This window comes from Silene latifolia, chromosome 5 (assembly GCF_048544455.1).
Source record: "Silene latifolia isolate original U9 population chromosome 5, ASM4854445v1, whole genome shotgun sequence".
NCBI classification, from domain to species: Eukaryota; Viridiplantae; Streptophyta; class Magnoliopsida; order Caryophyllales; family Caryophyllaceae; genus Silene; species Silene latifolia.
The window spans coordinates 5,441,549-5,513,637 of NC_133530.1; the positions used below are offsets into that span (position 1 = coordinate 5,441,549).

At 36.7% G+C, this 72,089-nt stretch overlaps 4 protein-coding genes, 1 long non-coding RNA gene and 1 pseudogene across 9 annotated transcripts in view; all 6 read right to left on the minus strand.

Moving 5' to 3' along the window:
- Nucleotides 1–1,414: 1,414 nt before the first annotated feature.
- On the minus strand, nt 1,415–2,969 carry LOC141654714 (putative inorganic phosphate transporter 1-4; annotated as a pseudogene).
- A 3,355-nt stretch (nt 2,970–6,324) lies between these two features.
- LOC141655826 (low affinity inorganic phosphate transporter 1-like) lies at nt 6,325–8,068 on the minus strand. The gene has a single exon (XM_074462861.1). It carries the CDS (start codon nt 8,052–8,054, stop codon nt 6,417–6,419), a length of 1,638 nt encoding a protein of 545 aa, XP_074318962.1. The 5' UTR covers nt 8,055–8,068; the 3' UTR covers nt 6,325–6,416.
- A 5,593-nt stretch (nt 8,069–13,661) lies between these two features.
- On the minus strand, nt 13,662–18,492 carry LOC141656507 (uncharacterized). Of its 5 annotated transcripts, none has more exons than XR_012548516.1 (6): nt 17,830–18,492; nt 16,762–16,967; nt 16,500–16,646; nt 16,153–16,324; nt 14,915–14,950; nt 13,665–14,127 (listed from the first exon to the last, which is right to left on the minus strand). It is a non-coding gene; the product is annotated as an uncharacterized LOC141656507 (long non-coding RNA). The 5 variants fall into 5 exon arrangements; XR_012548517.1 differs by having other exon boundaries at nt 14,911–14,950; XR_012548514.1 differs by having other exon boundaries at nt 13,662–14,127; nt 14,915–16,324.
- A 12,836-nt stretch (nt 18,493–31,328) lies between these two features.
- On the minus strand, nt 31,329–33,704 carry LOC141654715 (putative inorganic phosphate transporter 1-3). The gene is made up of 2 exons (XM_074461834.1): nt 32,974–33,704; nt 31,329–32,202 (listed from the first exon to the last, which is right to left on the minus strand). The coding sequence occupies exons 1-2, from the start codon at nt 33,702–33,704 to the stop codon at nt 31,329–31,331; spliced, it is 1,605 nt and encodes a 534-aa protein (XP_074317935.1).
- Nucleotides 33,705–49,191: 15,487 nt separating this feature from the next.
- LOC141655827 (putative inorganic phosphate transporter 1-3) lies at nt 49,192–51,461 on the minus strand. The gene is made up of 3 exons (XM_074462862.1): nt 51,398–51,461; nt 50,441–51,200; nt 49,192–50,047 (listed from the first exon to the last, which is right to left on the minus strand). The coding sequence occupies exons 2-3, from the start codon at nt 51,169–51,171 to the stop codon at nt 49,192–49,194; spliced, it is 1,587 nt and encodes a 528-aa protein (XP_074318963.1). The 5' UTR covers nt 51,172–51,200; nt 51,398–51,461.
- Nucleotides 51,462–70,966: 19,505 nt separating this feature from the next.
- Nucleotides 70,967–72,089, minus strand: part of LOC141655828 (putative inorganic phosphate transporter 1-3) — a 4,215-nt gene continuing 3,092 nt past the window's right edge. Inside the window, exon 2 of the mRNA XM_074462863.1 lies at nt 70,967–71,822. Coding sequence (XP_074318964.1) covers nt 70,967–71,822 — 856 coding nt within the window. The remainder of the gene's footprint in view (nt 71,823–72,089) is intronic.

The window sequence follows — 72,089 nt, forward strand, 5'->3', positions numbered from 1 at the left end:
CAAACGATACAACAACGTTCATAGAAGGTGGTAAACCATCCTCCCATACGACTTTACCATAACTGACGGAATACAATGTGCTAATTCATGAGTAATACAATTGTTATCACGACACACATGTGACCAAATAATTGACTGAAACTTGTAGCTAATCTCCATAATTCCTCTATGACAAGCGAGAACATAATTCTTCCTTGTTATTGGGTATCTATTTATTATTGGTTGATCTTATTAATGAGAATGTTGTACGGAATAATGTGTGTATTTAGATAGGCTTCATATGGCTTAGAAGGAATGTGATTTGGCTTCATACCTCAAAAAGGAAAGTAAGAAAATTATAATGAGAATAACCAAAATCCGATGATTGAGCTAATAATATGCGAATGTAACATAGAAATAATTAGAAAATTTTAACAAATAATTTTTGTTATTTTACCATGCTACGGGAGATAAGGCGTCAGTCCTTACGAGCTCCCCTCGTGCTATCGTTACATATATGATTTGCTTCCAGTTTTAAAATGCTTTCACCATCATACGTCATCAAATCTTGAACACTCTATTGTGGTGTGTGATCAACCCGCAAGGGTCTAGTTTAACTAGATGTCTTGGGTTAATTCTAGAAATGTAGCAGTGTTAAAATTTACAAGAGAGAGAGGGAGAGTTTTATTGCCCTAATGATCTTATCCGAGTCAAAATCGAATTACAGCCGATAATTTATACCCCATATATTACTTTTCGTTTTTTTACATCTTTTAGTAACGTTGATTTTCATATATTTACATATTTTAGTAACGTTGATTTTCATATATTAATAAACGATAATTAATAACAACGAACAGATGTAGAACAGAATTTCAAACGGCCATAAATTTACGCTTGGTTGTCCGATTTTGACGAATTTTTTTTAAATCGCATAACTTATCGAGACAAACACAATGGTTAATAAAAAAAATGGAAAGTGGCCCATTCGTGTGAAAAACACGAACTGCCCTGCGCCGTTTCATGTGATTTACACGAACCAGCCTAGGCTAGTTCGTGTAATCCACATGAACTGACCTAGGCCCAAAACATCAATAAATCTGAATCGGGTTGTTTTCAGGCAAATTTGTCAAGTTGAAGTTCTCACTATCCTTGGCCATCAGTAGTGCTTATTGCAAATTTGCAAGCGACTGCCTTTAATCCTGCACCTTCCTGTGCTTGTTGCAATGCGACTGCCTTTTATCCTGCACCTTCCCAAGCCAATACAGTCGATCAACTTTTTAACCTTCTTTTCTTTTTTTCGGTGTTAAAAGGAAGCGTAAGGCTATACAATACGTAGGCAACGGTGCGCGCGCCTATGACTCTATGAGCATCATCCATTGTACCTTGAAATCGGACTGAGTACAAAAAAACAATGTTTAAACCGTGTTTGTTCTCATGTCCGAACCGAACCACCTTGTTGAGCTTCCTCTTCATCATCATCATCATTATGCTCACCACATACGTCTTCCAAGGACTTCCCTTTGGTTTCGGGCAAAAGGAAGGTCGTAAAAAACCCGACTCCAGAAATTCCTCCTAATATTAATAACGACTTCCTAACTCCAATACCCGGTGGATACCCTGCATCTGTTTTAGCCGGATCAGGAGATTGTGCCAAGTACAAAAACCCGAATGCCCCAATAATCGCCCCTAACTTCCCTGCAGCAGACGATATCCCATGACACGTCGACCTCACACGGGCTGGAAATATCTCAGCCGGGAGCACAAACGTAGTAGCGTTCGGTCCAAAGTTTGCGAAAAAGAACGTGAAAGCATACATGACTATAAACCCAATATGGTTCCCTGGGGTGGTCCAATGATTGTAGGGAATGGTGAGCGCAAATAAGAAGACGGTCATAAATCCAAACCCTATCAATTGGGTGTAGAACCGACCCAAAATGTCGATGAAAGCGACCGTGAACCAGTACCCAGGGAGGGTCCCACATAGGGAGACCAAGGTTTGAGCCCTGGCTACCATGTAGACTCTTGGAGAGCACTCATGGATTTTTCGGCCGGAAGCCAACCAACTGCGCTGAAAATGTCCTTTTGAAAAAGGTTGCTGCTATAAAACGCGATGTCGAGAAGAAACCAACTGCTGGTGGTCCCAAGCAAGTGGACCCCGTGTCGCTTAACGAATTTTTTGGAGAATAAGCCGTATTGCTTAGCCTTCTTCTGGGACGGTGGTAGTGGTGGTGGTGGTGGTGATGATGAATCTTCTGCTAAGGCGGCTTTCTTGGAGTTTTGTGCTACCAGGGCCGTGTAACGAGCGGTCTCAGGCATCTTCATACGCCAGTAATACGTCAGCAAGGCTGGGGCATCCCCAAACATGAGAATAATTCGCCATACATAGTCCGCTTGTGGGACCAGGGACGCGGGTGCGTTATCCTGGTACGCAGGTGCAGGGAACGCGGCCTTGAAAGCTGTTGAAACGATCAACGTGAGAATACCTCCTGTCAAGTTCCCGAACCCTTGCATAGCAAACACGGCAGCAATGAAAGACCCACGCGTCTTCTTGTTGGAATACTCGGACCGATACCAAACCCAAGCCAAAACCGAAAGAAGCATAGGGAGCCCATCACGGCTTTGGCATCGTGCCCAATTGAGAATCCCGAAGCAAGGGAGCTTATGACCATCATCATTAGGGTCATACCATATACCTTTTTACGACCCATCTTGTCTCCGAGCCACCCAAAGAAGAGTTGTCCGGAAAGACTCCCGCAAAAGGCAACACCATTGACAGCTGCCGAGACCTTTGGTGGCAATGTACCGGGTTTGGGTGCGTTAGGGTGGGTGTAGTAAATACGACCAAGCAGCTTTGTGACTAAGGAGATACTAAAGAGATCATAAGCGTCCGTGAAGAATCCCATACCCGCTACAACTATCGCGGTGAAATGATACCATTGCGTCTTTGCGGTATCAAGTGCATTTAGTACACTATTGTCTTGAGCCATTGTTTGTTTTTGAAGATTTCTTATTGTTCAACTATTCAGAAATGTGTGTTACTGAAACAGAGGAACAAACAGGGGAATCTCATGTCAAATATATGCTAAAAAAACATAAATTGTCCCACTTAGGTCCTGTTCTTTTGGACTTCTATTTGACTCTTTAAGTTGATTCGATTCTATAAGTTGATTCCATTCGATTCGATTCAGCTCTTATAAGTTGATTCGATTCGGCTCCTATAAGTTGAGTTCACCTTCTATCGTTTAGTTAAGCTCCAAGTTGATTCGATTGATTCAAAGAATTTGAAGTACAAAAGAACAGGGCCTTAGTCAATACGAAATTGCATGTGATTTTTTTTATAATATAAGTGTAAGAAAACCGCTTAAAGAAGTATCCTTAAGGTTGAGATTCGATTCTTACCCACGACATAATGTCAGATGAACCTTTATTACTAATGCCCTTAAGTGGTGACTTGCTGTTTTGGATTTCAAGTTGCTGAATTAGACTAAATTGAATTTATAGAAGTTGGATTGAACTGAACTGAGTTTATACGAGTTAAACTGAACTGAATTTATAGAAGTTGAACTGAATTTATAAAAGTTGAACTGAACTTATATGAGCCAAATGTCCAAACTTATAGAAGTTGAACTGAACTTATAAAATTTTTACGTTTTATATAAGTTAATTTTTTATACAAATATTACCATACGGAGTACATTATAATAAAAAATAAATTACATATTACATTTTTTTCTAACCATTTATTTCCATATTATCATCCTCCTCGTCACTTTCATCTTTATCTTCATTTTCACTGACATCATCGAATCCATTGTCTCGCCAAATGTCTTTTACTATGTTATTTCGTACATTGTACACAACTTTCTTACGCTTTGTTTCAAACATGTCTCAATCTGCTGATATTAATGAGGTATAGGTGAAATAAGGGTAAAAATATTAATGAGATATGTGGATTTGTGAATAAGTAATGAGTAGGCGGTTTAGTATAAACAAATTATAAAAGGTCATTTTTATTTTTTATTTATTTTTATTTAAGAATAATGTGTATTGGATATTTTTAATATTGAAGTTCTTTTTTGCATTGATTTAAATGAAAAGCGTACTATTTTTTTTTTAATTTGTCAATATTAGAAAACATGTATGAATTTAAGTTAATATAAGTTGTATGAACTTGTCTAAACTGAATTTATAGGAACTGAAGTAAACTTATAAGAACCGAACTTAAAAGGGTGACTTTAAGTCCAAAAGAACTGTTCTTTGGTCCGGACCGGACCTTAGTGGATCAAAGACCAAATAAAGATAAAATGTCTTCTAGATTTCGTGTATGTCACTCAGTCACTCTCGGATGGTTGACCTGATATGCGTGGTTTGTTAGCTATCATGTATGCTCCCGAGTTTTTCTCAATGAGCACCATAACCCGCAGCTGCGAGCTCCCTCCTTATCCAAAAAAAGATAATTCCTTTATGATTGATATTAAATAGAGATTTAATATAATTTTTAACACAAAATCTCATTTGTGACGGCACGTATCCGTCACTTTGGAGTGACGGATACCATTTTTCCTCACAAATGACCCAAATAGAGGAGAGAGGGAAGCACATGGGGGTGCCCTCACCTTGTCCCTCCTATCCGTTTTGTGAGTGACATTATCCGTCACTTGCTCCGACCCGTCTTCAGCAAGACTAATTGAATTTTTAATTAAAGCACCCACAAAATTTATACAACTAATTTCATGTGACATTATCTTTAAAGAGACTTCTCACAACCCTTCCCATTTACTCTTTTATCTCACGTTTTTTCAAAGTAGGATTTTATCCGTCACAAATGAAAATTTGTGAATTTCAAATCAAATGGGTTATATATTATGCGCAAATTTTGACCCAAAAATCTTCTATGTAGCAAAGTCCATCAAAAACTCTATTAATAATTGGAAAACTACTCCACCAATGCCAGGTGCTAAACTCATACACATGTGTCAAGAAGTTAACAGGAGTAGTATTGCAAATCAAAATTTCGCAAACATCCTGCAAAACTTTTGCAATCTTTGACCTTTATTCCCTTTTCATTAAGGTAACGGATAAGCCTAACGCAAATGATTCAACAATTTGTCAAACAGGTTGGGCGGGTCAAAAGTCTCAGATTATACTACTTAAAGCCATAGTAATAGTAATAGTGGTTCTCAGTATTAGAGTTGGCCCAAGAACTTTATTTTAAAAGTTATTTTTAATAACTACTCCCTCCATTCAACTCCACTTTATATGTTTGTTTTATCACGTTTGCCAACGCGACTTTTACGCGGTAAATATCTTTAGCTACGTATTTGTAAAAATTATAAAAGTTAGATATTTTTAAAGACTCTTAAAGATTTAATCAAATAAGATCTCACATGAATATATTTTAACTTATGTATCGAGAGAAAACTGAAGTTGAATGTCCGCTTGTGAATAGTGTGCAAAAGAGAAACCTGCAAAGTGGAGTTGAATGGAGGGTGTAAGTTCTTAAATAAGAACCAAGGAAAATGTACAACCAATAAATATAACTTTGTAAAATGTGAGACACAATTTTATATTATTTATTTTATGGTTTTTTTCCATCTAAGAATTTCATATAAAGTTCTTCTAGTGTGAACAAAAATTCTTAAAAATTAGGATTGGTGCATTGTGACATGACATGTGAAGAACTTTATATAAAATTCTACTATTGCTATTGCTATTGCTCTTAGGTTGATTATGGGTCAGGTTAAATGAGTATAGGTTGGGTTAAGGTCAGAATATGGGTCAAAAATATTTTCTAAGTTTTTTCTACCATTTTTTAAATTGGAAAAAATACTTTTTAAAAAAAAAAATTATATTATTTTAATCATATTAAATGGTAACATTCTTTATTTTGACAATTATAAAAATTAAGCTATTTTAATAATTATTTTATATTTAATGGTTAAGAAAATTATATAATATTTATTTTTTATATATTTTTTTATTTAAAGTACTAAAACTAAATATTAATATTTTAATAAAATTCTTAATTTATCTGTGACTCAGTGGGCCGAGTTTCAACCCCAAATTAACGGTTTATTTCGGGATCGGGTCGAACGTATTGCGGGTCATCATTTGTCGGGTCTTGACTCTTGACCCTTGTAAATTTGGGTTGGGCGGTCCGGGTTTACGGTTCGGTCAGAATTTGCCTAGTTAAGTAATCTTCAATGTTTAGGAGCAGGGGGTTTGGACTTGGGTGGTACATTGGTTTGTTATTTTTGAAGTTACTACATTCACTCAATGTTGCAATATGTTTGTATGTGTACTCAATGTTCAGAGCTCAATTACAACAAAACGGACTGAATATCGACCAAACGTTTTTATTTTCTTTTTGTTAAACGAGGCACAAAGCCAGTACAATGCAAAGGGAAGGGAATTCGAAACTAAGAAACATATGTTCAAACCGGGACTGTTCTATTGTCCGAATAACCTTGCTGAACTCCCTCTTCATCTTCATCATTATGCTCACGTGACATCTCTTCCAAGGACTTCCCTTTAGCTTCCGGCACAAGAAACGTCGTAAAAAACCCGAGCCCACAAATTCCGCCCAATATCATCAACGAGTTCCTAACTCCAATACCCGGTGGATACCCTGCATCTGTCTTAGCTGGATCAGGGGACTGAGCCAAGTACAAGAATCCAAACGCACCTATGATCGCCCCTAACTTCCCTGCAGCAGACGATATCCCGTGACAAGTAGACCTTAACCGAGCTGGAAATATCTCAGCGGGGACCACAAACGTAGTTGCGTTTGGTCCAAAGTTTGCAAAGAAGAAAGTGAAGGCGTACATGATTATAAACCCAATGTGGTTCCCTGGAGTAGTCCAATGGTGGTAAGGGATGGCTAGTCCAAACATGAAGGCGGTCATCAACGCAAACCCCATTAATTGGATGGCAAACCGGCCTAAGATGTCGATAAAAAAGACTGTAAACCAGTACCCGGGGACAGTCCCACATAAGGAGACAAGGGTTTGCGCCCGCGCTACCATATACACCTCTTGGAGAGCACTCATGGACTTTGCAGCCGGAAGCCAGCCTACTGCGCTAAAAATGTCTTTTTGGAAAAGGTTGTTACTATAAAAGGCAATATCTAGGAGGAACCAAGAACTGGTGGTCCCCAACAAATGGAGCCCGTGCCGTTTGATGAACTTGTTTGTAAATAACCCGAATTGATTACCCTTCTTTTCGGATGCTGCTGCTGATGATGATGATAAATCTTTGGGTTTTTCGACATTGTTTTGGATTTCTGTCTTGAGAACTTTGGCCATGTCTGAGGCGGCTTTCGTGGAGTTATTTGCCACGAGGGCGGTGTACCTAGCGGTCTCTGGCATCTTCATACGCCAGTAGTATGTCAACAAGGCCGGGACAGCCCCGAACATGAGAATGATCCGCCACACATAGTCGGCTTGTGGGACTAGGGAAGCGGGTGCATTATCCTGGTACGCAGGTGCAGGGAACGCAGCTTTGAAAGCGGTTGACACAATTAATGCGAGAATCCCACCAGTTAAGTTCCCGAACCCTTGCATAGCAAACACCGCGGCAATGAAGGCCCCACGCGTCTTCTTGTTGGAATATTCGGACATTATTGTGGCCGAAAGAGGGTAATCTCCTCCAATTCCAAACCCAAGCCAAAACCTGAAGAAACATAGAGTGGCCATCACGGATTTTGGGTCGTTCCCGAATGAGAGCCCAGAAGCAATGGAGCATAGGACCATCATCATTAGGGTCAGACCATAGACCTTTTTACGACCCAACTTGTCTCCGAGCCACCCGAAGAATAGCTGACCAGAGAGTGTCCCGCAAAAAGCGACACCATTGACAGCGGCCGAGACATTGGGTGGCAATGTACCGGGTTTTGTAGCATTAGCGTGCGTGTAATAAATACGGCCTAGGAGCTTTGTAACCAGGGATATACTAAAGAGATCATAGGCGTCCGTGAAGAATCCCATACCCGCTACCACTATCGCGGTGAAATGGTACCATTGTGTCTTAGCTACATCAAGTGCATTCAGTACATTTCGATTATCTTCAGCCATTTTTGTTAAGATTTCTTACTGAAACGTAAAAAAAAACCAGGGATGCCCATATCAGTCCAATTCTAGTTTAATATTATTACATGATAAAAGCATAAAGAATAATTTAATTGATTAAAGTGCATTAAAGTGCAATGACATGAACTTTAATTAATAGTATAGCCCGAGTTTAAATTGATGGTTGGAGTCCCAAAATTGATTTTATACTCTCACAGGCATAATATTTATTCCTAATCAAATAAAAAATCCGATGAATAGGTGAGCAAGTGGTCTTATTTTGTCAAGAGTCCTATAATTCAACTCTAATACTTGCAATTTTTTGGTTGGTTAGCTAGATAAACAAAAAAAAAAAAAAAATAGACTAGTTATTGTCATGTCATCATCGAGTCTGTTATTTAACAAACAAAATTGACGAAATACAAATTACAGATCGCGTTAAGTAGCAATAACGTCGAGACTTACCATTTGTGTTTCTTTTAGAAAGTAGGATTACCTTGTAAAATATAGAAATATATTATATTATATATATTTTTTTTAAAAGGTATCATATTAAGGTTTTGTTGACACACCATTTCAGCTATCTTATTTGAGAAAATTTCAAATATTTTATTTTTGTGTAAATACTTATCAAAGCAGTCTCCTAAATTAAAAAAACTACTTATTAGAACAGTATTTAAGAAATAAGATACATAAAACTTTTCTTTATCTTTATTTTTTACACCTTCATCAATTATTACAATAATAATAATTTTGTCTGTTAATATCATTGATGTCAATTAGTTTTTGAACTAGTTCATCAAACAGTTATTAGTATACGAGTATTAGTTACCTTATCAGCTCCCAATTTTTATCCAGCTTTTCGTCTAGCTAACTAGCTTCAGATTTTAGCCAATTTTACTAAGCAAAGCTTAAGGGTAAAATTATTGTTAGTATTGAGACAAGATTTTAGTAAATCTTATGACAAGACTCACTTAATACTGCCAGTAATCTACCAAATTTTTTAACAAAGTTTAGCATACTTTTCACTCTATTTCCATTAATCTTAGGATAATTCATTACTCTAGATCAACATTACTCCTTGCTTATTTTCATGGGATTGGTCTCAATAAAGGAAGATTAGATAGTAGGAGAAAAAATAGTTTTATATGCCTAGATAGTCTACTACTACATTAATGCGGCTACACATCTTGTGAGTTTTGCTTAAAAGGATATATTCCGAGACGTCGATTGATAATTACAAGATAAAGAATATTATATTAAGCATTTTTAATTGTTCATGTTTGCATTGTATACTTCCTTTATCTATTATAGTCATTGTAAATGTCATTTGGCATCTAAGTAATGGGAAAACTTCACTTTTGTAAAAATTAATATCCGGAACAACACAAATACTTAAATAAGATTATTGCATGGCTAGAATAATTCATATATATTATGTATGTATGTAGTATCATTTAATAACCGCAATAAAAATAAATTTTGTTACACTAACGGCGGTACAAAATACGGTTGCTTGAAAAATATAAGATAGAAGAATAAAGACAAAAACCATATGAAAAGGTCGATAAACCCTGAACAAAAAAATTTAGACAATTTTGCAAATAGACCCACAAACTCACCCAGTAAGTAAACTATATAACCAGTTGTACATATTGTATAGAATAAAATCCGGGCTTTATAATGTATTATTTGAGCTTAGACTTATAAATTATGATGTTTATTTGAAAGAATCTGAACTTTATTATAAAAATATTGAACATACAAAATTATAATGGAACTCAAAAATAATATATATGAACTCAATTAGATTTTAATTTTTGACATCAAAAAATTAAAATATAAATCAAAATTATAAATTCGAAAAAAATACACATAAGCTCAGTTAGATTTGTAATGGTTGTACAATATTATTGTACAATCAGTTGTATAATAATATTTGTGCAAACTCACTTCCAAAATCGAAGGAATAACGCAAGTACGCATTTAATAATGACTAAAGGAAAAAAACCTTTACTACTGATAAAGACATACGCTTTAAAATAAGGAAATAATCAATGAAAATACTAAAAGAATACTCTTTCAATTTCATAAATAACTTTTAGAATATTGAAAAATGAAATGATTTAAAGAGAGAATTACACAATAACCATCCAAAATATAAATAGTAACAAATGTTATTTATGTAATATTAGCAAAAAAAAAAAAAATAAGGAGATTAATATGATGAGATTATACAATTGAAATAGGAAAAAATAACCAAAAATAAATAATATAAGCAATAGTGAAATTTTGAAGTATTTCAGAGATGAGAGACTGAGAGGGTATGAAATAAATGCAGAGATTATAATCTATCATAATAATTATTCAGCTACAAATTTTTTTGGTCAGTAAATACAAAAACATACAATTCTCCGATCTGAAAATAAAGGAATAAAAAAATCCGCATCTCAATAGGTAATACTATGGCCACTGGCGGAGCCAAAAATTAATCACAACAAGAGCGAACATGTAGGTTTAAGGGGAATTAGGAAAAAATTGGAAAATTTTAACTTAAAACTTTGAAATTATCAAATAATCAGTAGTCAAATCAATTTTAAGCCATTATTTCATTTCTTAAACCACTTCAAAAATAAAATAGATACAAAATTGATCGACCTAGTATTAAACTATTAATTACTTCCTTTTCATATTCTAACCATTAAGGAAAGCTTTTACATATTTCGAAAAATATGAAAAACATTACAGAAAAAAAGGAAGGTTAGTACTCACTCTAACTCAAAGTAATCTTGTCATCTAGTTTATAAATTTTAACGTTAAATAAGTGTTAAAATATCAAAGATTATAACATGATCATATACAAAATATTTACGTTAGGGTTTATTAATATTGATCAATGTCTACAATAATTTGAACAAGAAATAAAATACATGCATGGTCCATAGTTACTCCACAATATTACGTTAGTGTTTATTATAGACATTAATTAATCGATGTCTACAAATTGAACAAGAAACAAATACCCTTTTGTCTCAAGTTCTCAACTATTCGTTATACGAAGTCTATAATTAAATTATTTTTATAAGAATTAAAAAGGTAAACATATATATTGCGATGAATGAATAATTTACCATGACTGTAAAATTAGTAGGAACTGTAGTACACATTAATTCCGAGTTAAACGAGATAATACCTTCAAACTAGTTGATCTTTGAATCTTTGATGCTTCACTCTCTATACAATGTATAATGTCGAATTGTGTATGTTGGAGGGAAATAAGAATAGGAATCGAAAATTAGAAGATATGAGTACAACAGAAGAAGAGGGAGTCGGGTATTTAACGGAAAAATGGGAGAAGTTTTAAGGTGGGTCCCGCCTATCTCTATTTACACTATTTACACTCTCATTAGTGTCTTTGTCACTTGCGTCTCTTCTTCAATCATATAACCACAATCCTATTAGAGTGTTACTCGTGTAGCCGTGTGTATTCGTTTAAAAAAATGTTCTTAATTTTAACTCATTTCAATTTAATTTAGCTCTAGTTAAGTTAAATTAAGTTTAACTTTTATTTAGTTTAGTTCAATTCAGATCAGCTCATTTATTTGTAATTAACTTTATTTCAATTTAGTTTAATTTAATTCGCTCCATCAAGTTTAGTTCAGTGTAGACATTCTCAAAATAAACTACGATTTATTCTTTTGGCCTGATTATTTATTTATCTTTACTTTTACCAAAGAAATAAAAGCAAGAATTAAAAAGTTATTTGAGGTTATCGTTATTAGATGATAAGTGACTATAATAAATGTAATAGATTAAAATACCAATTAGAAACATTAGGTAAGTAAATGAACGAGACACCTAGATATGGAATAGGTAAACAAATAAGCATGACAGATATAGGGTAATTTAGGGCTTGATTGGGGTGAAGTTAATTATTCACTCCATCTTAATTATTTGTCTACCTTTAATGGAGGTACTACATTTTTTTTATGGAGAATCGGGTATTATTTTTGCGAGCTTTCCCAAATTTAAGTTTTTTAAACCTTTATTACCCTACTAACAATTAATGTCATCCCAAGCAAGCCCAAAGTAAATAGGATAATAAAATGGTAACAATTAATACAAAATGGTTCACCAATAAAAATTGTCATTGTCAACGATAAAATAATTACGCTTATTGTTTGAATATGTATTAAATAAATGAGTCACTTTGAGATAAAATTGCTGCAAAAAATACATAAAAACCACGAGAAAAGTGGTATCTCAGTAACTTAGTAAGAAAAAGTTTCACTCATGTATTTCTGCTAGTGTAAATAAGAATAAATTTCTCTAGTTATGTGTTGTAAAAATCGTTTTTATTTCCACAATTTGGTCAAATTGATTTTTTATATAACTTTAGATTAAGTTTGAGCAAGTCGAGCTGGTCCAGATATCACATGGTTTGAATCAAAACTAGCTTAAACTCTTTTTTTTTTTTTTTTTTTTTTTTTTTTTTTTTTTTTATGTTTTCTATACATAACGTTCCATCATGTCTTTTTTTGTTAAAGATAGGGTTCATGATTATATTCTAACCCTCTAAATATAGTGTTTTATAATTAGATTAAAATAATTTATTTTAATTGTGTTTTTTTTTAACATTTAAAAACAGGGTGAAAAAAAAAGTCAGGATTTGACCCAAGCTCAGTTTGTGGCTAAGTCTTTCTCAATAGGAGTTTCGAACAATTTCTTAGTCTCACTCAACTTTAAACGAGCTTGAGTTAAAGCTCATACTTCTTAATCGTCTAAGCTTAAAATTTGATAACTCTATTATAACGAGACTTACTAAAGTGACCCTACCCAAATAAACCGATATATACCCAACCCGACACCTGAACTAAGATCCGAGTTTCACTTGTACTTGAATTAACCGGGCCCCATATGAAATGAACTGAATGTTTATTGTTGCCTAACAAAAAAATGACCCGAACCATAATAATTTCACCCAACCCAATCTGATCCGAATTCTTATAAATTCAAAATGACCTATTCCTACCTGAGCCACACCCAACCCGCTTGATCTGTTTGTCAGGTGTAATTACCGGTCAATTTATAAGAGATTTTTATTTGTTAGATGAAAACCCCAAAATATACTACTTTGTATTTTTGTATGAACTAGTTGCTCCTCCGCGCGCGATGCGCGCGGAACCCCAAGGCCCATCTCCGTCTTTATTCAAACTATCAAGCTTACGTATAATTTGGAATTGATTGTTGTATAATATCTTTTTGGAGAGCAATTGTCCCACGTAAAATATGTAAGGTAATATAGAGTTAATACTTATATATAGATTACTAAGCCACTTAATTTTTTGGTGCACACTAAGCCACTTATCGGGAAAAGGGTATTCCGTTATTAACTAATTAAATTTCGTTTATTCAATTAAAAAATCAATAAGTCTCCCTTGTGATTTGATCCGTCACAAATGAGAATTTGTGATAGACACACAACATTTGTGTGCGTTTTTCTCACCTTGTGTGCTCTAGTTCTGCTTTCAAAAAATGCAACACCAACCATGATATGGGCTTCTAAGAAATTTATCCCCATACAATCTTTAAAACATAAACACCTTGACATTTAGATTTGTCATTGCACTCTAAAGAACACAAGATTCTCTTATTAAAACTTCATAACATAAATCATTTAAATAGTGCGATAACATCTAAGATTACATACTCACATTCTAAGAAAATTTAATTTCATACTCATCAGTTAGTGCTTGTCCCTTTGGCAGTTGCCACGAGCTGTATAATTGTAAAGCAAAGATCAGCAACAGTATATGCAAGCTTGGTATAATTCTACAGCCATAAGTCAGAACATTATTATTACCCTTTAACTCTCATCTACAACCCAACCACTACCTAATTGCAGAAATAATGGAGTCAAAAACATAAAAACGTTAAAAGTACAATGTGGTATTGAGTTGTACTAATAGCCTCACACTCCTAAAAGGATCTAAAAAGAAGAGACCTACTGTTGAATGATGATTCATTATGACATGTAACCACAAGAATAACCCTGGCTCCACGATAGTAAGCTGAAAGCCTGAAACAGAGATAGCAAATGGTCAATCACAAAGAGATGGTAACCAAACTCCAAGAAATCAATTTTATTTTCGAGATAATAATTATAAGAGTAATCGTTGATGTGTCAACTGTCAAGACTGATTCGACAATATAAAAATGCGTAATAAAAGAATATCTCCCACAATTTTTTTTAAAAAAAGGATAGCATAAAATGCAAAAGAATTACGGGTTGTGATGGTCCTAAACCTTTCCTGACATTTCTCTTTACCTTCACTCCTCCTCCTCCCCTCATGCCTCTACCCGTCTTGCTCTTACTCATCCTCCTTCCCCCTCCCCTCCTCATGCCCCACATAATCCTTCACTCCTCTAGTATTTCTACAACTAAGGAAGGAAGTAGCCTATAAGAAAGAATCTGTTATTACCGTCTTCCCTTATATACAACCAGAACAATCAATCTATATTGAATTACCATAAGCTAAAACAAACCGATCCATGGGAACTGATAAAGAGAATGAATTATTGTCTAACATCTACCCAAACAATTGTGCAGAATGTGTAAAAAACATGGAATTTCTTGGTTTTTGGAACCCCTACATCCAAAGTCTTGGTACAAAAATTATAAAGAAAATAACAATATTGATTTTGGCTCCAATATTGAGTTGACTAATAAAATGTGTTAAAAAAAATCAATTTATCTTAATTTAGAACCAAACGAAACACAAAAAACACCTAGAATCAATGACGCTCTGAAAATTTTTACTTTTTTTTTTTGCCTCAACAAACAATTAGAAAAGAAACTCACATACTGGTTTGTCAGGGGACTGTTCATAAGAGTAAAACTGCTGGAGAGCCATCATTTGATATGAACCAAGAGAAAGGAAGTTCATGCCCCACAAGACAAAAGAAACATCAAATTAGTCACAGGAGAGAAAGGAGATGAAAAAAACTACGCCGAAAGGGATCCACACTCCATAATCGCTCATCAACAAATCCAAAACAAGCCAAACATCAAATTGGCTGACAAAAAGTTCAGAACCCACACGAATACAAGCATAAATTTTGAGAATTATTTCACTTCATGACAATACGTGAGCAATAAGGGGGTCATGCTTGGGTTTTGTTGCTGTTAGTAAGTTATAAGCTTAAGGACGTGTTATTGTTTAGAAGTCAGTGCTTTAATTGCTTCCACATAAAAGTTGAAAAACATTAACTTCACGGTTTTCCTAACTAAGTCCAAACCTAGGTAAGCCCTCAAGGTTGGACATTTTTGGTGGTAGTGTTATCTTCACTTTCTCTATACTTAATTACTTTGTGAGACGGTTTCACACTATAAGACAGTCTCTATAAATATCACTCCTTTGTTGATATCAATAAATGAATTTTTTTTATTAAAAATGTCCATCTCACGGTGTGATATCGTCTTATTATAGAATTTGTGTACTTAATAAGGTTTACATAATGTTTTCATGTATCCAATGTCCTTCAAAATTGTACATTTTTTGCATCTTCATTTACATCATGTAACAGCTGGTTATTTGCACCACTGTGTTATAAGACGCCTAAAGTGTGTTTCGAAACTCGTATATGATACACTATATATTAAACCTTTTAATGGTCTCGTGAGCTTTCTGAGAAGTCACTTTCAAAAGGGGAATCACTAACTATAGAAAACCAAAAAAATCGCAACATTTTGAATTTTATTGTCGCTCGTATTCTGTTTCGAGACTCGAATGGAGTATAATGCAGAAAAGACTTCCAAGATAACTTCCAGTATCCTATTTTAGTTCAGTGAAAGCACCTAAAGATCCGAAAATAAGCATGGAACTTGTGGTGTTCCCTAGGGTTTGTTGTGAGTGAAAGCACATAAAACTACTCTTTAAATTTAAAAAGCTAAAACGATTTGGAACATAATTGAAGCACAGCTAAGACAAAAACAAGTGTCAGCAGGGCAACCATTAGTCAGAATTTAGGTAGCCAAACACGTGGAGATTAAAAATAACGGTAAAAATAGGAAGACACTGCAAGAATCAATGGGAAAACTAACCTGGGACTGATCCACCAAAAATTGAGGAAAGAGGAGAACGTGGAAGAAAACCCACCAACAATCAGAAACATACTTCGCAACTGCAGTACTTTCGTAGTAGCTAGGTTTATATTCGGAACGTATATGTGTCTGCAGACAGGCCAGCCCCACACTTGTATAAAGCTAAGCAAGTCTGTGTAAAGTGGCCTTTAAGTAAGCATACGTAAAGAGGCCTAATCATCATACAACAAATACAGGCGATAGAATATAAACCGCTCTAAATTAGAGACAACCCCTGTAAACAATGCACTGAGCTATAGCCTAAAGAGTAGCCACGAAGAACCCGAATTAGTTAACATAGAACTGACCTGAGATAGTGGCAGTCACATTCGAAGTCCTAGGAACAGTTGAAATGGTATAATCTATATCCCGCACTATGGGCCGACTCTCCACACCCTCAACTGCTGCCACCACTGCGGGAGAAGGCCGATATAATCAATGGATGGGGAGGATACCTGGCCACAAAATCTCAACCAATGGTTATTTACCGACAAAATTCTAACAAAGGCAATTTTTCAATAATGCATATGCAAAACCGACTTGAACTATAAAGTAAGTGTAAACATTTACCTATATTTGATCAGCGACTCCCAATATATTTAACCCATCACCTCCTTCGAGAGACAGAACATAATATGCTACAAATTTGACTGTCTCGGGGGTTAATCTATATGCCTTGACCTACGTGGGGTTGAGTAATTCCTTTCTCGCATAATGGCAACTGCATACTGCTGCTCCAGTACGCAAATTAGATATCAAGTCAATGCCATCATCACCTTGAGTACAAAAGATAGAGTGTAAGCAACAAATATGGGGCCAGCAAAAACTACCACAACACAATCACTGCTCAGAAGGAATATAGAACAACACATCTTCGACCATCCTCAATAAAGTAACTTTGGTTAAAAGGGTCTAGCTAAGGTCTGACTTCTGGGCGATGGGATGCAACATACCATACTTGTGCAACTGATAAATATGTATCGGTATCCAATATACATTTAAAACAGACCTAAATCTGCTCTTAACTTAAAGTCATATTTAACATGTAGGTGAAGTAAATATGCACTGCTTGCACATGATATATATTTGCTATAACAAGTTGATACTCCGTCATCCCATTTATATATCACATTTGACTTGTTGGTGAACCAATGACATATTTGACCTATGTTTTCTCACAAATACACACTATACAATATGAAGAGAGTAGTTTCATAAATCAAATGTGATAAATCCATAGTATTAATCCGAGTTTTGGCTGCGGTCGTTGTATCAGTTATCACATCCCAATCTTGCTAAACTCTGTCAAGATCCCCTTTAAATGCGGAAAATGCAGCGGGGTAAACTCTAAAATCTTTACAAATCGCTCGCATTCGATACTTAAAACTGATAAATTAAACATTATATATCAACATATGTTTCTAGAAATTAATGGTATTAGTTTACTATTCTAGTTGAAGGGAGACTATACATGCGATGAAGAGAGTACATAATAAACAGCCATAGGCTTAACATTACTACCGACTTGACATATGCAGAACTGAAACATAACTAAATCTTTCTTTTCTCTTAGAAAGTAAGAAAACCCCAAGATTTAGAAATAGGGACAACCCAGGACACATCAACAATGTTGCATACCTCGTCTTCTTCGCGAGAATATGGTTGCTCAATGTTCATTTTCTTCAGTTTTGGCCCAAAACCGCCATGTCAGTGGGCTTAAGTTGCACAGCCAGCTGCGGATATCAAATCCCCATGTGTATGCGTGATCAAATCAGTAAATTAAAAAAGAGGAAATCAGTAAATGAAATCAATACCACAAAAAAATTCCAGATCCACAGCCTATCTTAAGTTAGTGCCCAGATTGAATGATTAATTATAGAAGAGGCTATGGGGAATCATCAATAGTTGTAGCCCTAATCGTAACAAAGGCGAACGATCTTCATCACCCAAGAATATGACCATCGATTCAGATCGAATAAATTTAGAGAATGAGGATGAGATGAGAATATGACCATCTTCATCACCCAACAATAGGACCATCTCCCCCTATTTTGTTGTCTGAAGGATATGGTTATTGGAGTTGGTAAATTGGACGATTAATAAAGAGATACAGAGATGAGATTAAAAACGAAGACATGAAGAGAAACGGAGAAGTAACGAAGGAATGAGGAGAGATGAAGGATCAGCAGTAAAAGAGGAGGGAGTGATGGGATCAGCGATAGATAAATGAATGTATAGAGAGAGAACCAGACTCAGGATAGAAGAAAAGGAGAAAGCACTGTGCATCACATGTGGGGCACGATTTCTACTGCTCTACTGTTCATTAGAGCTATTTTCCAAACTTCATACATTTAGAAGGGTCTTAGATAATAAGAGAGAGAGGGACGATGAGAATTTATTAATATATTTTTTTCAAAGGAGTCGTAACGAATCACATTGTTGCAATTCGCTCGTTTACGCAAATTATAGGCATCTTTGACAAATGCCATGGATATTCCTCTACCTAGTTATAACACCTAGTTTTCCTTCCATCCCCAACCTCAAGTTCTATTCCATTTAATTTGGACGTGATACTTTTTTCATAATTATTTTTTTCTTTATAGCTTTTTTCAAAAGTTTGTTTTAAAGTTTCCCTAAAAAAAGGTTTGTTTTAAAGTTTATCGGACACACATGTTGTGAACTATTTTATAAATAGATGTTTGAACAGCTACTCTCACTTGTGACGGACACTATCCGTCACAAGTGAGTGACGGGTCACTTCCTCTCACACAAATGCAAGTGGGAGGCAAGTGGAGCGCTCCAATTTCGCCCCACTTGCCCTCCCACTTGCATTTGTGTGAGAGGGAAGCGACATGTCACTCACTTGTAATGAATAGTGTCCGTCACAAGTAAAAATTTGTGATGTTTGAAAGCATGGGGTATTCGTTTAAGTGGTTGATTTAAAAGTTTTAATTAGAAACCCTTCAATTTTATTATAAGCCGTGTTAAAATTAACATAAAGACTTGTGAGATATACTTTTCGGGTTTTTTAACCTATGCCTACTAGAGTACTAGGCATAGGATAAGAAACCAAAATACGAGCATGTTTGGCCTAGTTTCCTTAAAATGAATTTCTGTTTTTTAAGCTTAATTTTTCAAAAGTAGTTTTCAAGAAATAGAAACATCAAATTGATACTTCTATTTTTATGGGCAAAAACATGGTATTTGGGTTTTTGAAAATCTACTATTAGATTTTAAATTTATGATATGTTTTGTCAAAAAGTGTTTTTAAGTTCAAAAATACTTTGAAAATCAAGGCCAAACCCACACTATGAAAGAATTAAATGTTATTTTTATGGGAAATTGCAATATCTCATAACTTTTACTTCTCAATACAAGGAAACATTTAATTCTTTCCTATTTTGATTTCTTTTATGTGTGTTTTGCAACACACTTGTAATAAGGGGTGTTCAAAAACTGGTCCGGACCGGTAAATCGGACCATTCGGACACATACCAGTGCAGCTCTTGGCTCCCAAAAATATGGTGATCAGTTTTCAATCCGGTCTGATTCAGTTTTGGACCAATAATAACAAACACCCCTACTTGTAACATTAATTATGGTGCCAAATGACTTTTTCACCTGATAATTTTTTTCTAGCATATTTGTTGTAGACTGGGACCAATTTTATTAATAAACTATTTTATATTATACGTATTAGATTTATTATTTTGGAACCATTATTACTTCAACTTGTATACGGGTTCATAATTAATTTGTTGGGAGATCATCTCTAGAAAACATACTTTATAATTGGGTTTTTTTTGTCAAACACAACCTTTAAAAAACTTTTTTTTTTTCCAAACATCACCTTTAAAAAAAAAGTTTGTGAAACACAACCTTTAATAATTTTTTTTTTGTTAAACACGACATTTTGGCTAGAGGTTGAACACTTGCAATGGGGTGACTTTCAGTTGATGTTTGAGATATCAAACGAGGTCGGTTTGAGGTGTTCTTAGACTCTTTGGAAAGGTGGGAGTACAAGCTTTTCGGGGGTTACCAATACGGTGGTGATAGGTGGCCTTATGTTCGGTATATTGGTGTGTAAAGTAAGGCTGGTCAAGGAGTGAATTGGAGGTAAAAACAAATCAGAAAAACACCAATTCACTCCTTAACCAAACTTACTTTACACACCAATAGACCCAATATAAGGCCGCCTATCACCGCCGTATTGATAACGTCTAGAAAGCTTGTACTCCGACCTTTTCAAGGAGTCTAAAAACACCTCAAACCGACCTCGTTTGCTATCTCAAACATCGACTGAAAGTCACCCCATTGCAAGTGTTCAAACTCTTGTCAAAATGTCGTGTTTAACAAAATTTTTTTTATCAAAGGTTATTCTCATACATGGAGTCCATCTCGGATTGCATGGCTTCGAGCCATAGCTTTGAGTCGGAACAGGCCATAGCACCTTTATAGGTTGCGAGTTCATTACTTTCTAGAAGTAAAACGTCATTCTCCTCGACCATACCAATGTATCTGTCCGGAGGATGAGAGTCTCTACCCGACCTCCTAGGTTCCTCAGGAATATTAACCGTATCATCGTTGGAGGTACGACTTCCTCCATCTGTTCCTCGGTTGTTGGTTCTGGAATCTCCGACAGCTCGAAGGTTCTATTACTCGACTTGTTCTCGAGAAATTCTTTCTCTAAGAACGTCGCACTAGCCGCAACAAAAACTCGATGTTCGGTAGGCGAGTAGAAGTAATGACCAAATGTTCCTTTTGGATAACCTATAAAGTATGTCTTGACCGATCGCGGGCCGAGCTTATCCTCGTGTCTCCACTTGACATAAGCCTCGCAGCCCCAAACCCGAATAAAGGACAAGTTAGGGACCGTTCCCTTCCACATTTCATATGGAGTCATGTCGACAGCTTTAGACGGACTTCGGTTAAGTATAAGAGCGGCTGACAAAAGAGCATAACCCCATAATGAATCAGGCACTACGGTGTGACTCATCATGGATCGAACCATATCTAGTAAGGTTCGATTTCTCCGTTCGGACACACCATTCAATTGAGGTGTTCCAGGTGGAGTTAACTGTAAAACGATTCTACAGTCTTTCAGGTGTTGATCAAACTCATTTGAAAGATATTCGCCACCCCGATCTGAACGGAGTGCTTTAATCTTTCTACCCAGTTGGTTCTGTACCCTATTCTGGTATTCCTTGAATTTCTCAAAGGACTCACTTTTATACTTCATTAAGTAGACATATCAGTATCTACTCAAATCGTCCGTGAAAGTGATAAAATATCTATAGCCATCTCTAGCGGTAATTGACATAGGTCCACATACGTCCATATGTATGAGTCCTAATAGGTCACTAGCGCGCATTCCAACACCTTTGAAGGAAATTCGAGTCATCTTGCCAATGAGACATGATTCACACGTGCCATATGTAGAAAATCCGAATGCGGGAATAGTCCCATTATCGACGAGTTTCTTCACGCGTTTCTCATTTATGTGTCCCATTCGACAATGCCATAGATAGGTTTGATCTTTGTCACCAACCTTTAATTTCTTATTATTCATGTGTAATACTTCCGTGGTTTGATCTAAGATATAAATTCCATTCATGGAAACTGCTTTGCCATAAATCATTTCATTAAAAGAGAAAATACAACTATTATCATTTATTGAAAATGTAAAACCGTCTTTAGCAAGTACAGAAACAGAAATAATATTCTTAGATAAAGCGGGTACATAGTGTGATTATTTAAAGATAACTCAAAACCACTAGGGAGTTGGATTACATATGTTCCCTTCGAGGCAGCAGCAACTCGTGCTCCATTCCCGACTCGCAGGTCCACATCACCTTTTTCGAGAGGTATGATGTTCTTTAGGCCATGCAAATGATTACACAGATGAGAACCACAACCAGTATCTAGTACCCAAGTTCTGAAACTTGCATTGTTAATCTCAATCATATGAATATAAGATGACATACCAGCAGGAACGGCGCGGCCTGCCTTGATGTCCTCACGGTAGACGGGACAGTTCCTCCTCCAATGTCCAGTCTTGTGACAATGGTGGTACTCTATGTCACCGCCCTTGCTCTTTGTCTTGCCTTGTGAGCCACTAGTCTCACTAGGCGCACTCTTACCGTTTCCTGGCTTCTTAAACTTTGGCTTACCTACAGCTAGGTCGCCATGAGCGTTGCCCTTACCTTTACCTTTGTAAATCGTGAGAACATCCTGCTTCACGCTCCCACTCAATTTCATATCCTTCTCGATCTGTACGAGAAGGGAGTGTAGCTCATGAGGACTCTTTTTCAAGTCATTCATATAGTAGTTCACCCTGAAAAGGGCAAAACCATCGTGAAGAGAATGAAGCATTCGGTCAATGACAATGCTCTCACTGATTTTACAATTCAGTGACTCCAGCTTCTCGACATTCTCAATCATGTGAAGAATGTGTGGACTAACCGGTTGACCCTTCTGGAGTTTCGCATCAAAGAAGCGACAGGTATGCTCATAGGTAACGATTCTCGGTGCCTTTGAGAATTCATTAGTGAGCGTGGTGAAAATCTTGTTTGCACCTTGGGCAATGAAGCGTCTCTGCAAATTGGTTTCCATTGCAAAGATGAGTACGTTCTTTATCGCACCCGCTTCCATAACGAAATCACTATAAGCGAGTGACTCGTTGACTCCTGCATTTGGGTCTGGGTTGACCGGTATTGGCTGAGTTAAATACCTGAGCTTACCGTCAGCAGTGGCAGCATTCCATAGTGCCGCCTCCCAGTCCGCAAAATTGGACCCATCATTCTTCAGTCGAGTGAACTGATTCATTTGGTCCATAAACATTTTTAGCCAGGACGAACGATCTAGTGTGGCACTAGGCATTGGGATTGCGTTATTTCCAGCCATTTGTTGTAACAGTATTATCGATAATAAACGTGTTCTACACTGCGAAAGAAGAATAAAATAATAAGCATGTGCATCGTTTTGATTTTAAGTCTAATGAACTAATGTCATAACGCGAAGACTCAAAACATTTATACAATTGACCTCCCTCAAGAATTATATAAATGACCCCAAGACTCAATTCTCTGCAAATTGATAAGCTAACCTTTTAGCTAATTCTACCGTTAGAATTCCTGGTCGATAAATTTCTGTAAATTCTATCTTTAGTCCATCATAATCACGAGAAACTCTTCGGACTATGATGTTGAGGTAAACTAAGTCAACACAACTACTTACCCAACGTAGAAGGGGTCATATTAGGCCTACCGACGAAGAAGGGATTCATAGATGTTTGTCCTTATAAAGACTAATCTCAATTTCCGTTTTAGAGGAAGATCCCATCAACTTTATTTTAATTCATTTTAAGTGAACTATAATCTAGCATGCGAGAATGATTAAACTAAGGTGATGGCTTAAAGGCTGTGACATCTTCATGCCCATGAAAACTAACATACAACCTATATGAGTCAATTTTCATGCATTTTAGTAGTAGGTGGTTTGGTTTTAGGCGGAATATGATGCAATTACTAACATGTGAATGAAACGCAATAATAATGAAAAACGTAAAATAAAAATAAAAATCCTAGTGTGGCCTATCCTATCAAAATGAACAATAAATACAAGTTTGGAATCCATCCTTGGACCCGAGAAGCTTGTCTTGATGTTCCATCTTGATCCATGTAGCGGGAGTGAGCTTGAATCTTCATCTTTAGTCTTCTTTGAAATTACAATAAATAAAATTACATAATTGACCTATTTATTACATTCTAATTTCAAAACCCAAAACTAAAATAAAGGAGATTCGAGATCTCATAATTACATAAAAAATCATGTTTCCTTCATTACGAAAACATAATTTGACTAAGGCCACACTAAGTATTACAAAATACAACCGATTGCAAAATTAAATACGTAAATAAAATTCATTCATTCGATTCATTCAACAAAATTAAAAGCATCAACTAAAAATAAATTAAACATACATGACACAATTCCTTAATTATGTTGATTAATTTATCCAAACCACCTATTTAAATTAAATTAAGTGACAATTCCGCAATTTAATCACATTAATTTCATTCTTAATCCATATTAAACTTGTAATATGAATTCTATCCGTCAAAATTTTAAACTGATTTAAAATAACTCGGTATCTTTAAATTGTGAACGGATTCACAATAACTAATTGGCCAAAATAAAAAAAAAAAACAAAAACCAATTATAAATTGGTCTCGGCTGAAAAATAAACAAATTTTTTTTTTTATTATAATATCAGCTCCACACGGCCGAAAAAAAAAACAGCCCCTTTTTTTTTTTTATACTCGGCAATTAGGAAAAGAAAAAAAACTTTCCATAAATTTTTTTCGGCAATTATGGCAAAAAAAAACAAGAAAACAAAACTTTCCTTTTATTATCTTTTTTAATCTCGGTTCACCCAAAAAAAAACAAAAACAAATTTTTTTTTATATGGCAAACCCTAAAAACGACCTCCCTTTTTTTTCTTTCTTTTGCGGCAATTAGCCCTAAAACAGGATTTGATGACTAAATTGTTTACCTTTGCTATTAGAACATGATTAGCATATGAAATAATAAACATGATTAATTTATATGCCAAAAACTATATAGCAAAAATAATCTTTTTATCATAAACATGACGATTCCATTTAATTTTAACTTAATCTGCATTAAATCAAAAACTACCAATTCTTCATATGATAATTTTAACTGATTAAAAACAATAATATGAAAAATAAAATGGAAAAATATCATCAAACTAAAAGAAAAAAACCGGTAAGAAGAAAAAAAAAAACAAATCGGCACAAAAATTTTTTTTGCCGAACCTAAAAAAATTCGAAACCCTAAAATTTTTTTTCGAAAATTCTCATTGTTCACATACAAATTTATGAAAATCATCAAGATTAAAAACGTGGCCTAGTGCTCTGATACCACTTGTGGGAAATAATCTGTATACTTCCCTTAAACTAGAAGGATTATAACGAATTTAACAATGATGATTAAAGGTCATAAACGAAATACATAAACAAAGTATAGGGATTCAGAATTAACCTTCGGTCCTAGCAAATATGGCCTAAGAACAATATCAAAATTGATATTCGCCTATTAGTTGCATCCAAGACGATATGAGATATGCCCTTTGATTATGCTAGAAATCGATCTAATATTTTCTGTAAAATATAGTTGTTTTTGTGTTTTTCTGTTGAGAGAGAGGAGGCAAGGTCAAGAAAAAGCATTAGGGTAGAAATAATTCTCTCCCTTTCTTTTTATACAGACCGAAACTTGGAGTCAATTAGGAAAGATAAATCTCTCCTAATTTTCGGCCAAGCTTACCGAAATAAGGAGTAAAATTCTCCTTCTTTTTGGTCTTTCCAAAAATATATAATATGTGTTGAATTGTCATCTAGTGAGGATCGAACCCATGACCTCTTGGTATGTGTACCCTCACTATTACCACTATGACCCATTCATCTTGTTGATATTAAATACAACTGATTATATTTAATTACGAATTAACAGATTAATTCGTCCAAGCTAACATTATATACATTTAATTAAATATAACTTATTATATTTAATTTACTTAATTGATGATTAATTCGTCTCAACTAATATTATTTAATTTTCATTAAATAATTATCTCATCAACACATTGACTAACTTTTTAGTCATATTGGGCATCAATGTAATTATATTTCTATAACCACATTTCTCAAACACATCCTATAGGTGTGACCTTTAGGGACCATTTGATCACCGCCATCTGTATGATAATAACGTCAAACTTTCTAGCAAGCCAACCGTTATTAGGTAAACGTTAATCAACTGATTAAATATACGAAATATACCCTTGTGAACCTGTAAGAGATTTACAAATGTTATCACACTAATTTGTGGAGGACACAAGCTCCAACACCCTTTTCTTCGTCGCCGTCTACCGTCTTCACTACGATAGACCCTATTAGTAGCATCGATCCGTCACTCGGTTTCAATACTACCAATGCTTTCTGAAAGAACCGCATCCCTAGTACTAACTTGAAGTCATCCAGCGCAACGGTGGTGAAGTCGAGCTTCCCTGCCGACTCACCCACTCGGACCGCGACCTTCTTAGCCACTCCTTGGACGCGTCTCAATTTTCCATTGACCGGCTTCAGGCAACTGTTAGCATCCCGCAGAACTAGCCCCAACTGATCAGCTTCCTCTTTCGTAACAAAGGTATGGGAGGCACCCGAGTCGATCAAGGCTCATGCTTGCTTCCCATTCACCATCAAGTCTACGTACATGAGCCCGTTGGATTTCTTGGCGCAGGAATTTTCGTACTTCCCCATCGCGCTAATCCTTTAAAGTGAGCCCATCCGTGGTTAGTCTTCACCATCACTCGAGTCTTCGTTATACTCTTGGTGATAGTCGGCCAACGCCCCATCAAGACGTTCTTGAGCCCTCTTCGGCATATTCTTGAACATGGCATTGAACTCCGCTTTGTTGGGACAATCGACCATCTTGTGAGGACCCTTGCACACAAAACACGCGAACGGTTTCATCGTTATGGAAGCAGTTGAGTTTCCCGCCTTCGAAGACGAGCTTGAGGGCGAGTTCGTAGTGCTCGTCGATTGGGCTTGACTTCCTTGCGAGCGGAACCGACTGTTCCCAACTAAAATGGCGCTATTTTGTGGCCTTTGTCCATTATACCCACTCTCTGACGCACGAGTATTCCCCGTTGGTGCCACAACTCTTGGTGCCTCTCGCTCCCCGTGAAAATCGAGCAGGCGCTCCGCGACCGATATAGCCGAAGACGGAGTTTTGGGATTTTGCCTCATGACCTCCTGTTGTGCCCACCTCTTAAACCCGTCAATGAATTCGAACGTCCTGTCCGTCTCAGACATTTCGGTAATCTCGAGCATGCACGCTGAGAATTCTCTCACATATTCTCGGATTGATTTGGTGTGCTTGATTTCCTTCAAGTTCTTCCGAGCAACAAACTCCGTGTTCTCGGGGTAGAAGTGATCCTTCAAAATCCTCTGGAAGTCGGCCCACGATGTCACCGTAATTGTGCCCGCATCAATTTCCTTGTACCTAGCCCTCCACCACATCTTGGCATCGTCGACTAGATACATGCTTGCCGTGACAACTTCCGCGTCTTCATCGAGCCCACTTACTAGGAAGTATTGCTCCATATCGAAGATAAAGTTATCGACCGCTTTCGAATCCCTCGCCCCCATCGTAGGTACGAGGTGGAGGTGTCTTCACCTTATGGCCCCTCACAGATTTCCCGTCATTGCCCACCGCTTTCACGAGCGTGGCGCAAGTGTTCTCTAACATCTCGAGCTTTCGGTGGAGATGATTGATCTCTTCCTCCCGATCGTCGGGGATCGTGTCACTGATCGCTTGGATGCGGGTGTTCATCCCGTCCACCTTCGTCTCGAGTTCACAAACTGTCTTCTGCAACTCCTCGAGGCTCGCGGCCATCCGCATAACGATGCCCTCGATTTTGGGAAGCTTGACGTCGATTAATTCCTCTAAGGCATCCATTCGATCCTCAATTGTTTCGCCCATTTTCTCGATCTCGATAAAAAAAATGCGGCGTGCAGATACCTGTCTGGTACTTTTGCCGGATCGTGGCGCGCACCCTTGCCTGGCTCAAGGCAAGATGCAAGTGACAAGGATCTTCGTACTAGTGAAGGATCGCTCACTAGCACGATACTCGGGTCTCGGTAACACTCGACAGGATTGCAACGAGAGCGTCAAGCACTAGTGTTTGTCAAGCACTAGGCATTCGTAATCGGTCTCGGGTGTGTGAGTCGGGATCCTAGTGTCGATCCCACAAACACGACTTGTTAGAAAAGTTTCACAACAAAGCAACAACAAGCAACACGAAGGCATAAGGTAGGAAGCAGATTTTCATTCACTAGTACTCCCTAAAGAGGTAAATTTGATAGTTATATCCTGGTAGCAGGAAACATTGAAAGTGTAGAATAGCGATATACCTATTTATGGAAAGAAAAGCTATGCTAACTATGCTAAATTAGGAAAGTATTTACTAAAAATGTACAAGGGAAATGAAATTACATAAGCATGAATAAATCTAAGGGTTCGAAGTGTGCAGATCATCACACCAAGCATAGGGTGGAGCATGCAAGACCAATAGGGATGCGGGAATTATGAAAGGTGTATGTGGGGTCACACGAGGCTCGTATACGTGAAAGTCTCGATTCAAATATAACTACAGTAATCTCATACGAGGCTTTATACTAAAGTCTGTTATGGGTTTGATGTCGGGTCTGTTTCGGGTCAAGTGGGTCGGGTTGTTTCGGGTCGGGTCATTTTCGGGTCGATGATGAATAATCGAGAAATAGCCATTTCAAGTCTTTCCGGTTCAATTAGAGTTATATTTTGTCAGGTCATTTCCGGGTTTTGTGGTTTCGTATCGGGTCATTTTCGGGTCAAGAAAACTCGGGTCATGTTCGGGTCGGGTCGGGCCAATTCGGGTTTTTTGGTCACATTCGGATAATGTAGTTCGGGTCACTTCGAGTCTCGGGTCATTGTTTTTGGGTCGCAATCAGGTCGAGTTACTTTTGTCAGATCTAGTATTATGCATTTAAACTCTTATATCCGGATCCTTTTCTTCGGAGGGGTACTCAAACTCTCAACTTCGGAACCTCTACATGGCCGTGGGCTGATGTGTACTGTGGTAAGTGAACTCAGTTTACTGGCCCGGTACCATAAATTAAGTCGCTTTCGGCCCAAAGTTAGGACAAGAGTACGTCAGCTCACATATGAAGATGAATTTGTGTTCAATCATAGGAAACGGCTAAGCCCAACATGATTATACTCCCTCCTAGACTCCGTTTGGCAAGACATTTCAGGTACGTGTTTTGACTGAACTAGCTTTTTTAATAAAAGTTTCAGGTAGCTTATTTTTATGGATGTGTTTGGCAAGTAGCTTTTATGCCCAAATAAGCTACCTGAAATGAAATGCTACCTAGAGTAGCATTTTACATTTCAGGTACCTGATTCTTGGTAATATTACGTTTTTGCCCTTTCAATTTATAATATACTAAATAATTCTTATATCTTTTTACGTTATTTTACCAAAATAAGTTACCTTTTCACTTAATTTGCCAAACAATTTTTTATATAATCAGTCACCTTATCAGCTCCTAATTTTCAGTTACCTTATCAGCTACCTTTTCAGATTTCAGTTAGCTTTTCAGTTCCAGGTACCTTTTCAGATTTCAGCTACCTTTTCAGTTCGTTTTATCAAACAGAGCCCTAGTCGATCATTTTTTTCCTCTTTCATTTTCGAAGCTCGTCGGATTTTCTTTCCTCTTTCCTTTATTAGAATATTTTATATGGTCTAAATTTAATTACATGTGAGGTAGATGATTTTGTGTGGTCCAAAATCAATTCCTTATTTCTTGTGCAAAGTGGAAGGGGGAAGAAATAATAATTGACGATTTAATAAAGGATCATTTGTTAAACACTCCATTTTATAAGTTAATATTTGCAAAATAATGCTTTTTTTTTTTCTAACACTCCCTTATGTATCTAATTAGTGTGTTGCCCGTGCATTGCACAAATTTTAAAATAATTGACTAAATGTATAATGTGTGAGACTGAAGACGTTTTAACCTTTATTGTGCAAAGGAGATTATTGGACAATTTTAATGCTAAAACAAATTGATTAAATGGCATTATTATTGGTTCAACTTGTGATTTTATTAGCTAAACTAATTGACTTTGAATGACAATTTTTTTTCTTTCAATAGTAGTTTTGAAGGATTTAATTGGTAAAATAAAACAAAAATACCAATTTATTATATTTTAAATCGCTTATCATTGTGTTACATACAAAATTGTGCGGGTTTTTGTCATTTGTTATTGTCAATAGCTGTGTGAAAGTTCTAACAATTAAGTTTAATTTGTTTTATTAAATTTTTCCATTTGTCATTAAGTCATTAATAACTCCATTTTCTCTTAATCAGAAATCATTAATTTTTTTTTGTCGATTGCGTATAAGTTTTTAATTCTTCTATTATATTTTCCTTTTATTTTATTGTCATTAATGCCTCCATTTTTTTTTATCAAAAATTGTTCATTTTTTTTCTTGGGTTATCAAAGTTTTCATATGTATATAAATACAAATATTAAGCAAACATGAAATTATAATAGAAAAGTTAGAAAAAGTTAGTAATTTGAAAATATTAAGGGCATAAATATTAAAATTAATTTTTTAGTTCTAATAGAAAAATTGTAAATAATTAATTATTTTCTAAATCTAATAGTAATACTATAATTTTATTTTTCGAATTCTAATAAGAAAATTATAAATAATTAACTATTTTCTATTTCTATTAAGAATATTGTAAATTTAATTTTTTAAACTTAACAGGAAAATTGTAAATATTTAATTCTCATATTTGAAGAGAATTAAATTTCCGTAATGAAACAAATTCTAAAAAAGTTCTCATTCCATCCCGGTCAATTGTTGTCATTTGATTTTGGCACAAAGATCAAGGAAAGAGGAGGGGGCAATTACTAAATGACAGGTGGACCAAATTGTGTGTGAATGATCAAATTACTCATCAAGTTCATTCTTAAAATAGAAATGACAACATTAATTGAGACACCCCAAAATGAAATAGGATAACAAATGAACGGGACAAAGGGAGTACAAATATTATTATTAATAATCATAATGATTTAAGTAAATGGATTGACACGAACACAATACGAAATTTTATTACGTTGGATTAGAGTTGACTTCTCCCAATACGAATGACCCATTTATTTAACTCGTCATAATTGGTTTCAGTAGTATCGATAACTTGCCTAACATGTTTCAAAATAAAACATACTCTTTCCACACACTCATGTTCTTCCCATTTCAATAAAATATTACTGACATATATATTACAGAAATAGGAAGAACATTTTTTTTTTTTGGTACAATACCATACATCTCAATAGGTTGTTATACTTCTCAAAAACTTTGAAAGAGAGTACTTGGAAAGTATAAATATCCTAGGGAATTAGAGAGTGCAAAAAAAAAAAAAAAACAATAATAATAATATAACACAACATGGTAGGTATACACACTTATGGTTAAAATTGTTTTGAACTCTCTATTTACCAGAGTTTACTTCTTCCTGCTCCCCATCACTGGCTTCCTCCCCTGCTGCCTCTTCTAATGACATACCCTTAGTTTCCGGCACCAAGAAAGTGAAGAGCATTCCAATGAAATTGAGCACCCCAAGCACAATCAATGAGTTCTTCTTTCCAATTCCGGCCGGGTACCCGTGATCTCTCTTTGTAGGGTCTTTATCTTGGGACAAGTATAAGAACCCGAAAGCTCCAACTATAGCCCCGGCCTTACCTGCCGCGGCTGATATGCCGTGGCAGGTAGACCTTAGCCTGGCCGGGAATATCTCGGCTGGGACAACAAATGTGGTCGCATTAGGCCCAAAGTTAGCAAAGAAAAAGGTCATCCCATACATGACAATGAACCCAACACGATGTTCCCTTTGTCTCCAATACTCATAGGGGAAGGCAATTGCAAACATGAAGATTGTCATCATTAGGAAACCCATAACTTGGATAATCCACCTACCAATCACATCAATAAAAGCGACCGTGAACCAGTACCCTGGCACGGTCCCACAGAGCGCGATTAGGGTTTGGGCACGAGCCACCTTCCATACCTCCCTAATCGCGCTCATTTCTTTCGCTGCAGGGATCCATCCGATAGAGGTGAATATATCTTTTTGGAAGAGATTTTGGCTGTAGAAAGCAATGTCAAGTAAAAACCAAGTACTAGTTGTTCCGAGCAAGCGAAGGCCGTATTGTGCGGCAAATTGCTTAGTAAACAATCCAAATTGTCCTTTCTCATTGTCTGTTATTACTGCTAATTTCCCTGCCTCGGCCTCAATGTTTGTGTTTAACACCTTTGACATGTCTGCCGCTGCCTGTGCCGCGTTCTTTGCCACCAAGGCTGTGTACCTACATACACATAACAGAAGCATGCATCATGTACATATGTTAAATGAATATACGTACCCTTATGTTTTTCCGAATTCTAACATATATCCTTGACTTTGTAAAATACCCAAAGTATCATAATTCAAGATTTTTAAGGCCAAATTTTTTTCCATAAAAAGTTGTCCATTTGATAGTAAACAAAGATTCAAGAGGAATTAACTAAATAAAATCTCAAACTTAACATTTAAAATAGCGAAATTTGAATATTTAGGTTACTTTGACTATTTTTCATTAACTTTAGAGTTAGTTTTACATGATTTTGAAAAATCAAGGGTATATATATTAGAATTCTAAAGAACAGTACATCTTAGGAAAAACCCACGAGTAAATTTTTATTTTTCGGAACACATTAAAATGTTAAAATATCCATGACATAATGATCATATGGTCAACTCTTGCTTAAAAATGGTATCAATTAGTAATAATGTAGATAATGACAACTATGTATGAAAGTCAACATGTTGAGGGTCATCGAATGAGACAGATCTAAAGTCAAAGAGACGTAATCCTAGAGTTTTTTTATGGACAACTTAGTACGTACGGAGTACTTGTTAAATAATCACTAGCTTAAACTTTTAGTCGAGACGGTTTCTTAACATAATACGATTAAAAGATTTGCCTTAAAAACTATCAAAAGTTTTAACTTAAAATTGTACTGTCATTTTGTTTTTTGAAGAAATGTACCCGTTTACGCTAGCCCTTTTCTAGCTCCACCACTGAAAAGGATATTACCTTGCAGTCTCGGGCATTTGCATACGGTAATAGAAAGTGAGGGCTGCAGGAATAGCTCCGAACATGAGAAGGACCCGCCAGATGTAGTCAGCTTCGGGTGTGAGTGATCCAATTGGATCTTGAGCAAAGGTCGGAGGTTTGAATTTGTTTTCAAATGCAGCAGCAAGGATAAGAGACACGACTCCACTTGTGAGGATCCCAGTGCCTTGCATAGCAAACACGGCCGCTATAAACGCTCCACGTGTCTTCTTATTAGCATACTCAGACATGATAGTAGCGGACAATGGGTAGTCCCCACCAATTCCAAACCCAAGCCAAAACCTGAAGAAACAAAGGGTGGTCATCACGCCCTTAGCCTGGTTGCCAAAGGACAGGCCCGAAGCTAAGGACGCGAAAACCATAATCACAAGTGTAAGACCATAGACTTTTTTCCTACCCATCTTGTCACCGAGCCAACCGAAGAAGAGTTGACCAGCTAGGGTCCCACATAAGGCCACCCCATTGACCGCAGCTGAGACGTTTATGGGTAAGGCCCCAGGGGCTGAGGGGTTAGGGCCCGGTTCAGTGTAGTAGAGACGACCGATGAGTTTGGTCACCAAGGAAATGGCAAAAAGATCATACGCATCAGTGAAAAATCCCATACCGGCTATGACAATAGCCGTGAAATGGTACCATTGTGTTTTTGCCAAATCAAGTGCCTTGAGCACTTCTAATTGTTGCGCCTTCACCATCGAATTGACTTGTTGATTATTGCTTGTTTTCCTGAAACATTAGAATTTACGTTATTATGTTTGCGTAAGTGTGTGTCTGACCTAGTTTTTAAAAGTGTTTTTGGACTTAAAAACAGTTTTTGGCCAAACACATTATTATTTAAAAGCTAAAAAAAATTCTCAAAAGACAAAAAATAAGCCTTTTGCCCTTAAAAATAGAAGCAACAATTTGGTGCTTCTGCTTTTGAAAAACGCTTTTAGAAAATTAAGTTTGAAAAATAAAAACTCATTTTTTACAAGTTAGGCCAAACATATTCCCGGAAAATATAATTTCATAAAACACGCTCTATCGGTTTTAGATACTGAAAAATTTACTAGGATAAAGATTATTATTTACTTAGTGCAAAAATAATTTTACTCCCACGATTTTTATTTTATACTTGGCAGACTTGGATGAACACGACATTTATTTTATTTTGTATACGAGTAATTAGACTTTGAAATCGCGACTTTTAGAAACTAATAAGGGAGAGCTCAAACACAGAAGGAAAACTACTGGTTAAGAAATCAATCGTCGCTATTTTACGTGACCTTCCACAATGTAAATAAAATATAAATGTGTTTACAAAAATGTTACACTTATAAAACTAGGGTATCGAATTAGTTAAAAGAGAGGTTTCGTATTCCAAAGAATTAGAGCGAGTAAGAAATTTAACTTCGAGAAGACGAACCTGAATCACTGAATGCAATGTGAAAAATGAGTAAGGAGCATAAGAGAAGCTTGCTTAAACTTTGAAATGTATCAAGTTATTTGAGAAATTAAGGGACATTGGTACAATCTTATATACATATAAAGATGCCCGCATATTCGTTTTGGCTCAATTTTGTATTTTGTATTTTCTATTATAGTTGCTTCTTATACTTGTTTACAAGAAGGGTTTTAAATTAAAATAATGATTAGAAAAACACTACACTAGTTAACGACTTAACGTTGCGTTGTCTTAATCATTATGCCCCCGTAATTACTCTATTAGTGCTTAATTGTTAATGTGTCATCAAGTGATCAAGTTTATGAATCAAGTATATATAATATAATGCCCTAAATATGAAAAGCTGGCGGATTTAGGGGGCTAGCAGGGGGCGTTTGCCCCTGCTGGCCATTGGAAAATTCGAAGCTGTTAGTTAGAATTTCCAAGGTTTTGAGGTCAAGTTTACTTTATGCCATTACTAATTCCGTTAATATTCTCCCCAGCTAAAATTTTTCGCTCCCTACCAACTGTAAATCCTAGATCCGTCATTGCTTAAGGAATTTTAACCACTACATTGGGTGCATATTATATACCGCGTACTATAAATAATTTTATATTAACAATCAAGGAAAATTTCGTCAATTAGGCCGTATTTGGGTCATTATTAAGCAAATGTTTAATTTGAAATAATTAGATATGTACTCTAGGCCCTGTTCTTTTGGACTGAAATTGTCTGAACTGAACTGAATTTAATGGAACTGAACTGAACTGAACTTAATTGAGCTGAACTGAACTCAACTGAACTGAGCTGAACTGAACTGAGCTAAACTGAATAAAATAAAAGATTATAATAATAATAATAAAATTAATACTACTAATAATAAATATTATAACAATATTACTCATTATTATTATTATTATTATTATTATTATTATTATTAATATATTAATATAATCTAATAATAATCTAATAATATATATATTAAAAAAATAGTAATATAATAATAAATATAGTAATACTAATAATAATATATTAGTAATATAAATGATAACATTATTAATAATATATAATATTAAATAATACAATACATTAATTATAGTAACTAAAAAATAAATACGATAAGTATAATATAATATAAATATTGTAAATAATTTTAACAATTAATATAAATAATAATAATAATAATAATAATATATGTAATATAATAATAATAATAATAATAATAATAATAATAATAACAATAATAATAATAATAATAATAATAATAATAATAATAAAAATTGTAATTAAAGTAAAAAAATAATAATATAATAATAATAATAAATAATAATAAATATTAATACTTTATACTACTAATATTGCCATTGATTATAATAATATAATAATAAATAAATATATTAAATATAAATAAAATAATAAAAAAAATAATAAAAACAATTGTAATATAAAAAATATATGTTAATATAATAATAAAAATATTAAATAGATTAATATAATAATAATGATAACATTAAGAATATAAAATAAGAATAGTATTATTAATGTTGAAATAAACTGAACTGATCTGATCGGAATGGAACTGAACTGAACTGAACTGAACTGAACTTATATAAACTGAAATTAAGTCCAAAAGAACAGGGTCTTATTCTAACATTGTATGTTTTAACTATTACTGGTCGTCTGGTCACGGTTTCTCCAGTCGGTTTTGATTTGGGTTGGGGTATGACAAATAAGATTGTTGTCGATTATCTGTTTAACCTTGGCTTCAGCAAGGTGGGTGCCGGTTCATGGAATCTCCAACTTACGTCGGTCATATATATATTTCGGACGGTTCGAATCGAAATCCCGAGAACGGGTCTGCTTTTATAAGTTGTATATCATGCTATGACTTTTGTTATCGTCGTTTCTGTGCTTCCGCTTCCCTACTAAACAACAAAAAAACAAAGACTAATCACTAACCCTATCAGAATACCATGCATCTACCATTCTTGATAGTGATATATGTCAAGCAATATTTTACGTACTCGTATATTTTATTATCTACTATATAGATGTTATTTAAAATATGGCTGTTCTTTTATCTGAGTTTTCTTCTTATATGTGGGCAGTGACGTTAGGTACCTTATTGTCGTGGGGTCTCAAAACTAAGGGCGGAATTGAGAACTAAAATTTTGGAGTAGTGAATTTTTCTTATGTTAATGCCTTATATAGGCATATGTATGAATTTTGGGTTTCCAACGTAGTACCCCTCTGCTTAATTCTATGTGATACCTCTTATTTTTTTTAAAAAACATGAGTTTTCAAACAGTTCATTTGTAAAGAAAATATGATTACGATTGAGTAAACGATATTTATGTTAATGATATGACAAATTATTACCAAAAAATCAACAAAAAGTGCATAAAATGATAAAATAAATTTTTAAAAAAGCTGAATTAATGCATTTTGGGTATTTTAAAGTTTTTCATTAAGTTTAGGGGTACCATTTAGGTTTTGGAAACACGAGGGCCGGGGTACCATGTAGAGTTCTAAAAAATACGAGGGTACCATGTAGAAAAACCCAAGAATTTATCAATGGATAGTTAAAGTAGATAATTTTAACCATTTTTTAGGAATTTAGAGTAGCGAGTGCAACCCCTTACTACTAGCTAGGTTATACCTCCGTCAATGAAAATTAATTTTTTTTCTTTTTTTTTCGGACTTAAATCCAAGTTTATTATTGGTTGGAATTATTGATAATTTCATATTTTTTACTTATTGCTTAGGTTATATAATGAATTTTTTTTCCAAAATGGTGCTCAAACACAAAGAAATTAACGAAATGGGTGTGATTTCAAAGTATTTACCCAAAATGGGTCTACGTACGTCATCACCGAAGTTAGGCTCGGATTCAAGTCGCTCACCCGCTCAGTAACCATACCCAAGGTGTGAGTTAAAAGGAAGCCAAACCTGGACTTGGGATATGAAGTCAAGTCGCCCAGGCTGAGAACGCTTTGAGCTGAGATTGTCGCCTCCCTGAGCGACTTGGGCTCAAGTTGTCATCCTCCAAAGCGTCTTGGAGCTGGGCAGTCTACGCAGGATTTGATTTTCCATTCCTCCATTTGCCAATAAAGAACCATCATCAACAACAACAATAACGTACCAAATCAACAACACCAAGTGAACATGTCGAAAGTTGGATTCAATGGAGACTGAGCAAGAAAGACCCAAATACTTGTTTGATATTGCCTAGAGACTAATCATTTGAGTTTTAATTAAAATAATTGATTGATTTGAGGGTTTTTTTTTAGGAAAAATCGAGTATGCTAATGTTAGGGTTTTGATTTTTTTTTTTTTTAATTTGGGAATGAACGAGATGAATGCTGAGGGAGAAGGGGATATTTGGTGTGAATATTGCCAGCAAACCAAGTCGCTCTCTGGGAGAGAGATTTGACTCAAAGTCATCCTCCGCGCAAGCGACTTGACCTCTTCACCCAACTTCGTAAAAATCAATTCTACATGGATCCATTTTGGGTAAATACTTTGAAATTTAATGATACGTGCATTTTATATAGTCTTTTTAGCCTATTTTTGCACGTATTTCCATGTACTTTTGTACTGTTTATATTGCATTTTGCCCCGAATTGACTACTTTGGTTCGTTTTGTCTATTTTGTCGGAATGAACCTGAAAGTAGTGGAATCGTACTATTTTCGTCCTGTTTTGCATTAATTTTGAGGAGATGGGATTTTCAGAGCGGGATACTGCATTGGGATGCGTGAAGGAATGGTCCACGAAGCAGTCGGCAACGAGTTTGGAGCTGTTTTGGAGGAAGAACACTCGATCAAAGGATTTTCTTGGTCGATCGAGTGGTTTCACAAGCTGAGGAGGTCGATCGAGTAATCTACTGTACTCGATCGAATTGCTGGAAATCAAGGTTACTCGATCGAGTAACATTTTTACTCGATCGAGTGGTTTACTTGCTGAAGTCCTCGATCGAGCTGTTTCAAACTGCTCGATCGAGAGGTTTGATGTGTACGGGCCTTAATTAATCCGTGATGGCTTATTTTCGTTAATGGACTTCGCTATTTTCTATTTAAACGCTTAGTAATTAGGTCATTGGAACATCTTATCATCTTTTGACTGCTTAATACTCTTAAACGCCACTTTACTCTTCTCTTAATCTCTCTCAAAACTTTCACTGTAACTTTACTCTTTGGGATTATTTTTGCTCGGATCTTGTGTTCTTTACGCCGGAACTCTTGCGATTGTAATTCCTTTCTCTTCTTTAATCTTAATCTTGTTCTTTATTACTTTATTTACTTGTTTCTATTCTCTTAATTTCTGCCCTAGTTTTATTTATGCGATTTTATTATTGTTTCATTATGTCTTATATTAGTTATTTCATTATATTCGATCTTGACAATATTAATAGCATGAGTAGCTAATTTAATTCATGCTGGGACTAGGGGATCTATGGTAGAATTGTGACGATGTAGCGAATAGGCTAGATGACTTATTTGTGAGATTCTGTACCCATGGCAATTTAACTGTATCACCGACTTAGTTGAGTGCACGCTTCTAAGTTACCCTTTAATCTGGTTAAATTTAATCCTGGATCGGAAGATTGGACTAAATAGAACTGTTATGAACAGTAGACTACCCTGACGAGGACGAAAGTTAAGTTAGTGGAAATCTAGGATAGAAAGTGGACCGGAAGGACCTTTCAACATCCGTCTCACAATGAGTTATCTAGGCTATTTGCAGTTGAGTCATTAGGCTACCGTAGTGAACCGAAATTCCGACATGCTTTTTCTTTATTGATCACCTTATTTACATTTTCTTGCTTTTATTGCTCTTATTTATTTCTCTTGCCTTTGAGCCTTTTAGTTTAGAAAACCAAATTTACAACCCCCCATTTGTGACCAAATAGACGGACCTTTTACAGATATCTTGCCTCCCTGTGGATTCGACCCGACTTCCCTAGCTATATAGTTAGTTTAGTTGGTTATTTTTGATAGGTATACGACTGCCCTGTCATTTAACCCATTTCATTAATTTCTTTGTGTTTGAACCTCAATTGGGGAAAAAAAATTCTTATATAATGATGTGGACGTGGTACACCGATGAATCTAAGAATTTCTCCAGTAACCTACATTCGTCGCATTATGCGCATCTACTTAACTTAGTACCTACAAATATAACAACCTGAATGGCTGAATTTACTTTCCAAAATGCATTTGTAATATTTATCCTCTTACATAGCAAAATTAATCATCCAAAACCAACCAATCAATCAATACTATATATATAATTCAGAAATCAAGGGTCTTCAATATAATTAAATAAATATATACAAATTAATTATACTATATAGTTTTAAATTGATAGCACTGTGTGATAGACCTGACAAATAGACTTCAATGTAAATATTATATAGATTTGGTTGAAGTATAAATTTAGAGAATACAGAAATATGGTGATTTTCCTTAAAATAAACTTGTTCCACTTATGGTATTAATTAGTATCAAGATTTTAATTATTTAACATACACAAATATAATATAAGTATGTTATGTTTTGGAAACTATTACTAACAGAAGCTAGTGATAAGTAGGGTCGATCTCCACAGGGATGCAAGGTATCTATCTGTAGTCCGTCTATCTAGGTAAAAAATGGGGTTTTATATTTGATTTTCTAAACTACTGAAGGTCAAAGGTAAGAGAAATAAACTAAGATCAGTTAAAGCGAGAAAATGTAATATAAATGATTAGATAAGAGAGAGTATGTCAGGACTTCGGTTCACTATGGCAGTCTATCGACTCAATTGCAAATAGCCTAGACAATCTACTGTGAGAAGGGCATGAGGAAGGTCCTTCCGGTCCGCTATCCACCCTAGAATTCCACTAACTTAACTTCCGTCCTCATTAGGGTAGTCTACTGTTCACAGCAGGTCTGTTTATTCCAATCTTCCAAACCAGGAACAAAATTAACCAGATTAATATTATTTAGAAGCGTGCACTCAACTAAATTGGTGTTACAGTTATATTGCTATGGGGACAGATTCTCACATGTAAATTATCTAGTCTATTCGCTACATTGTCACAATTCTACCATGGATCCCTTAGTCCTAACATAAGGGAAATTAGCTACTCATGTTCTTGGAATTAAGAATAATAACAATAGTCATGATGATGCTAATAAGAGACATAATAAAGGAATTATAATCAAACATAAACTAAATAAGAACAAGATTAATAAATAGAGAACGAGCAATTATGAATAAATGGAGTCTTAAGATTAAAGAGAAAAGAGTGATTACAATCAAATGAATCCGGCGTAAAGAACAATCCACAAAAGTGCAAGAGCAAAGTTAAGAGATTAAACAGTAAAGTATGTAGTTCAGAGATTAAGAGAAGTAAAGAGAGATAAAGAGTTGTGTTTATTAACCTAATTACGACTCCCTTATATAGGGGAGTGACAATTAACTAAAATAAATCAATCACGGATCACTAAGCCCGTGTAAACTAGCAAACCCCTCGATTCGAGTACTTTCAGACTACTCGATCGAGGTCTTCTCCAGCAATTGTACTCGATCGAGTAACTCCAATAAAGCACATTTCGATCGAGCAGAAAGAACTACTCGATCGACCTCCTGTTCCAGCCAAACCACTCGATCGAGTGAAAATCCATTGCAACAGCCTCAAATCGTCTTTGGCAGCTTTATATGACTTCCCACACACATACCGAGGCACAATCTTGCTCCAATATTTCCGTCTCCTTACAATGCATGCTAAATGGGACGAATAAAGGTCGATTCCGCTACTTTCGGGTCTATTTCTGCAATTAAGACAAAACAAACCAAAGTAGCCGATTCGGGGCATTTTGCAATACAAAGCGATACAAAAAGGTATAGAAATGCGTGCAATAAGAGGCTAAAAAGTCTATATAAATTGTACGTATCAGAAAGCGCAATAGAAGTAACAACGAGAGTAGTGAAATTATCAATATTAATGCGGCAGTAGTGAAAATAACAATAATAATGGCGGGAGTAGTGAAAGTAACAATAGTAATAATGAATGTAATAAAAGTAAACAATACTAACAACAAAGGAAGTATATATGAACAATTAGCTAACCAATCGATTTAAGTAAAATATTAATAGCGGGAGTAGTGAATTTGTCTTCTAAATTATTTGATCTTACTTTTAAGATATGTCATAGAAAATTATATTAATAATAAATTTATGAGTTATGCAACTTTAAAGTAGTTTTATTTAATAGAAAATAAATTTTAATGCTATATAGAGGTAGCCCTGCCGGGGCCGGACACCAATCAATCAATACTATATATATAATCTGGAAACCAAGGCAGTTCAATGTAATTAAATAACTCTATACATATTAATTATACTATATAGTTTTAATCGATAACGATGTGTGATAGACCTAACCAAGGAACGTCAATATAAATAATACTCCGTATATAGTTTTGGTTGAAGTATAAATTTAGAGAACACCCATATATGATGATTTTCCTTAAAATAAACATGTCCCACTTATGATATTAATTAGTATAAAGATGTTAATTATTTAAGATACACAAATATAATATACCTATGTTATATTTTGGAAACTATTAAAAGGTAGATAAATCAAGCCAGATTTCCAAAAAATATAATATTCTATAATTATTTAGATCGATTTGATTTAACGCATATATGTAATATATTTATATAAATATATAAGCCTCTTAAAATTGCATGCCTAAATAATAAAGGTAATTCTGTTAGTAGTGAAAAGAATTGTAGTAACATTGGATATAGCAATGATAATAATCACTCATTTGAGTAGTCAAAGTAACAATATTAGCAGCGTGCGGGAGTAGTAAAAGTCATAGAAGTAGCAATGAGAGTAGTGAAATTATCAGTATTAATGCAACAATAGTGAAAGTAACAATAATTACGGCGGGAGTTTTAAAAGTAACAACAGTAATAACGAATGTAATAAAAGTAACAATATTAATAACAAAAGAAAATATATATAAACATTTAGTTAACCAATCGATTTAACTAAAATATTAGTAGCTGGAGTAGTGAATTTGTCTCATAATTTATTTAATCATAATTTTAAGAAATGTCATAGAAAAATATATTAACGATAAATTTACGAGTTATGCAACTTTAAAGTAGATTTATTTAATTGAAAACAAATTTTAATGTTAAATAAAGGTAGCTCGGATGGGTCCGGGCACCAATACTAGTACTAATTATACCCTATTCACCAAAACAAACTTAATTACTTTCAAACACGAGCAAAAAATGAATTTTCGTATTAATTCGCACCCAATTTGCATGTAATAATACGAAAAAATGTTGAACAATTTGTCATGCATCCAATTAAGTGTTTCGTAATCATCCCAAAAGACTAAGCTACACGTTAACTACAAGTATATGAACATTTTTATTAAAAATAATGTGGGATTGTCAACTTAGCTTATTCCGTCAAATTGTTTAACAAATCAAAACGCAACCTTATCCAAGTGGATGCATGCATCAATGCATCATGTGTGTCACGGTGCGGAATTTTGAGTCGGAATGTGGCGCGCACCCTTGTCTAACACACGACAAGAATGCAAGCGAGAGAGTCAAGCACTAGTGAGGGATCACTAGTGCATTCGTAATCGGTCTCGGTTGGCGTGTGTCGGGAATCCTAGTCACGATTATCAAGTCCGGCACACGAAAGCAATAAAAGTAAGCAATACGATTATTGAAAGCAAGAAACAAGCAATATCAAGCTTTTGGATGAGAAGCGATTTTTGATTGACTAGCACTTCTCAGAGAGGCAAATTTGATAGTTTGGTCTTGGTAGCAGGATACATTGATCGTGCAGAATATCGATATGTTTTCTAAACGCCTAAAAACATATCTTAAACTAAAAATGAAACTCCAAGATTCGACACGCAAGAAGTAGTCTTAGAATACTAAATGAAACAAAAACAGAAATGAAAATACATGAGTACAAATAAGAAATCTAAGGATTCGAAATGGAAGGACCGCGCGCGCATTTTTTAAGGATTGTGCACTACAACTGCGGCTCCTTACACTCTCCCTCACCTAATTTGTTGCTGTCCTCGGCAACGCTTGAAACTCTGCATGGCTGGTTCAGTCGGCTGATGTTGCTGGAAGTTGATTGGAACGGATGTTCGCACGCTTGCTCTTATTGGGAGTGAGATCTTCAGGATCTGGATGGTAAGGCTTTAGACAGCTCACATGAAAGATAGGGTGGCACTTCATCCAGATAGGCGGTCAAGCTTGTATGCTACTTCCCCAATCCGCTTGATCACTTGGATGGGCCTTCGTACTTTCGCACTAGTTGCTTGTCTCGTCCTCGGAGGAATTTCATCTGCTCTTTGTTCAGCTTCACCATGACCATGTCGCCTACTTTGAACTCCCCTGATCTCCGATTCTGATCTGCCCACTTCTTCATGCGGCGAGACGCTTTCTCCAAGTAAGCTCGAGCAATCTCGGCATTCACGTTCCATTATTTATTATACTCATGAGCTTTCTTTGTCCGGCCTCCATAGGTATCTGCGACTGTGAGAGGCAATAAAGGTTGTTGACCTGTAACAAGTTCAAACAGGCTCTTGTTGGTCGAGGAGCTCGTCTGAACATTAAAACAGAACTGGGCAACATCAAGGAGTCCCACCCACTCCATTTGAGTTGTCCCCACAAAGTGTCTCAAGTACTCTTCCAACATGCTATTGAATTGTTCAGTCTGGCCATCCGTTTGGAGATGGTAACTTGAGGAAATCCGCAGCTTGGAACCCAGGAGATTGAACAACTCTCCCCAAAATAGTCCCGTGAAGCGAGAATCGCGGTCACTGACTATACTTTGAGGCAATCCCCAGTATTTCACAACATGCCTGAAGAACATTGTGGCAGTTTCTTCAACGCTACACGCCTTAAGAAAGGGAATAAAACTAGCGTATTTCGAGAATCGATCCACAATGACAAGGATCACACTTAATGCCCCTACCTTCGGTAACCCAGAGATAAAGTCCATTGAAATACTCTCCCATGGCCGTGTTGGCACCGACAACGGGTTTAGCAGCCCTCCCGGCTTCTGTTTCTCTCCCCTATCTTGTTGGCAAATGAGGCATGTCTTCGTATACTCCATTACATCATCCTTCATTTGCGGACAATTGTAGTTCCTCTTCAATAGGCATAAAGTTCTTTGCCATCCCGGGTGACCCGCCCACAAGGTATCATGGCACTCTTGTAGGAGGATCTTCCTCAATCCTGCCGCTTTCGGAATGAAAATGCGATGTCCCTTCGTGAATAGAAGTCCATATTCCATCCAAAACTTACGAGTTTTCTCCTCTAAAACCAACTGTTTCAGAGTCCTCGCCATTGGGTCTTGGTCGAGGTGTTCCTTCGCTTTAGATCGAATATCCGTGACCACTGTAGTAGTAGACAAGTGAGCAATCATATGTAGTGCAGACAAGTCACACCTACGACTTAAGGCATCAACGACCCTATTCGCTGCTCTCGGTCGATAAATGAACTCCACATAGAACTCCGCTAACAACTCTTGCCATCTAGCTTGTCGGCTGTTGAGCTTAGGTTGAGTCAGGAAGTGGGATGACGCGGTGTTATCATTCTTGACGACGAACTTCGATCCCAAGAGATAGTGTCTCCATCCCCGCAGACAATGAACAATAGCAAGAAGTTCTTTCTCTTGAACAGCATACCGAGTCTCGGGCCCATTCAAATTTATACTCTCAAAGGCCACTGGGTGACCCTCTTGGAGGAGTACTCCCCCAAGGGCATAATCAGATGCATCTGTCTCAACTTCAAAGGGTTTTGTGATATCCGGCAGTGCCAATACGGGCTCTTGCATCACCGCTTCCTTGAGCCTCTCAAAGGCCCTTCTCTTGTCGACAGACCACTCCCATTTGATATCCTTCTTTAGCAAATCGGTAAGGGGGTGGCTATTTTTGAATACTCTCGAATGAATCTCCGATAGTAGTTTGCTAGCCCCAAGAAAGAGCGAAGCTCAGACACGTTTCTTGGGGTGCCCCAGTCCTTGATGGTTGTAATCTTCTTCGGATCCATTCTAAGTCTTCCTTTTCCCACGACGTGGCCGAGAAAATTGACTTCGGGTTGGGAAAACTCGCACTTCTCCTTTTTGACAAATAAGTGATTGTCTCGCAATTTTGCGAACACAACCTTCAAGTGTTCTGCGTGTTCAGCCACAGAGCGACTATACACAACGATATCATCAAGGTACACCACCACGAATTTGTCCAAGTACTCGTGAAATACATGATTCATCAGCGTGCAAAACGTGGCAGGTGCGTTCGTCAACCCGAAAGGCATGACCAACCATTCGAAAGACCCATACCTCGTGTCTTTGGCTCATCTCCTTCGGCAATTCGAACTTGATGATAACCCGATCGCAGATCTAACTTGGTGAAGTACACAGCGCCCTGTAACTGATCGAACAAATCCGCTACCAGAGGAATGAGGTAGCGATTTCTCACTGTCAACTTGTTTAAGGCCCGATAGTCAATACACAATCTCAGACTACCGTCATGTTTCTTCTGAAAGAGCACAGGGGCTCCATAAGGAGCTTTAGAAGGTCGAATCGACCCCGAGCGAATCAAATCATCTAGCTGCTTTCGAAGTTCAGCTAATTCTCAATATACTCATTATAGTCATAGGCTGTAGCTTTAAAATAAGAATGAATGAATTTTTTTGTAAATCATTTGACTTCTTTAAACAAATAATGTATTAATTTTTTTTCTTAATTCATTTTCACAGTATTTTCCTTAATATTTCTAAGACACTTTCAATAAGAGTCTATGTTTTCAATAAGACACTTTCAATATTTCAATAAGAGTCTATGTGAAAATTTAAGCAAAAAAAAAAAAAAAACACACACACACACAAGAGGATTCGAACACGAGACACTTAGTAAGGAAAGCATCAACAAAACCACTAAACCAGTAACTTATCATGTGAATATATATATATATATATAGGAATATGATCATGTGAGGATACACTATCTTTTTGAGGATTGAGGATTTCGTTACAATATCACAGGTTGTTCAATACAATATCACAGGTTATTCGATAAAATATCACAAAAAAAAAAAAAACCTGTGCAAAAAAAAAATTATAATTTTTTTTTTCAAAAAAAAAAATTTTTTTTGGCAAAGGTCAAATTTTTCGTGATATTGTATTGAAGAACATGTGATATTGTATTCACTAATCCTCAATCCTCAAATATTTAGGAGTTCTCACCGGATCCCGACTCTCTCTCTCTCTCTCTCTCTCTCTCTCTCTATATATATATATATATATATATATATATATATATATAAGCCCTTTTCACTTTTCGTCATGGATATTAGCAAATATAAATTAAACAAATAAAATATTAATTAATTTAATTAACAGTGTGTAAAAAAATATAACGTATTCATACCCAAATAAGCAAAAAAAAAAAAAAAAAAAAAAAAAAAACAAAATACAACGAAAATTAATCATAAAACAATTTAATTTAATTTAAAATTTAAATAGAAAAAATTAAATTTTAAACAAAATTTAAATATAAGACAAAACAGAAGGTATTATATGAAAAAAAATTAATTGAAAAAAAATTAATCATAAAACAATTCAATTTAATTTAAAATTTTAATAAAAAAAAATTAAATTTTAAACAAAATTTAAATATAAGACAAAACAAAAGATATTATAAGAAAAAATATTAATTGAAAAAATATTAATTAAAAAAAATTAAACGCAAATTAAGTACTTCCGTAAATACATAACCATACGAATAAGGAATGTATACGAATATTAAATCATATTGTATAAAGAAATTAATACAAGAGTATGTACGTATATTAAATCGTAGAAGTTGAAGAGGCGTATACAGGAATATGTACGTATACTAAATGTATACATAAATATACGAAATATAAAAGGTATACACATAAATACTAAAAATAATAAAAGGTATTAGTCAGAAATTAGAGTTAAATAAAAAATTATAAGAAAAATAATTTTAATTAATATGGCTGAAGTGATTACCGAGAAACAATTATTAGGGGTGTAATTAATGAAGGAATCAAGCTAATTAAGGAATTAATTGAGATTCTTCAAAATTGACAAGTGAAACTTTTTTATGGGTGGTGTATGAAGGCCTCATACACGTGGTGTAACTCTAACACCTTCCGAATTGCTCCATTTCCTTTCTAAGCATGGTTTTGCTAACAAAATTCACCCTACTATATTGGTGAGACCTACCACCCACTCACAACCTTAATCCTTGTGCAAAAAGCAAATGAGGCATTTTCAAAGAACAATTAGTCTCACTATAGACGGATATATGCGTCTAAAGTGAAAGACGGGTCAAATATGCTTAAAGTGGTGACATATATGGGCCTCACCATACAACTTGTTTCTTGTCTTATACTTAAAGTATGTTGATATTTGGTCCGTCTATAACTATAGACAGATATCTCCCGTCTATAATGAGAATTTGTGTCCAAAGAATCGAAGAAAGTATTTATTATTTCTTGTAACATAATACTAGCACATCACATGTAGTCGCGGGTCTCTGTTCGAGTGTTCAATTCCCGCGTCATATTCTATTTAGTTAAATTTTTACATAATGCAGAATTTCTTTTAGGGTGTGTTTGGATAGCAAAAGTGGAGGGAAAGAGAGGGGAGGGGGAAGGAGGGAAGAGAAAAGGAGAGAAGGGAAGGGGAGGGGGAGTGCAATGAAGATCATCTGTCCCATTTCGTGTCCCATCTTGTGTCCTATAACTTCTAATGATGACACATAAACACTTTGTTATTTATTATTGCCATTTTTATCCTTTGAAGTGTGATGTGTCAAGATCTTAAGGTAATGGGACATAAAAATGGGACAGGTGATCTGAACTCAGGGGGAGTGGAGTGTGTTTGTTTGGATACAATTTCCCTCCAAATCTTGCCTATTGTGGAGAGATTTTGATTAGGCTTGGAGGAGGGAAATTGGATCCCTCCAAATCTCTCCCTCTCCATTTTCTTCCACCCTCATTTGTTATCCAAACAAGAGATTTTAAATTCCCTACCCTCTCTCCCTTTTTTTCCCCCTCTAATCCCTCTATTCAAACACTCCCTTATTGAATTAAATTATCAGCAAAATAAATATAAGAGGAATCGAACGTCGACTCATCGAATTACCCTCTATGCCATGCCACTTACGGAGTATTTGTTATTGTCAAGTTGAAAATAAATTTGTAATCATATTTGGGTTTCTTTTCAAAATGAGAAATAAGGCACTCATATAAAAATTCTATATTATGGTTAAGATACCTTTTTCTTTCATTTTTTTTATTTTTTTCCATATGGTTAGGGGTATCTCTTTAAAATTTCACACAGGTCCCTCAAAACTTCAGGAACGCCTTGCATTAGCAAGTTTGATTAATTTATTTTTCTCATAATTACTTTTAATTATATCAACAGATTTAAATAAACAATGTCACACAAATTAGAAAACAATCCAAAATGGTTCAAATATTTTTAGCAATACTGTATATAAATATATATGAAGAACAAACAATTGACCTTCCTTAGGTTCTGTACCTCAAATAAAAAACGACATTTATCGAATGAAAGCAAATCAAATACTAACGTATAACACACGAAAAAAAAATAAGAAACAATGAATACAAGACTTGCAAAAAAGGCATTGGCACACTTGGTTAGACTTATACGAGAGTTTACTCTTCCTCCTGACCACCGTCGTCCTCGCCGGCCGCCTCTTCCAGCGACAGTCCCTTAGACTCCGGCACCAAGAATGTGAACAACATACCAATGAAATTGAGCACCCCAAGAACAATCAAAGAGTTCTTTTTACCGATCCCGGCCGGGTACCCGTGATCCCTCTTTGCAGGGTCTTTATCTTGGGACAAGTACAAAAACCCAAAAGCTCCAACTATAGCCCCGGCCTTACCTGCCGCGGCTGATATGCCATGACAGGTGGACCTTAGCCTGGCCGGGAATATCTCGGCTGGGACAACAAATGTGGTCGCATTGGGTCCAAAGTTGGCAAAGAAAAAGGTCAACCCGTACATAACAATAAATCCGATACGATGTTCCCTTTGTTTCCAGTACTCGTACGGGAAAGCAATAGCAAACATGAAAATTGTCATCATTAGGAATCCCATAAGTTGGATAATCCACCTACCAATCACATCAATAAAAGCGACCGTGAACCAGTACCCTGGCACGGTACCACAAAGCGCGATTAGGGTTTGGGCTCGAGCCACCTTCCAGACTTCCCTAATCGCGCTCATTTCTTTGGCAGCTGGGATCCATCCAATTGCGGTGAATATGTCTTTTTGGAAGAGATTTTGGCTGTAGAAAGCAATATCAAGTAAAAACCAAGTACTTGTTGTTCCAAGCAAGCGAAGGCCGTATTGTGCGGCAAATTGCTTAGTAAATAATCCAAACTGTCCTTTCTCATTATCCGTTATTGTTGCTAGCTTCCCTGCCTCGGCCTCGATGTTTGTGTTTAACACCTTTGACATATCCGCCGCTGCTTGTGCTGCGTTCTTGGCTACCAAGGCAGTGTACCTACACAATTCGTTCAAAATTATTGTCAAATTCTCCCAACTATTTTTTGGACAATTAGGTTTTGGCAAATTCTTATTTGAGACGGGCTGTTTCCCGTCTGAAATAAGACGGAGCAAATGTACCCATTTTGCGATAAACTATTTTCTGATAATATGTTACCATCATTTTCAGTGTACAATTTGACAAATTTAGTTATAACATTTTGTCATTAAATGATTACATTTTATTAAAAAATAGTGACATTTGACTTATTGGGTTATGGCAAATCTTAGCATTACAATGCCACGTGGACATGTAAGACTATTCATTCAATCAAAATCAAAATTGACTTTAATTTGGGACTTCCTTGTAAATAAAAAGTCAACGAAGAATGTGATTGCATGTTTGTTTTACCTTGCGGTCTCAGGCATCTGCATACGGTAATAGTAGGTGAGGCCCGCAGGGATGGCTCCGAACATGAGAATGACCCGCCAGATGTAGTCAGATTCGGGCGTGAGGGATCCAATTGGATCCTCAGCGAAGGTCGGTGGCTTGAATTTGTTCTCAAAAGCGGACGCAAGGATAAGGGAGACGACCCCACTTGCTAGGATCCCGGTGCCTTGCATAGCGAACACGGCCGCTATAAAAGCTCCACGTGTCTTCTTATTAGCATACTCGGACATGATGGTGGCGGATAGAGGATAGTCCCCACCAATTCCAAATCCGAGCCAAAACCTGAAAAAACAAAGGGTGGTCATCACGCCCTTAGCAGCGTGGCCAAAGGACAGGCCCGATGCTAAGGACGAGAAAACCATTATTACTAGGGTAAGACCGTACACCTTTTTCCTACCCATTTTGTCCCCAAGCCAACCGAAAAAGAGTTGACCGGCCAACGTCCCGCATAGGGCCACCCCATTGACCGCAGCCGAGATATTGATAGGTAGAGACCCAGGAGCCGATGGATTAGGGCCCGGTTCAGTGTAGTAGAGGCGACCAATGAGTCTGGTAACCAAGGAAATGGCGAAAAGATCATAAGCATCCGTAAAGAATCCCATACCGGCTATGATAATAGCCGTGAAATGGTACCATTGTGTTTTTGCGACATCAAGTGCCTTTAGCACTTCTAGTTGTTGTGTCTTTGCCATTAAATTGACTTCTGATAATTGTTATTTTCCTGCAACATGAAAATTTACGTTATTATTTTTATTATTATTGGGTTTGCTTGAATTGCACAAGAAAAATAATACGGAGTAATTCGTTAATATGCTCTAATGTCTCGCCAAATCTTTTTTAGACGGATACGTCTGTTTTAAACGAGAATATAGTTGTTAAATTAAAGAGAGTTAGAAAGTAAATTACGAGAAGACTAACCTGTATGACTGCATGCACTGTGAAAAATGAGGTAGAAAGCATAAGAAGCTTGCTTAAACTTGTGAAATGTTATCAAGTTATTTGAGAAATTCAGGGACATTGTCACAAACTTATATACATACAAAGATACCAGCATATTCTCTTTGCTTCATTTTTTTTTTGTATGTTCTGTCAATTGCTTCTTATACCTATCTAATTAACAGGATTTTAATTTAAATAATACGAATAATTTAAAAACTCCATACTAGTTACGTTGCGTTGTCTTAATCATTTATGCCCCCTTAATTATTCTATTAGTGCTAATTGAAAAAACGAACACGCAGCTGGTGTATTACATATCTTTTAGCAATTGAACTTACATATATTTTTTTTCCTGCTTTTAAAATTTATAAGTTACATTTTAATTTTTTGACATCAAAACTCAAACTAACAGAATTTATATATAAAATTTTCGAGTTATATTATAATTTTTTTTATAGTAAAACTCATAATCTTTAAAACAAAACTCGAAAATTTTATTATAAGCTCAGAAAATATACAACCACTTATGCTACAACTAGTTATATAATCTATGAATTGGGGCTAATTAATGTGTCATCTCCTTTAATAACGGATAGTCAAGTAGTCAGAACTTATAGCTAGAGTAATTTCAACCCTACCCTTTTTATAGAAGGCAAATTATATATATGTCACTAATTGAGATTATCGAGTTATTCATCAAGTTAAGTCATTGTCGATCACGGTTCATCTCGGTTCGATTTCATTACGAGACACTTTGGGACAGGCCCGTCTAACTATAGGTGCTCTATGTTCACTTGCACTGGGCCTCAAAATTTTGGGGCCCAAGTTTGGCATTTACCATAGTCCATACTAATTGTCAATTGAGAAAAGAAAAAAAAGATAAAAGCAAAGTAAAGCAATGAATTGAAGTCAGGGAGCACGGTACACTCCAAATTCTAATCCTCAATACTCTCCAACCCCAGACATAATTAATTTCCTTCCTAAAAAAAAAAAATTTGCTCTTTAATATTTCCATAAACTGTTATGACTTATCCCAAATCAATTTCTCACAAATCATTCCAAATTTACAATTTGAGAGATTAGAATCAAAACTTTGTCACTTTGTCAGTTTCAATCGTTTACAAAAATCCCAAATTTACATTGAGTTTCAAAGAAATCAAAATAGGTAATATTTTTCTAAAAAATTTTGATGAATTTTTATGAATTTAATCACTCGTATAATTTAATGAATTTAATGAGCTATTAATTTGTAGTTTATATTAATATTTTATATAAACGATCTTTGATTTTGTAAATTTGAGGCCTCATGTTTATTTTTGCACCGGACCTCCACTTTTCTTGAGACGGCCCTGCTTTGGGATAAGGTTATTGTTTATCGGTTTAACCTTAGATCGGGTGGGGTTAATCGGAATTTTCAGGTCTTTTATGTCAGATTCCGGTCACTTTAGATCGAATTCTTTGAATCGCATCTACTTTTATCAGCTCTATGTCAAGTTATGACTTTTATCATTGTTCCTTTACTCCTCTTTCCTCACTAAACAAAAGCAAAAAACGACCCTTTCAGTCTATCGCCATCATTTAATTAGGACATAAGCCCCTAAGAAATACCATATTCTCCATTCTTGATAGTACCAAGTCAAGTAATTTAAATTATATATCGCCTTTTATGTGAGTTTTCTTGTCAGATGTGAGCAGTGGCGTCAGCTGTCAGGTAACTTAGAATTACCCAACATTCTCATTTATGACGGACAAATCCGTACACAAACTTGCGATGGTTTAACTATTAAACGTGTGGGTAGATAAGACAAAAGCAGAGTGTCTAGGAAGTACTAATATGTTTTGTCTTATCTACCCATATGAGTAGTACTTGACCCGTTGTTATAACGGAGGTAAGAAAGACAAATAAATAAGTGAAAAAGGACAACAGATTTACGTGGTTCACTAACAAACCCGTCAGAGTATTCAGATTTCAGACGACTTAGATATTTGTTAGATTTATGAATGATTAAAACAGACGATCTATGAAAGTTTATATATATAGTACTCTCATATAACAAATATTTTCCTTAAGAGAATAGAGAAACCTTAAGAGATATAGAAACCCGATAGTAATTTCCTAAACAAACAAGGAAACTAAATAATAATTTTCAAAACAGATAAGGAAACTAAATCAGAAGCGGAATTCAGAAAAGATTCAAGGCATATTCTAACAAATCTCCACCTTGACTTGAATCCTCTCACAATCAACAGATGTACCAGATGCACTATAACGGTGCCAGATGTACCAGACGCACTAAACTAATGCCAGATGATTCTCTCCCTTCTGCTTCAGATATTGCCCACCACGGGGGAATCAGATACTCCTAACATTTAGCAAGTCCAAACAGTGCTAGAACTTGCTATGTGGAACAGAAACAGAACCTGATAACGTAGAACCTTGGAAATAATACAGGGAATCACGCTTAACACCTTTCAGAATCACATTCGAACCCTTGTAGACTTTCAGAACTTCACCTTCACCATGAAAAATGAAACCCTTACTGTCCAACACACTTAAAGATGTCAGATTCTTTGTCATCAGCGGAACATGTCTAACATCGTTCAATGTGCATAATTTACCATCTTGTGTCCGTAGTTTGATTGAGCAAATTCCAACCGTTTTACAAACCGAACCGTTAGCCATAGAAATATCGCCACCATCTATTTGCTTGTAGGTTCTAAACCACTCCCGGCGCGGACGTATGTGATTGGTTGCCCCCGAATCCAGAATCCACACATCACTACGATATATGTATTTATCAGCAACTAGAGCATAATCATCTTCAGAATTGGTATCTGTTATTGCAGCTGCTATATAGGGTGCTTTGTCCTGTTTATTTTTCTTAGGACAATCAAATTTTCAATGCCCCTTTTCTTTACAGTAGTTACAAATATCAGTAGGTTTAGGACCCTTAAAATCAGAAGTACCAAAGGTACCAGCAGAATTAGAAGAACCAGAATAAGACGACTTCTTATACTTTTTTTCCTAGAATGTCCCTGTCCATAACCCTTGCTAGCTACTAAACCTACGACCTGATTATCTATAACCGTACTAGCCGCCTTAAAGCGCAATTCTCTAGTATGAAGAGACGATCTAACATCTTCTAGAGACACAATATCTTTACCAATAATGAAAGATTGCACAAAATTCTCATACGACAAAGGCAAAGATACTAACAGAATTAATGCGGCATCCTCATCCTCAACTTTAACATCAATATTACGCAATTCTAATAAAACAGTGTTTAACCGATCTAAGTGATCTCGGAGAGAAATACCTTCCTGCATTTTTAGACTGAACAAACGTTGCTTCAGAAGCAACTTAATGGTTAAAGACTTTGTCATATAAAGACTCTCAAGCTTTAACCACAGACCTTGAGCAGATTGCTCCTCCGTGACTTCAATGATAACATTATCAGCAAGACACAATATAATCGTCGAGTGTGTCTTCTCCTCCAGAACATCCATCTCAGCGGTGACAGGTTCTGCCTCTTTCTTCACAAGCGGCGCCCACAACCCTTGTTGTTTCAACAAAGCCCTCATCTTGATTTGCCATAGACTAAAACTGTTTCTTCCTATGAATTTATCAATCTTCACGCACATTCCAGGCATCTGCTCCTTCAATTGTTCCATACACCGAAGAATATTATTAGCATAAAGACCACAAGGAGAATCCTTCCTGAGAAGAGCATTGACAGCATTGAGACAATCGTCTTGTCCAAAGACGTCATATGACAAAGGTGAAAAAGGTGGACCACGAAGAGTCAGAAGAAGTGCAGTTCTCACAGATTTAAAGTTGGAGATCAAGAGAGAAGAAAGAAGAATCAACCTTGAAATGGGTTCACACATTGGTAGTAAGGCTACAATCCCGAAGGATATGGAGAGAAGATTCTTGTAGAGAGGGCTCATGCAAAGAGCGGAAGTAGAAGAAGGAAGGATATTTCTTTTGAAAAGGGCGAGGTTATGCAGAAGCTTGTCCCACCAAGCTAACCAGATGAAAATCTGGACTCTAGGTTTCGTGGGCAAATCCCACAACCGAAGCAGGTCAATCTAGAAGGAGGGAGGATGATAAGAGTGTTAAAAAAAAGGAAGTATAAGCGGAGCCTAAGAAAAATTTGTTTTTAGGGGCAAGATAAGTAGTAAGGATGTCAGTTCTACTAGAAGAGGAAAGGAATATGGCAAGAATCACCTCGAGGATTGGGCTCAGAAGGATGGAATCATGAGTTGTTCGGGTTTATTTTGAGACTCAGGCCAGATTAATCGAATCGGGTTAATTTTGTCGGTTCTAATAACTAACTACCTACCACTTTTTCCTACTAATTCGCTTCAAATTTGCATGTACTCATGTAGTAGAAAAGAAGTTGAAATTTGTCATACACCCAATGAAGTGGTAGGCAACTACCTCAGAAGACGAAGTTACACGTTGAATCGTTGATCATCAAAAACAATTACTCGTATATGATTATTTTTTTCAAAATTAATGTGTGATTGTCAATTACTCAACTTAGCTGATTTCGTCAAATCCTTTAAGGAGTCAAACGCAAGCCTAATCAAAGTGGATGCATGCATCAATGCATCATGCATGGGCGATCTACGTTATAAAAAATAAATAAAACAAATGCTGTCATCCCCTATTTACTAAATGAATAGGTGAAACTCCAATTTTTCCCGCCTAAAACATATGTCCTAGAATAGTGCTTGGTATTTTTAGCATATACTATATGTGTGGACATGATAAGTCATAAATGAATATAATTTTTTGTATTTAAATATTTATAAATTTAATATTTCACATTTTGCACAAATTTATCTCCGATCTTTTTAGGATAAGGAAATTCTTTTTTTTAAAGAACTTATTGATAAAAATTTATTGACATTTTATGATAAGAAGTTGTGGCTAAAAAATAAATATGGTATTAGTAAATATTTTATAAAATTAATTGACTTTTTATGATAAAAAAATGCAGCTAAAAAAATATGTTATTAGTAAATATTTGTAAATTAACATCATTAATTTCTCGGTAAAAAAACAAAAAAAAACTCATTTTATTACTTCTTACGATTTAAATTTTTATTTATTTCTCTAATCAAAATACATTAAGGAGAAACATAAAAAATAAGAAATGTCAATTTAAATTTTATAAATAATACACTAAAAAGTAAAACTTTATAAATAACGTGCATATATTACACATGGTCTATATTAGTAAGTCTATAAATACCGCGCACTCAGTGCGCGGGAGCTAAACTAGTTTCATTATTAATCTGAAAATGATATCTTCTATTTAGTCTGACTTATAAAAAGGCTATTTATAACAGCTAGATCATACCAGGGAATATCCATTTTATTAAATTCTCTGTGGGCATATCATTATTAATCTGAAAATGATATCTTCAATTGCTCGTTGATATAATCTTTGTAGTTTTATTCATAATAGTTTTTTTTTTGTTTTTTTTTGTCAAATCCCCTTACTACTAAGAGAATAAAAATTTTCTTAGTTTTCCCTCCAAAAAGTATCTAGCTAAAAAAGATAATATCCCCTTACTACTAAGAGAATACAAATTTTCTTAGTTTTCCCTCCAAAAAGTATCTAGCTAAAAAAGATAATAACTAAAACATTCTTTAATTACATTATTATTATCTTTTCAATAAATATATTCATATAATTAAACTATAATCTTTTAATTCAATTCATAATTATAATTTTTTCATTAAAATAAAATAAAATTGATATTAACCTATAAATTATAAGTTGCTAAATTTTTCAGTAATGCAAGTTATTAATGTAAAGAATAGCTTGACATATACTTACTACTTAAAAAAAACCCTATATACCGCGCATGCATTGCGCGGGATCTACACTAGTTGGTCATTAAATTGTTAATTTCAAATTAAAACTCCAAAACAAAAAAGGAAAACTGCATCGTATTGTATCTCTGAGTTTTTTTTTTATTGTTTTTTTTTACACGAAGGCTTAATTATAATAACGAAATTAAGTATCAAATAATACAGCACTATTAGCAGAATGAGGTAAAACTTCTCCCCAAACTATTCTACCAACAGCTCTCGGAACAGGATGAGTTAACGCATGAGCGACACAATTATTAGTACAACTAGTATGTGACCAAACAACTGAAAGAAAATTACTACAAAAAGCAAGAATATCGTCTAACACCAGCGAAGCCAAATCCCGTCCAACACACCTTGCTTTCAACGCTTCCACCACATGCAAACAGTCACTCTCCACCTCTACACGTTGATATCCACACAACACCGCTTCTTGTAGACCATCTAAAATAGCCACCGCCTCCGCCATTCTAGGCTCCCAACTTTGTTCCCAAACAATTGACAAACCCCATAACACCGCACCCTCCCCATTGCGGCATACCACCCCCGTCCCAACTCCTTCACCCTCTTTTACCCCCGCGTCCACATTTATCTTGACAAACCCGTCTCTCGCAGCGTTCTATCCCGTGTTTCCTGCCCCAGCCCCACGTCCACTACTACTGCTGCCATTACCAAACCCCCTCTCCTCTTCCTCTACCCCCTCGGCTATCACATCCCTCACCCCCCTCACCACCTTCTCCGGCTCTATGTCAATCCCCTCAAACACAACCTTGTTAAAAAATTCCCAAAGCAACATCCCACCATGATTTTACCACACTCATTTCCGTCCATACCCTACCAACATGCCTTAATCCATTCCCTTACGCTACTCCTTCCTACCTCCGTCACAATGGCGCATCCACAGCGTTACAATCCATGGCGCATCCACAGCGTGTCAACCTAGTTTTATATATACTCCCTCCATTTTTTAATATACGACGTTTTACATTTACGAGGTAAGCCTTTGACTTTAATATTTAGATAAATAAATTTACGAGGTCCACCCCCTTGCCTGACATCCTCTCCTTTTCCCTTGCTTCTAAAAATAAATTCTCTATTGGTTCTTCTTATAGCGCTATTCTTGGCCTCACTATTAATAGTGAACCCCACCTGGATGATCTGAGATGGCTTTGGGATATCCCATCACAACCTCGGATTAAACTCTTCCTTTGGCTTTCTTGGTGGGATAAGCTCCCACACAACCTCATGCTGCACAATAGGTTCATCCTTCCCTCTCCTCAGTGTACCGCCTGTTCCAGCCCTTCCCTTGCTGAGTCTACCATTCATATCCTTCGTGACTGCCCCCATGCTCTCCGCGTATGGGAAAGTTTCAGTTTACCATCTTCCTTTTTCGCCCTTCCCCTCCAACCCTGGCTGCACCTTAATTGCACGGCTAGCAGCAGCTATTGGTCCACTCTCTTCTCCTTTCTGGTCTGGCGACTTTGGCTCCGGCGCAATAATCTCATATTCTCGGGCAATGCCTCTCCTACGGACTCTAATTGGGTTATCCACTCCTCCTCTCTCGCCCTTCAATGGCAATCTGCTCAAACCCCCTATCCCTTGACTTGCCCCTCCAGCCAGCCCCCCTCCGCCACCCATTTTGGCTCTTCGCCCCACCCTAACCTTTACCCAAATCGTTGGGCCCCTCCCCCGTGTATTTGGTCCAAGATCAATGTTGACGCAACCTTTTGTCCCACCTCTTCCCTCGCTAGTCTTGCGTGTGTTTCCCGTTGCTCCATGGGTGTTTGGCTTAGAGGATGGTCTTCTAGATTTTTATCCCATAACCCTTTTATTTCCGAGCTCATTGCGATTAGGGATAGTCTCTTTTTTGCGGTTAACAACTTTGGTAACTTCATTATTAGTTCGGATTGTTTTATTGCCGTCAAAGCTATTTTAGGCACTACTAGCCCGTGTGGGCCTCATACTAACATTATTTTGGAGTGTAGAGAACATCTAAGAGTCTCACCTACCGTGAAACTCATCTTTGAAAGGCGGTCTACGAATCGTGTTGCGGATTCCATTTCCAAGTTCTCGTTGAAAGATTCAAGCTCCAACAATGGTTTTTTATTTGGGACGTTGCACCGTCCTTTGTTATTTCTTTGTATTCTGCGGATCTTACCTACGCTTGTACTCCCCTATCCCCTGACCCTCCCCCATAGTTTGTACCATGACTTCTTGTTCTGATCTTTTTTCTTAATGAATGTGTTCCCTTTCTCTTCAAAAAAAAAAAATATTTATATAAAAATATTTGTTCAAAAATTATAAAAATATTACCATTAAATTCCTTACGAAAAGATCTTTCATATGAGTATACATCTCATATTATTTAGTCTTATATTTTAGGAGATATTGAAGAGAGAAGAAAGTGTCTCAAAATGTGAGAAAGTCGTATATAAAAAAACAGAGGGAGTACATATATAAGATATCAGTTCATCATCAAGACACTTATTGGTAACTCATACAAGGTATACAAACCAAGAGCATATAAATAAGTTCAATTCAAAGGGATACAACCAACAATAAAAAATGAGCGAGCCCAGATTTTCATTACCTCCCGATACTCACATTTTATCAATAAAAAAAAAAAGCTACACTACAGTCAAAAAATCTTTTAAAGGCTTTTTGTTCTTTTCAAATTTCATCTTCTCATTTTGAAATTCAAATACTTATGTATATCGTAATTTCTTTTTAAATGAATAAGCATTTTTGAATTTGATGAAAATTATGCAAGTACTGAATCAGAAATCACAGTGACTTGTACTGTTGTTTTGCTACACTTTGTATTACACCGAGCCAAAAGCAACGACTACCCGAGCCTCCAAACGGCTAGCCAATCCTCCTCCAAGGCAATGAATAATATGGTTGTCTTATATGTTGTAAATATTATTGTGATTTATTTGTTTATGTATATATGTAACAAGTATAAATAGGCCATAGCACATGTAAATCAAATCAGTTTTTGGAATAATACAATACATCGATATTACTATCCTTTATCGTTTCTAACATGGTATCAACTGCTTAGGTTATTTTCTTTGAAAACAACACCACTTCTGCCTCCTTTCTTCATCTCGACATCGATCAACCATGACGAACACAATCACAACTTCCGCCTCTAACAATTCACAAACCATCGATTCCTCGAAAAATACGATATATCCTTATGCTCATGTCGAAAATCCCGGCGTTAAAATCACAACCACCGAGTTCAATGGTGATAATTACGAGGAATGGGCACAAGACTTTCTTCTTGCTCTCTTAGCCAAAGCCAAAAGCGGATTCCTCGATGGTACGGTTCAAAAACCGGCTACTACAGATGCTACATACGCATCTTGGCAGTCGCAAAATGCTCTCGTGACTGCGTGGCTGTTTAATACGATTGACCCGACTATAAAAAGATCAATCTCGAAACGACCCGAAGCGAAACAGGTATGGCTCGACTTTCGTTCTCGATTTTGTCAAAACAACGATGCCCGTATCTATCGTTTGTAGGCAGACTTGGTTGCTTGTCGTCAAGGACCTACGGAAACGATTATGGCATATTATGGTCGACTCATCACCCTCTGGGATGAGTCCTTTGAAGCCGAATCGGTCCCTTCCTGCCCTTGTAACCCTTGCTCCTGCCCGTGGGTTTCCATCGTTGATGCTTGGCGTGAATGAAAGAAGGTGCGTGATTTTCTCATGGGTTTGGGTGACCGGTTCGACACTCCTCGATCTCAGTTGCTAGGTATCAATCCTTTACCTACTCTTAATCTTATTTATAATAGACTACTTCAGGAGAAAAGTGTCCGTTCTTTGTCGACTAACAAACCAGAATCACGCCCCATGTCCTTTGCCACTTGTCTGTCTTATAACCCTCGACCCTCTGGACCAAACCAGAACCGTAACCCTCGCCCCCGAAACCTGATAATGATGACCCGAATAGACCATATTGCATTGCTTGTCGTCGTTATGGTCATCTATATCCGGTTTATTTTCGTGTTACGGAGAATTTTCCCGACTGGTGGGGGGACCGTCCCCGCGACCGAATTGTTATCAATGAGAAAGATATGAGTCGCACCGTCATTCCCGATATTCAAGGACGTGCAAAATATGCCGAAATTAAGAATAATATGCAGACAACTACGCCTCGTGCTCATATGGGGTCGGGTAACTCACTCGACATTCCTTCATCTTCCTCGGCCCAGCTCGACAAAATTGACCTCAACAATTTGAATTCTACCGAACTCGACGAATTAGCAAAGTTGTGGCAGGCTCATAAGAATCCATCCATGGACCGTCTGAATGGGAATGTTCCCTCTTCTTCTTCTTGGATTATTGATACCGGCGCCTCTCATCACATGTCGGGTTGTCGTTCTTTTTTTACTCATTTGCGTCCTATTTCCCATTTATCTGTTGGGTTGCCTAATGGTGATTTAACAATCGCCATCCATATAGGCGACATTCGGTTCTCGGCCCGACTTGTCTTAGGTAATGTTTATTTTGCCGAAAAATTAACCTGCAATTTGATATCGGTTTCTAGCTTACTTCTTGACAACTCGCTCACCATTCAATTCTCTCATAAACTCTGTCTTATACAGGACCGTTCCTCGAAGATGGTGATTGGTGCGGGTGAGCAAGTCGATGGGCTTTATTTCTTGACTGGGGTTCGACAAAGCACAATACAAGCGAATTCCGTCACCGTCCCCAATAACATCGAGCTTTGGCATCGGAGGTTGAGGCACCCCTTTTCCTCTATTTTACATTTTCTTCCTGGTTTTAATAATAGCTCTAAAACTCAAGTTCTCATTGTGATATTTTTCTTCGAGCTAAACAAACTCATGAACATTTTTCTTTAAGTTCAAGTATTGCAGACGGTATTTTTGATTTGATAAATTGCGATTTATGGGGTCCATACTCTGCGAATGCTTCGTGTGGGTCACAATATTTTGTTTTTTAACAATAGTTGATGATTTTTCAAGGTCCACCTGGGTTTATTTACTTCGAAAGAAAAGCGATACTAGACATTTTTTATTAAATTTTTTCGCCATGGTTGAGCGACAATTTCATAAGAAAATTAAAACCTTACGAAGCGACAATGGCACCGAATTCACATCTTTAAATGATTTTTTCTTCGAAAATGGGATCATTTTTCAAACCTCCCAAGTTGACACTCCTCAACAAAACGGGAGAGTCGAACGCAAACATCGACACATTTTGAATGTCGCTCGTGCTCTTTTATTCCAAGCGAGTCTACCGATCTCGTTTTGGAGGGAGTGCATCCTAACCGCCGTATACCTTATCAATCGTACTCCGTCTGCTTTACATAAAGGTAAAACCCCTTACGAACTTCTCTTTCAAAAACCACCACCCATAGGCCATTTTTGAACCTTTGGTTGTCTTTGTTACGCACGGAACATCAACCGATCCAATAACAAATTTGCTCCACGAAGTAAGAAATGTATCTTCATCGGGTATCCTTTTGGGAAAAAGGGTTGGCGAGTATACGACCTAGACACTGGCACCTATTTTTCCTCTCGTGATGTTGTCTTTGTTGAAAATGAGTTCCCTTATCAAGCCCTACACATCACCGACCCTTCTCCCGACTCTAAATCCTTTCTCGATGACACCACAGCCCACGTCGAACTCTTACTCCTTTTACCATCATCTAACACTACCAACCCGAAACCTCCCGAACAAACCACACCTAATCACGAGCAACCACCACCCACCAACACGACACCTTCCTCCACCTCTCACGACCCTGCCCCACACGAACCCGCCACCTCTACATCCAAGGCAAACCAAACAAACGACCAAACCCACACCGATAACACTTCTGCACCTACGGCTATGGGCAAAGGGCAGCGCACCAAGTTCCCGAACTCTCGCTTATCCGGCTTTGTCCAACCCCAACGACGACCATCGACTCATGCCATCATTACACCAGCATCATCTTCAGATACAAAGTACCCGATTTCTCATTTCATTAGTTGTGATAAATTTTCAACTACTCACAAATGTTTTTTAGCGGCCGTGACTAACAATCACGAGCCTAGCACTTTCCGCGAAGCTATGCAGGTAAAGGAATGGCGAGATGCTATGCAAAACGAAATCGATGCGCTCGAACGAAATAACACTTGGACTCTCGAAGGCCTTCCTCCAAATAAAAAGGCCATCGGGTCCAAATGGATTTACAAAATAAAGTACAACGCTGACGGGTCCATCGAACGCTATAAAGCCCGCCTTGTGGTACTCGGAAATCGACAGATGGAAGGCATCGGCTACAATGAAACTTTTGCTCCAACCGTCAAAATGGTCACGGTCCGAACACTCCTCGCGATAGCCGCTGCAAAGAGTTGGGACTTACACCAAATGGACATCCACAACGCCTTCCTCCATGGTGATCTTAGTGAAGAAGTGTACATGAAACCACCACCCGGGTACTCTTCGAATTCCAATGGTAAAGTATGTCGCTTACAAAAATCTCTATATGGTCTCCGACAAGCCCCGAGATGTTGGTATGCTAAACTAGCCTCTGCTCTTAAAACCTATGGGTTTCATCGGTGTCCTTATGATCATTCTTTGTTCTCTATTACGATGCCCAATACCGAAATACACGTGTTGGTCTATGTCGACGATCTCGTCATCTGTGGGAATAACTCCTCCGCTATCTCGCACTTCCAAAAATTTTTAAGTGAGTGTTTTCACATGAAGGATTTGGGTCAACTTAAATACTTCTTGGGCCTCGAAATTGCACAAAATAAAACCGGTCTATTTATATCTCAAAGAAAATATGCTCTCGATATACTCGAAGAAACCGGACTGCTTGGCTCGAAACCCGCGACAATACCGATGGATCCCAATCATCAACTTAGTCTCTCGACTTCACCGTTGGTCAAGGATCCTCAAGCTTATCGACGATTGGTAGGACGGTTGGTTTATCTCACAATTACCCGTCCCGAACTACTTTACTCCGTCCATATCCTCGCCCAATTCATGCACGCACTACGCCTTGATCATTGGCAAGCAACCCTAAAAGCAGTACGATACATTAAAACTCGGCCAGGACAAGGTTTGCTGTTTCGATGCGACACTAATCTTCTACTACATGCCTACTGCGATGCCGATTATGGGAGTTGCCCGTTGAGTCGCTGTTCGTTGTCCGCCTACATCGTGTTCTTAGGAGGTTCCCCAATCTCCTGGAAAACTAAGAAACAATCCACCATTTCAAAGTCATCATCCGAAGCCGAATACCGTGCCATTGCATACTCGGTCTGTGAACTTAAATGTCTCAAAGGCCTTCTCTCTTTTCTCGCCATCAAACATGACACGCCAATCGATCTCTTTTGCGATAACCAGTCTGCTTTACACATTGCTCGAAATCCCGTCTTCCACGAAAGGACTAAACACATTGAGATCGACTGCCACTTCGTCCGTGATGAGATTCTCAAAGGCACACTCCGTCCAAGCTATGTTCACACGAAGGTCCAATTGGCCGACATATTCACCAAAGCACTTGGACGCATACCATTTGATACGTTACTCTCCAAGTTAGGCGTCTCGTCCCTCCACGCGCCAACTTGAGAAGGGGGGGGGGGGTATTACACCGAGCCAAAAGCAACGGCTACCCGAGCCTCCAAACGGCTAGCCAATCCTCCTCCAAGGCAATGAATAATATGGTTGCCTTATATGTTGTAAATATTATTGTGATTTATTTGTTTCCGTATATATGTAACAAGTATAAATAGGCCATAGCACATGTAAATCAAATCAGTTTTTGGAATAATACAATACATCGATATTACTATCTTCTATCGTTTCTAACACTTGGCATTTATTCAAGTTCATGTTATCTCAAATACAACACTATGCCGAAATTAAACTTATGACAATGTTCATTCTTCATCATTCTTGGCCAATTTTGTGGCATGATCGGAAGCTTGAACTTTATGGTGTAAAACTTGAAAAAGTCTTAGGTCTTTCGGGAGGACTATTAATGTGTCCTTGTAACCAATAACAAGTTTTCATGCTTATTTAAAACCTATAAATATAATGGTAAATATTAGCCTGAAGGCTTCTTATTGGTTAGGGAGGATACATTAATGGTCCTCCCTCCTCCCGGAGGACCTAAGAATTTTTCGTAAAACTTAAGAGTTAGAAAATGATTTGGCATCATCAATATTAAGCATAATCCTAACAAATTCCCTTTTGATGATAACACGTCTAAAAATTGGTGTATTATTATACCCCTTAAAGGGTCTCGCAGATGGTCATCACATACATCGACTCGTGTAAGACTGTACAGTTGTGATCGTGTTGTGAAATCGCAAATATGTGATTGATACATAATTATCATCGTACTTTTATTTTGGTCGTCAAGAAACAATCTCATTATTAGCAACGTGCATGGAGGTAAGGTTTTGCACATCAGTGATCAGACCCGCCTTATATCACAATTCTCGAAATCACTTAAGACACTAAAATAATGTTGTAATTGTTGGTTGCCCTTGCATTTCATTAGCTAGTTTGATTCATTTAATTTTCTCCTAATTACTTATTATCATATCAGCAGATTTCAAAAACAATATAATGAAATTCGGAAAACAATTCAAAATGGTTCAAATATTTTTAGCAATATATAGTGTTTGTATATGTATATAAAGAACAAACGATAACAGTCCTTAGCAATTAGGTATGTACTAAAAAAAAGAGTTATTTAATAAGAATACTCCAACCTATTGAGGTACTTCTCAAAATACTCTGACCTCTATTTTAACTACCAATATACCTAACTTTTATACTGTTAAACAAACCAAATCATAATCTTTTTATTATGATAATCCTTGCCGTGAATATTGCTATCAGTCAACATTAGTTGTGATTTCTCAATCTCTCCATAATTATAGGATCACATGTATATTTTGTTACTTGTTTTGTTTATTTGTTCACACCTTTGTATAGCTTATAAATAGCTTGTAATTATCATATTATCAATGCAATTAAACTTTCCAACCTTCTCTAAATCTTTACATGGGAACGAGTGGGGGTTGAGGGTGGCGGGTCACTGGCAGTGGAGGAGGTAGGTGGATGCGTTGGTGATGGGGAGGCATGCGGTTGATTGGGTGTCGAAGGGTGCGGGTCAGAGGGGTTCGAGGGTGGAGGAGACATTGGTGTATGATATGTTCATTTTATATACACTTTTACCCCTCATTTTAGCTCGGTTTCTATTGATTATCATACTTTAATTAGTATACTTTTGAGCTAATTTTGTGTTCTAGGTGTATTGTTGTGTTTGTTACGGTTTTGTAGGAATCTAAGCATTTAGAGGCTTTTTCCTATGATTTTGTACACCAAAGTTCACTAAGATAAACATGGCCAAGCATTGGACTAAGCATGGAGCATTGGATTGGATGTTTGCATGAAGATTTGTTGGATTGAAATGAGAATTACAAATGTTGCCAACAATCAAAGTCAAGCCCAACTTCAAGGTCCTTATTAAGGTCAAGCATTGGATGCCAAGAGAGCTTAGGATGCTAAGAGAGCTTAGGATGCTAGGAATTGGGCATTACCGAAAGAAGCATAGAGATTCCTCACCTAATCAAGCACGAACAAAGTGGAGTGACGGAGGATACCATGGCCCCGATCGGGGTTGGGTGGCCCCGATCGGGGTTAGCCCCCTGTTGCTTATATCCGTTACTCCCTTCACTCCTATAAATAGATGCTTTGGTCGACACTTCTTGGACATCTCTTACAATCTCTTACATATATTTTTCCATCTAAATTCTCTCTAAATCTTAGTAGGTAGTTTAGTTTAGTTTAGTTTTAGTTTATATTAGTTTGTTACAACATTTCTATTATCAAGTTCAAGTTATATTCAAGCTTTATTTCAAGTTATTTCCATTTGCATTTGTTCTTCATTTCTATTTCCATTCAAGGTAATTCTATTTCTTATTTGCACTATGTTATATATCATTTTAATTATCATTAGTATAGTTTACATTTTCATTATGTTTGAGTAGTTACTTTTGTCTAAGGAGTAAGGGAAACCATGCATGACTAAGTAAATTGTAAATGTTGAAATGAGGCTAAGTTAAATTGATAAATTGTTTCTATCACATGTTTGCACCTTAATGTTTAATCTATGATTAAAGGCCTTATTCATTAATTAAGTTTGTTCGTTCGTTCTAAAGTCGAGAGGCACGGAATCGAATTAGACTAAGCATTTGTAGTAGGACGACCTAGTCATGGACGAGAGTTTCTCTAGGACCCGGTCTATGGTTGATACTAATGCCGTAAGGTGGGTATCTCTAAGCCTAAACATTTACCGCAAAATCAACTTCCTAACTTGACATAAACATTTACGTAATTAGCATGTGTGACCCGACCTCCCTAGACAATTTCTTTTTATTGTTGTTTTCATTTTATTTGCATAATCAACCAATCAATCAATCAACCGCATCGACTAAAGATAAAATTCGCTCCATAACAATTAATCAATAACTCCCGTCTCCTTTGGGTTCGACCCCTAAGTACTACATTAATTTGTTGCCTAGGGTATAAATATTATCTTTGCATAGGTACGCGATAAAACCTATCAGTGTAGGGTCGGGAGTAGGAGTGGGTGTGGTGGGAATGGTTAGTGGTTGGTCAAGCAGCGGGATGGTGAGCTCGCACCATCGGTCAGGGGAAGTGGCGGAGGGCGGAGGGGAGTTGATAAGGGTGGTGTATGGGTATTCATGTTCAATGAATCGAACATGTCTAGAGGTGTAGAGTTTCCGGGTAATTGGGTCATAGCATAAATAGGCACTTTGGGTGTTTGAGTAGCCCACAAATACACACGGTGTGGACTTGGGGTCGAGCTTGTGGTTGGTGTACGGACGGAGCCACAGATAGCATAGGCAGCCAAAGGGTTTTACCAACGCCCTGGAATCGACTATTCGGAAACCTTTAGTCCCGTAATTAAACCTGCAACCATCCGTCTTGTTCTCTCCATTGCCGTGGCCCATCGTTGGCCCCTTCACCAGATTGATGTGAACAATGCGTTCTTATAAGGTCACCTAACCGATTCCGTGTTTATGACCCAACAACCCGGGTTCATTGACATGGACAAACCCGATCATGTGTGTCACCTCCACAAAGCCATTTATGGCCTCAAACAAGCTCCTCGAGCTTGGTATACCGAGCTCAAAAATCACCTTTTATCACTTCAATTCAAAAACTCCATCTCCGACCCCTCTCTCTTTATCCTACGTAACTCCACCACCACCCTCTTTGTACTTGTCTATGTCGATGACATAATAGTCACCGGTCCGACGCCAAACCACATTCGTGCCTTTATTGATGAGTTATCCACCAAATTTTCCCTTAAAGACCTAGGACCTCTCTCCTTCTTCCTTGGTATTGAAGTAACCCCCACTGCAAATGGCCTTCACCTAAACCAAACTAAATACCTCTCTGACCTCCTACACAAATTTAAAATGAATGAGAGTACTCCTGCCACCACCCCAATGATTGCCTATCCACCTCTACTCAAAGAAACCGACCTACCAGTTGAAAACATCACTGATTACCGTGCCATTGTCGGCAGTTTGCAATACCTTTCTCTAACTCACCCCGACATTGTGTTTCCCGTCAACAAGTTAGCTCAATTCCTAACCCATCCCACCTCTAATCATTGGGTTGCTCTTAAACGTCTTTTACGCTACCTTAATGGTACACTCCACCTTGGTATCCACCTCAATTACTCAAGTCCCCTCACGCTCCACGCTTTCTGTGATGCGGACCATGCCGATTAGTCTGATGATTACCTCTCCACAACAGGATACTTGGTCTATCTTGGCCAAAACCTGATTTCCTGGTCCTCGAAAAAGCAAAAAGCTCTTTCTCGAAGTACGACCGAAGCCGAATTCAGAGCCGTTGCTGACACTACATCTGAAGTACTGTGGCTCGTTTCCGTCTTACAAGAACTCGGCTTTGCTCCCTCTCAGTCGCCCGCGATTTATTGTGACAATCTCTCCGCGACCCACTGCTCGGCCAATCCCGTCTTCCATTCAAGAATGAAACACCTTGCTCTCTCCTTTCACTTTGTCAAAGAACAAGTGCGCCAAGGTTTGGTTCGAGTTCAGCACAGATCAACTCGCCGATACTTTAACAAAGCCCCTTCACAAGTCCAGGTTCCTTGAGCTAGCATCCAAGATTGGACTACGACCACGACCGTCCATCTTGCGCGGGAGTGTTAAACAAACCAAATCATAATCTTTTGATTATGATAATCCTTGCCGTGAATATTGCTATCAGTCAACATTAGTTGTGATTTCTCAATCTTCTCCATAATTATAGGATCACATGTATATTTTGTTACTTGTTTTGTTTATTTGTTCACACCTTTGTATAGCTTATAAATAGCTTGTAATTATCATATTATCAATGCAATTAAACTTTCCAACCTTCTCTAAACCTTTACATATACCCTTTCGCTTTCAATAGAATTGGTCATTTTTTAACCTGTTGTAGCAGGTAAAATGTAGCGTGGGTCCAACCTTTCTTCTTAAAACCTATCTTCATCTTCCTCCTCTTACCCTTCTATGCTAACCTACAAATTTTTTTTTTCCAAATTTCCTCAGGGAAACTCAAATCCACCAGACAAGACCACCCCTCAACTCAATCTTTTTACTGACATAGTTGAATTATAGGATACAACAAATAAAACCCCATATTTTATGCTCCTGGGGGAATCTAGGCGAGAATGTGGACGGCATAATTGCCGAACTTACACATAGGGCTCATTACTCATTCATTACCCAGATTATACAATCTACAAATTATTCTATATGCTAAATCTAAATTAATGCAGCTCAAATGGGACAATACCAAGACTTTCGTAAACATAGCAGAGAGATCGTTAAGCATCCAGAAGCACAATGCACCTACTCCTCAAGCTAAAAGACCCTCTAAATTGGTCAGAAATGCCCAAAAACAAGCAGCAAAATATGAAATTCACCTTATCCCATCGCAAATTGTGAGAGCATAAATTAAAACAATGAGTTAAATCACTTTAATCCCGCAAATCCCTGCATTCAACAAAAGTTAAGTTCCACTTAAAGTCAATTACTTTATCCCTAAATCTGTACACCCATAAAAATAGCACCTTATACTCACTCCGTCTCAATCATTTGTGTACCTTGAATTAAAATACCCAATAATAACATATTGCAAGGTTAAACATTCACTACTCAATAATTAATCTTTGAAATCGGAAAATAGGCGAAAATGGTTGCCTAGGACTCAATGATTTTCCGCGTTTTGGAGAATATGAGAATAAAAGAATATCTATGGCGTATTTGGTGTTTTGAAAAATAAAGTAAAATAATGGTGTTTATCTAAAGTAGACGAGAATAGGAGAAAAAGAAAAAGCAACCGGTTCAACAGGTAGCATGTTCACCTGATTTAATATAAGAAGAGGAGTGTAAAAGTTGGGTATATTGATAGTTAAAATAAGGTTTGGAGTATTTTGAGAAGCACTCTAATAGTTTAGAGTATTCTCATTAAATAATCCTTAAACAAAAAAAAACAAGAAACAATAAATAATACAAGACTTGCAAAAAAGGCATTGGCAGACTTGGTTAGACTTATACGAGGGTTTACTCTTCCTCCTGACCACCGTCGTCCTCGCCGGCCGCCTCTTCTAGGGACAGTCCCTTAGACTCCGGCACCAAGAATGTGAACAACATACCAATGAAATTGAGCACGCCAAGCACAATCAAAGAGTTCTTTTTCCCGATCCCGGCCGGGTACCCGTGATCCCTCTTTGCAGGGTCTTTATCTTGGGACAAGTACAAAAACCCGAATGCTCCAACTATAGCCCCTGCCTTACCTGCCGCGGCTGATATACCGTGACAGGTGGACCTTAGCCTGGCCGGGAAAATCTCGGCTGGGACAACAAATGTGGTCGCATTGGGTCCAAAGTTGGCAAAGAAAAAAGTCAACCCGTACATAACAATAAATCCGATACGATGTTCCCTTTGTTTCCAGTATTCGTACGGAAAAGCAATTGCAAACATGAAGATTGTCATCATTAGGAAACCCATAAGTTGGATGATCCACCTACCAATCACATCAATGAAGGCGACCGTGAACCAGTACCCTGGGACGGTACCACAAAGCGCGATTAGGGTTTGGGCTCGGGCCACCTTCCAGACTTCCCTAATCGCGCTCATTTCTTTGGCAGCTGGGATCCATCCGATTGCGGTGAATATGTCTTTTTGGAAGAGATTTTGGCTGTAGAAAGCAATGTCAAGTAAAAACCAAGTACTTGTTGTTCCAAGCAACCGAAGGCCGTATTGTTTGGCAAATTGCTTGGTAAATAAGCCAAATTGTCCCTTCTCATTATCCGTTATTGTTGCTAGTTTCCCTGCCTCGGCCTCGATGTTCGTGTTTAACACCTTTGACATGTCTTCTGCTGCTTGTGCCGCGTTCTTAGCAACCAAGGCTGTATACCTATAGTCACAAGATTAGGAATTAGATGATAAAGTGTTTGTGTAATAGATAACAAGAGAAAAAAGCGTCACAAGTGATAGGAGTAATGGCGTTATGACGGAAGTTGTCAAATGGTATTCTGGGAAAGAAAAAGGTGAACACAAGGGTACCATTTGTAGAAACGTAAAATTAGGGGTACCATGTGTAATCTATCAAAACTCAAGGTTACCATGAGAAACTTCCAATATTATAATGATATAGTTAATTAAATTTTCATTTAAAAGAGAG

Bases quoted from the DNA above. Each gene is read 5' to 3' on its own strand.
- LOC141655826 (XM_074462861.1), bottom strand. From the start codon at position 8,054: ATGGCTGAAGATAATCGAAATGTACTGAATGCACTTGATGTAGCTAAG.
- LOC141654715 (XM_074461834.1), bottom strand. From the start codon at position 33,704: ATGGTGAAGGCGCAACAATTAGAAGTGCTCAAGGCACTTGATTTGGCA. The intron at 32,203-32,973 runs GTAATATCCTTT...ATGTGTATGTAG, and splicing joins CAAATGCCCGAGACTGCAAG to GTACACAGCCTTGGTGGCAA.
- LOC141655827 (XM_074462862.1), bottom strand. From the start codon at position 51,171: ATGGCAAAGACACAACAACTAGAAGTGCTAAAGGCACTTGATGTCGCA. The intron at 50,048-50,440 runs GTAAAACAAACA...CGAATTGTGTAG, and splicing joins CAGATGCCTGAGACCGCAAG to GTACACTGCCTTGGTAGCCA.